This window comes from Vicia villosa, unplaced genomic scaffold (assembly GCF_029867415.1).
Source record: "Vicia villosa cultivar HV-30 ecotype Madison, WI unplaced genomic scaffold, Vvil1.0 ctg.000283F_1_1, whole genome shotgun sequence".
NCBI lineage: Eukaryota > Viridiplantae > Streptophyta > Magnoliopsida > Fabales > Fabaceae > Vicia > Vicia villosa.
The window spans coordinates 434304-506392 of record NW_026705121.1 but is presented as its reverse complement, the minus strand read 5'-3'; the positions used below and the strand labels follow the sequence as shown (position 1 = coordinate 506392).

The following is a 72089-nucleotide window of genomic DNA, read 5'->3' as shown; positions in this document are numbered from 1 at the left end:
TGTCCTTAACCTCATTTAAACTGTCCTTAACCTCATTTAAGCTATACAATTTCTTGTTTTTTGTCATCTATGTTTTAGTTATTGCAGGTAATAATAACCCTCTCAACTATTATCATTATGGTCGTTAAATTATAAACGATAAATCTCATCTCACAGTATTTAATTTGTATGAGAATAGTACAATTGATGCAGGTAGTAGAAGGTAACACACCATGCTCAATAATTCAGGGAAGATGTGCTCCCGAAAATTGTCAAGAGAAGTGTACCAACTATGGAGCAGGCACTTCATCTACACTTTTAGGATCGAATTGTAACTTCTACAACTTATGCACATGTGTATTCGATAGGCCACCATTTGGAAGTTCATGCAAAGTTGGTATTGGACTCTGCTCAAGTCAATGCGGTGATTCTTGTTGTGATGGAAATTGTAAGGCTAGATATATACACACAGGTACTGGGAAATGTGTGCATGACTTTGACACTCATCTCTACTATTGTAACTGTGTCTATCAACGTTGAGTGTATTCTTTATTGAAATAAATAAGATCAAATTAAATAAATTTTTTAATTTTTTTATATGATTTTATTCAAATTTATCTACTTTTTGTTTTCAATATAAAACAATCATTCAAATATACGTATAAACACTATTAGTACTAAGAGAATGCAACAAACAACCGACTATAATTTCATATATTAGTGGATGTTTAAATTAAAAGGTGAGAATGTTAGATAAACTGATTCGATTGAATGGTTCGATTCAATGGATCTAAGCTTGAATTGTGAACCAAATCAATTTTTTTTTATAAATATTTCAAGTACTTTCAGTATGTCTTAGAGTTGGAATGTAGGAATAATCAAGATAAATAAAACGTTTAGCGACTAAGACTTTTCGGTTGAAAAAGTGCAAGTCATTAAGCTTTTGCGACGAATTTAGTGATCGAAATTTAGAGGCCGAATTTATGACCGATTGTAGAGACCGATTTTAGAGTTCTTTTTCTTAAAATAAAATTAAAAATTATGATACCTAGAAATCAAACTCGTGATCTCCACATATTTAAATAAGAAATTGCCACTACGCCACTTAATATCTATTGTTATATTTTATATTTAAACATATATACATATAGTTTGATATAAGTATATTATATTTAAAACAATAAAAAATATGAAAATTTTAGTGAAAATTAAAAATTGAAAGAGAATTAAAATCTTAAAAAAATAGAAAGGAAATAGTAACATAATAAAGAGAATTAAAAATAGAAAAAGAAAACAAAAAATATTAGTGACAGAAATTTCAGTCTCTAATTTTTATGTATAAGTTAGATTGAATATAAAAATATTTTTTCGTGACCGATTTATTGACCTCTTAAAATTTGTTCAAGAATATTAAATTTTTATGGCTAATTTCGGTCACAAAATTTTGATCTCTAAATCGGTGGCCAATTTATTTTAGTGACCGATTTAGTGACCTTTTAAAATTTGTTCATGAATATCATATATTGGTGGCTAATTGAGTCACTACAGTGAGCGAAAATTTTTGGTCACTAAATCGGTCACTAAAAGCGGATTTTCTAGTAGTGGTATGGAGGAGACAAGTGGTATGATGCTTGGGACCACCGCACTTGTCCATGTGACACTTTATCCTATTTTGTCCTTTTGAAACTATTTCCCACGCATTTTTTAATATTTACTTATTTCTAATTTTCTTGTCATTTTAGAAGACATCCGTGAATATATATTGTTCATCAATTACTACAATATTAAATTTGAAAAGCGCAATTGTTAATTATGTAATTCAACTTGTGTATTTCTATTTTATTACTTTATTTTCTCTGTGAGGTGACTATATCAACTAAATTCTAAAGGATCACCTCTGTCATAATTAACACTCTATAGTAACTTGTTGATAATTATTATATTGTATTACTCCACCAATGTATGAATGGAGAAAAATTACCTTAATGTTTTTGAGAGAAAATATTGTTTTAAATATCTCAACATTGTTAGGATTAAATTTTTTATTATTAGTTTTGGAAAAAATTGACAAAATCTTATGGTTGAATTTTAAAGAAAATGTGTTTTGTATTAAAATTCATTATGTTAATATAAAACTTGATCTCGAAGATGTGTTATATTTATATTAATTTATTAATAAATTTCTAGAATAATATTTTGTGTTGGAGTTGTATCGTAATCGTTTCTATGGTTTTGAGCTTTGTATATACATCGTATTTATTGTATATGTTTACTTGTATATTTTCACTTGTACATGTTTACTTGTATATGTTTACATATGAGTATATATTGTTGGTGAATGTTGGCTAAACAGGTTAAAATTGGACTAGTACTTGATTTTAAATATTCTTTTCTCAACTTGTGAATCCAGCATTCACCGATTTTTCCTTTTTGTATGTTAATAGTTGTATTTTTTTCATACTTTTATATTTTTGTTTTCTTTTATGTTTGTGCAAGTGTTGTATATATTTGTACATGTAACCTTTGTTGAGTGTTTTGGTTAGGACACTTTCTTTAGGATTGAGTGGTGAGACATCCCCATGGCACAACGAGAGGAAGCTACTTGCCAATTGCACGAAAACAATAAAGGCGTCGAGCTAACGATGTAAAACAAGCACTTGTTAGAAGGCGCCCCAATGGTTGTAAGTTTTGTGTATTATTCTGTAAATGAGTTGTGTTGGTGTTAGTGGAGTGTATGAAAATATGTTGATTTTTCTGCATTTTCTATTTAGCCTGCTTAGCGCGTTGGAGGCCGCTTAGGGCGCTCTACAGGTTGGCGCCAATGAATTTAGTTGGCCCCCTTTCTTCTCACTTTCACCACGACTATTTAGTAATATATACTAGTATTATGATTTCTAATTTTTATGTTGGTTGTTTAGACTTAAATTTTACTCTGTTAGCTTGAGGATTTTTGAGGTGATTTTCCAAGTTTGAGTGTTTCAAATTGCAGATGTATGGTAATGATGTTTTTAAAGTTGTATCATTCAAGGTACTCATTTATCACTTTATATAGTATAACATGTTTAGGAAACTTTTCATTTGTACAATTACCATTTCATTCATTCTTTTACATTACTTGCTTTTTAATTGAATCACTATAGTTCCCAACTCTTAAATATGAGAAAGTTTTCCATTGTTCATATATGCTGGAGGCCACAATCTTTGTCTTAACTTAATTTTATTATGCTTAATCTTTTATTTGTGTTTATTGTATGAAAGCATGAAAAAGTTCAAGAAATTTGTTTAATTTTGAGCACAACCACCATAGTCAAATAGTCAATTCACCTTATGAGTGTGTGATCATTTGTTAACCCCTTTAAGCTTTTGTCGATGTCCATGTTGCTTTTAAACTTTATGCTTGTCCTTGAGTATTTAGTTATCCTTTTTGCATGGATTTTAATCTTTGTTTTCTTGAACCCTCAACCATGACTTTGGTTTGAATCTGTACCTTGCCTTAGAAAGTATGGAATATTCACTTTGATGTTGGTTGAATTCAAGTTGGGGAGATACATGTTTGCTACTTATTTGTGTGGATTGCTATGTGGTTGAAAAGAAAGAAAACTACAGAAAAATGTGAAAAAGAAAGAAAAGAAAAAGAAAGAAAAAAGAGAAAAGTTTTGAAAAAGAAAAAAGTATTGAATAATTGTGCAAATAAGTAGTATGATGGGTATGACAACTTTGGATTATGGAAGAAGTTTGATTGAAATTGTGTTGCTTGAGCCTTTGTGAAATGATCACTCCCTTAGGTTTATGCAAGTTTTTGTTTGGATCAGCTTTAGAAATTATCCCTTGTGTGTTAACCAAGTAACATTACAACCTTGAGAAGCCCTTGTGAGTCTTGCTTTTATGTTTTAAATATGATTTTTGCCTGAATGCATAATTTAGTCTTTTGTTTGCAAGATTCATGATGTGAGCTTTCATCTATTGTTGAATTTTACTATGTGTGATTCATGATGTGAGTTTGTAAGTTTTAGAATGTTTAGCATTATTTTTGTACTTATGATTCGTTTTGTTTATATGTTGTCGTTGTAGGATTGTGTAAATATTTACCTTGTTGTGCGTTTTTATTTAAACCATACATTTGTCTTATGTTTTAAAAACTTGTTGATTCAAGATTCTTTGGTTTATTACTTTTGATTCTTTGAGTTATTTGACCTTTTTTTAGGACAAACAAGTTTAAGTTGGGGAGAGTTTGATAAGTGCCAATTTTTAGTTATTTATGTATATAGTTTTGCAGCACTTATCGTCTCTTTTTCCTTAACGTGTGCGTGAATTTGCACGTTTTTTTATTTTGGTACATATTACGTATTCTTCGTGTTTTTTATTCATTTATGTACCATTTGACAGTTTTCTATTTATTTTGTAGTTATTGATGTGTATTTTGAGCATGAACAATAAAGTGTCGAAGACACTGCTTCAAACACGCGATTTTGAGCAATTCATCGGTGGATAAGGCTCAAATAAAAGAAGAGGAAATCATCAATTTCATTAATATTTATTCATTTTTAGATAGATCATTGAATCAGCTTTTCAACGCTTAGAATCAGACGCAGATTGGAGTTACGATTCTCAAGTTATGACTGAAATAAGAAGCTGGTTTTCTAGTGTAGCATGCTACGCATGCATAGCGCGATCTGGACGGTTTGGAAAGTGAATAAATAGGGGAAAAAACATTTTTAGGGTATTTTTTGGGGTTTTCTTGTTCCTAATCAATCACCAACCATTTTTGGGTACAAAATGCTTGAAAACAACCAAAGAGCTTGCATACGGATGATTTGAGGTGGATTGATCATCGATCGACGCTGGAAACCAGTGAGATTTTCGGTTTATTTCTCTTCCTATTTGTGTCTTATCTATTTTTTGGGCTTTTTATATGTATTTACTTTGAACTCATGTATATTTGTCTCCCATGACATTATATTTAATCTGCTTTACAAATCTCTGTCGATTGTTATCTTAGATTTTTGCTCTGTGGTTGGGGTTTGGGTTGCTATAGACATATAGTCCTCGAATCTTTATTTAGGATGATTATCTATTAGCTTTTGGAATCTAGAGATAGATTTGTAGCTGAAAATCACTTTTTATCGAAGCTTAATGCTTCTGTGTTCAAGTTTCACGTGAGAGATCAGCGATGCAAGAATACAATTGTTCTCGTAATTTGGGTTAGATATAATCTAAGTTGTGATATGTCTCGTAGGTGTTGAAGAGATGGACACTGATGTTAGAGAGACGTGATGACATTGATGATTATTGTATCTTGGGTATAATTGATGATAGGTTTAAGTTTGTGAGGAGTGAGTAAATTTGCATGCTTGATGAGTAATTTCTTTCCAAAGAATGGATTTATTTTTCCTGTTCATATATTTTTACTTTTAATCCATTTTACCTAAGCTCGAAAATATAGAAACCGTTGAATGACATTCTAACGACCATTCTCTATGGACACGATAAATTTTCGGAATAATATTTCAAACATTTTTTCTTTCCGCTTTACCACTCCAACAATAGAATGTTATGCAAGTGTCATAAGTTAATCATCTTGTAGCCCACTCAATGGGTTCAATCAAAAGAACCCTTATGTTGAAATTTTCTCACTTGATGAAATTCAGTTTGTGAAATCCTAGCCGTGTTTTCTCTCTCTTTCAGAATCTTCATTTGTATCAGCTAGAGTTGAGATTGAAGGCACTATATTCGTGAGGACTGAGTAAGGACATTTTTGTTCAACGCTCGTTATTGTTTTTCTGATTTTGGGTCTAAAGAGTCAACCTATCTATCAGTCATCATGATCATTCGTAAGGATCGACTTAATTAATTTTTTTTGTTTTTGTTGCATTTTATATCGCAATTTCCTTTCAATAATATTATAGCCTCTTACAAAACCATGTATTTAATAACTACTTTTTTTGTACTTTCTGCCTTAATTCTATTAAAACATATAATGAATTAAATAATAAGAAGAAATTAAATATTGACATCTTGTTTTGTACAATTTGGATGTTTGTTATTGACAATACTTCGGAATCGAAAGTTTGTACGGTGAAGCGGTGATACTTCGATCATCAATAAGAGATACAAATATGATTGATAAATTTGTATATAGTATAAATCATTTTTGTGTGACGTCAATATATTAGATATATGTTTTTGTTTATTCCATTGAATTAGTGTAATGATTTTCATTCATTCGAATGATCAATATTCATTTTACTTCGGAATCTGTCATTTGTATGGTGATGTAATGGAATTTCGATCTATCATATCGAACAATCAATCATTATGTTTTTGTTGATATGAATATCTTGTAATAGGATTTAGTACAATTCAAGAGTCGTGCTAACATGAGTTTTACGATTAGGGTTTGTGCTAACATGTAGTGTGATCAATCACCAAAATTTAGTTTAATTCTTTTAATTAACAAAATTTAACAACAATAATAATAATAATGATAATAATAATAATAATAATTATAAAAGTGCATTTATTATTATTATTATTATTATTACTATTATCTTGTGGTTAGCAATTATGACATTAGTTTTCTTTTATTTTATTTTGGAAATTTTAAATACGACTTGTGTGACATGAATTTCTCTGTTCTCTCTATACGTAACTTTGTTTGTTATCCCATTCTCTTAAATATAAAATGAGTACTCTTTTATGAAATGTAATGAATAAAGATAAGAAAAAAATCCAAGGAGAAGAACCGAGGAGATCTGACTTGGAATAACATAGATCGTTCGTAAGTTTGGTTTAAGTTCTCACTTTGGTTTTGAGGAACCATTGCGTTAGAGGCCATGACTATATCAATATGTTATATATATGTTGATGCATATGAAATAAGATTTTTATGATAAAATTAATTACAAACTCTCTCAAAATAAATATTAAGTTTAATCTCTTTAATATTTAGCACTCATCAAAACTAATATTGAATAATATAGTTTTCACCCACCGTGATGTGCATGTTTTATATTAGTAAAAGGGGATGAAATAAATGTAACATCCAATTGGTAAATATTCGAGTCTAACATAACTAAACTAATTATAATAGGATTATATACAATTAGAAGAAAGAGTTGGGAACAATCCATATGAAGAATTAGAATAAGGATTTATTCACCAAACTGATAATATTCGAGAATTGTATTAAATACAATGAGAAGGAGTTGCTACCTAAATAACTTAGTTTTGTGTAACCAGTCTAGAAAAACATGATGATTGCTATCAAACATGAGAAAAAGTTGTGTATCTTAGAGATACCTATTATTGAATAGGAGCCTCCAAGTTCTGCTGCCCACGATGAAAGATATGCTTATAAGAAGCATGTTGATGACGCCTTGGAAAATGCATGCCTCATGCTGGCTACCATGAACTTTTAATTGGAAAAGCAAAATGAGAACATTGAAACATTTTATTTTATCGAACACCTAAAGATGCTCTATCAAGAGTAGGCTAAGTATGAGAGGTTTGAAGTTTCCAAATCCCTTTGTAAAGGCAAGCTAGTCGAAGGAGCTGCAGTAGTTCCCATGTACTCAACATGATTGGGTATATTGATAACCTTGAAAGGTTCTGTTTTCCCCTTGGGAAAGAGCATGTAACTAATTGGATCTTGTAATCATTTCCGAAGAGCCTCGGATTGATTTGAATGATATGGATAAAACTCTACCAGAGCTGCTATGCATGTTGAGAAATATTTAGTAGAATTTGATATAAAAAAGGAAGACCATTCTAATGGATAATATTGGAAAGAAGCCGGACAAAAGACAAGAAGGGTAGTAAAAGGAAAGGCAAAGAAGTTGTCAAACCCAAACCTACAGCTCGTGCTTTGAAGCTTAGTAGAGGTATAGCTAAATAGGGCACTTACTTCTGCTATGGTAAGACCGAACATAAAATTAAAAAATTTCCAAAGCACCTAAAAGATGAAAATAATGGAGCAAAGACTTCAATTTCAGGTATTTTTATTATAGAAATCAATTTGTATAATTATGTATCATAGGAATTGGATACTAGATGTGGTTTTAACATTTTCTCTAATGCTCAAGGCTAAGAAACAGTAAAGTATTGGAAAAGGTGAAGTTGATCTATGAGTCAACAATGGAGATAATATTGTTTCTTTAGTCGTAGAAACTTATGCATTAATTATACCTAAAGGTTTAATCATTACAACATTTATGACTTTAAGCAACAGATGAATAGGCAACAACATATAAAGCTTATAAATCATAGCTTTGAGGAGTGTGTATTCACTTTAAGAGCGTAGTGTATTCACTTTAAGATACCTTTTTTTACTTTTATGTTTTTGTTAAAGAGCATAGTGTGTTCTCTTTAAGATACGCTTTAAGAAGCATTGGGGCAAAATAGTCCTGGCGTATTCACTTTATACTATGGTTTTGAACTTTGGTGTTTTCTTTTTTAGAGACCACGAGTATAAAGCGCAACCTAAATTTAAAGACTAAGGGTGTGTTTGTTTCAAGGTTTAAAATTATATTCCTTGAAATATGGCTATGGGATTGCAAGATTTCCATGTTTGATTCAAGGTTTAAAAAATTATTCCAATGCATTTTTTGCTCATAGGAATCTTATTTGCGCATGAATTTTTTATTTTTATTCCAATATTTAAAAGGTGGAAATATAATATTCTCATAGGAATAAGTCCATCCAACTCTAACTTCACACTATCATTCATATTTATTATTTTTTAATTTCAAATTAAAAAAAAAAACTTATAGTTATTCCTAGGAATCTAAATTTCCACCAAACACATAGGTGGGAACAAATCTCCCAAGAATAATACACAGGTTTTCCCGAGCAAAAATGGTGCATGCTAAAAGAAATCGAAAGACACGAATGGCGGGATTGTGGATATGTGAAGCAAGTGGGCCATCAAAAGAGTTTGCATTTAATTTGGATAGTTTGGCCCAAAAAGCTTCGAAATCTCAATTCGAATCCAAAGGCGCTTCACAAATAGCACCATCCCCAAAAGGCATCCCTAACAACTTGGCTAAACCGTCGGTGGAGTATTCGTATTCAACATTAAACAATCTAAATTTAACTTCACCTACGGTACTAGCAGTGTTAGGCGTAACATTATAAATTAAAGAACTTAAAAATTCTATTGTCAGCCTAGGGTAGGTAGATGCATTAGTAGCAAAGATATCATGCAGACCTAATTTATCAAGAAGAGAGAAAACACTATTATACAATCCTAAGGTATAGAGACAGTCTTCGTCAATCATAAAACCTGAACAAGACGAGGAAGGAAGGTGGCTATCACCTTATGGTGGGTGGTGCTACTGTCAAGAGTGTTGTCCTCCCTTGCACCCGCCGTACTGACATAAGATTTGAGCATAACTGGACCTATGATTTAAGCGCCCCCGCTTTCACTGGTCCATTACCCCCCAAATGTTCCTTTAGATGAGGGAAACAACACGGATGATGATTTTGACTTCCAAACGGAGTCACCTCCTCATTTCACACCATCACACACTACACCATCTTCTTCTCACCCTTCTGCAGGTACTGCTCCTAGCTTCTATGTTACTGAGGACATGTGGAGAGAGCATATGGCCCGGGAGGAGAGGCATGATACCCTCCTCTCTACCATCCAGCAACAGGTTGCCGACAACATGGCATTCATGCAAGCATCTCAAGTTCAGAATGCCCGCTCCTTGAGTACCATTATGGAAAGTCAATTGGCTTTCCAAAACCAGCAGCATCTTCAGCAGACTAGTTTCTCTACTCACTTCCAATTAACGGAGGCCACCCAGGGCACATTGATCGGTAGGACTAGGGAGCTACAAGCTGCAAATGCTGCTCTCACTGGGCGTATGGAGCAGTTTTCCCTTGAAAGAGATAGTCGTCGCCGAAGTCGTAGCCGCCGTTCTGGACGTACACCTCAGGATGGCGAGAGGACTAGTGGACCTCACTAGTCTGGTCAGGTATCTCCTACCTAGACTTACTTTGGAACATTGGGGACAATGTCCAATTTAAGTGTGGGAGGAGAATTTTATCGCTTTTATTTCCTTTCCGTTATTTTCCTTTAAGTACTCTATTTTTAGTTGCTGTTTTATTTCCTTCTAGTATTTTAGCTGTTTAATAAAATACATGTGATTGACGAGTCATTTTGCGTAGTGTATCCTTAAGTTTTTCCCACTTTTTACCTTACCAGAAATTTTGTGCTAAAAGAATACAATATGTTTTAAGATTTTGAGCCATGAGTTTTAGGTTTAGGATAGGGTGTGTTTAGTCTTGGGTACCCTTTTTGAAAAATCGATATCGTCTTTACACCGTAAACCTTGTAAATATTAGAGTTATTTTCGTCTTCTCCCCATGCTATGATTTGAATTTTACAAATAGGTCCTTAAGTAGTTTATTTTCGTAGTCGGCTCCGGCCTAAACATGCTCTGCGCGTAGGATCGATGAAAATAAGTGAATGATCTCTTCTTTTTCTTCAAAGAAAAAAATAATAAATAATAATAAAGAAGCATGATTACTACCTTGAGCTAGGTGATCCTCACACGATCATTTAGTTCGACTTGTTGTAAGCATCCAGAAAAACAAAAGAAAAAAGGACACAAAAAGGCACTACCCATTATGGCTGGTTCAGAGGTATCAGGTGCTGAACTCGGTAGGGCGGATTACGATCCGATCCCCCACAATTGTAATTGGGTAAATGAAAGGGGTTACCAAATCTTGTACCAGAACCCCTTATCTTGAGATCAGAGTCACTAACCGGTCACTACACTATGAGTATGTAAGGATAACGGGCTTAATGTGATTACACCTGAATGAAAAAGGACCTCACCTAAAAGAAAAGTCTTAGCATAGCGGGAGTAATAGGAATTGTTTTATGTAGGAATGAGGTTTACGTCCGTATTTTGCGATAAGTGTCATTTCGATATCCTTAGTTCAAATAGTTGGTACCTGACAACATACTCTCACTTTAACCTTTCTACTTTGGCTTGATTACTCAAAAACATTTGTATCTCTTCGTCTACTTCTGAGAGTTTTGCTTGAGAACAAGCAAAGGTTTAAGTGTGGGAGAATTTGATAACATCAAATCGCACTATTTTTTGACTCGAATATCACATGTTTTCCTTAGTTTTTATTATTGTTTTCCATTATTATGCCCTTGTTTCCTTTGTTTTCAGATCACATGTCCTTTCAGAGCCTTCTACAAAGAAACAAGCAAAAACGCCAGAAAAATAGGGTTTTTCCAGAGAAATGCACACATGGCGTCCAGCTCCGTGCCGGCTACAGGGAACGCGATAACGTGGCCCACTTTCACCCAATGGCCAACTGCCACGTTCCCACGATCTTCCTCTTTACACACACCGTGCCCGCGGTGAGGTGGCCGCGCCCGCGGCCTTCACAAATGGTTTCCCGCTCAGAAGGAGTTGAGGTGCATGTTGGTCTTTACATAGTTCCAGGAACCTCTATAAATAGCAAGGGAGTTTCATTTCGTCTTTTCATCCAAGCTTAGTACTTCTTAAGCCATATACCATCAGTATCTGTAAAGTGATAATCTCTTCACATCGGGGAGTTATTGCGGTGTAGATTAAGTTTGTAATCTAGTTTGGAGCAATTTGGTTGAAGTTCATCATACCGTCCTTTACTTTGTATCAGATTCAAATCTCCGATTGGAGTAAGGTTCTATTTAATCGCTTTATTTATTTTTTTTATTGCTCTTACCATAGTCTACATGTTTTATAGACTTTAAATGCTCTTACCATAGTCTACACGTTTTATAGACTTTAAATGCTCTTACCATAGTCTACACGTTTTATAGACTTTAAATGCTCTTACCATAGTCTACACGTTTTATAGACTTTAAATGCTCTTACCATAGTCTACACGTTTTATAGACTCGTACCTTTTACTTTCCGCTCTTACCATAGCCTACATGTTTTATAGGCTCGCGTTTATTTCCATGTCTGGCTAAATTTATAATGATTAGAATGTAAGGATCATATTACGATAGTGTTCCAATGTTTTATTAAAAGAAAAACTACTGAGGATGTTTTAACTTTTAATACTCATTTACTGTATTTAATGTTTATGGGTAAGATCGAAAGTCGTCCATACTTAAGATCAAACTAGGTTAGTTCTTAACCAAACGGAAAGAGCGAAAGCCATTCGTTTTGTTAACTAGAGTATTTTAACATATTTTTAGAAAATGATTTCAAAACTATTTTCGGACGCGTTTGTGGGTTTGAAATCTGATTTTTGGCTAAACACCCAAAATCTCTTTAAGTTAAATTTCTCAAGATAAAATTACTTTTCTACTAAGATAAGTAATTGATTTCTTAAAAATAGGTCCACTGCTTTAACGCAATGCGCACTTTTCATTACGTGACAAATGAAGAGATAGACGTAAAGGGTAAACTCGGTTCATAGTACGCGAAAGCGACAAGTTCCCGTTAAATCATTCCTTTCTATAAGTAGAAAATATTGCCTCAGATGTAGCTCTATACATGTATAACTGGAACATTGTCTGATTCACGTGATTTACATGCGATCATGTTTGTCTTTATCTGTTTAATTTAACTTACTTTTATTTCCTTGTACTGCACTAATTCTCTTATATTGATCTGCCTTAGATAAACACCTTAACAATTAAGTCGATAGATTGACGATTGGTCTCTGTGGTTCGATAATCTTATATATTACTTCGATAGGCTGTGCACTTGCAGTTTATATTTAGACTATACAGCAGTTACAACACCCATCAGCAAGTGACACTATTTCTATAAGGGGTTGTGAAACGGGCTTGTCCTATCAAGCATGCTGATTTTTCCCGCACTTTTTTGTAGGGTGGGTCAAGGTTTTAGATCTGCACCTTATGATATATATGTTCCTATCCACTCCATTTATTTGCAGGCTTTTGAGGGAGTGGGCTTTAAACTTTTTTTTTGCATTTTTGCATTTTTACGCCTAAAATATGCAATGTTAGTGGGTCTGCACCGTCCAACCTCGCCGTTATTTTTTTGTATGGGAGGGAAAAGATTTTAGACCTGTTCTCTATATAATGCCTGCTCCGCCCTGTCTTAATTTTTGCGTTCTTTTTCGGGACGGACATGGTCGTTTGCCATCTCTAATTTATATGATATGTACCTATATGCAATTTTATTAGGGTTGTTGAATGTCTTCGAGGGAACCTAGAGTCTTGTTGGCGTTGATCAGGAAATATTTTTTTTTTCTCTTCTTATTTTAACTTTTAGTCTCGTTCTTGTTGATTCTACTCAAACTCTTCGTTTGCTAGTTTATGGCTTGAGTGGGACCCTATCCTCTGTAAAATAGTTTATTGATTGAAACTCGCTGTATATTTTATCGTTTATAAACGGTAAAAAAGATTTACCCATGAATCTAACTTAGGTACATTTACTTTTAGGTTAAGTTTGGAGGAGAGGAGAGGAGAGAAGAAGGCTTCCAAAAATGAATTTTTAAAAAAAAAAAATTAGGGGTTTTTTTAGAGTTATGAATAAAAGCAAACCCTCCAAAACTCTCCCAATCAAAACCCGTTAATTCTTTTCCTTTAATCTTTCTCTATTTTTAAAGTTCTCTCCTTCCTTCCCCTCCAAATTTCTAAACATAATAAATTGTATTAAAATTTTTAATTAATTTTAAAATAAAATAAAATATAAAAGAGACGTGCCATTGAATCATAACGTTTAATTGATTGATAATATCAACACTCAACTAAATGTAAAAGTATTGGAGTATTCACCTGTATAAAAATAAATAATAATAAGTGTTGTAATAAATGGATTATTTTATTTAAAGAGATACTTTTTCTCCTGCACATTGAAATGACAATTTCATGAAAATTAAACTCTTCCTACTACTAGTATTATTTTATATTTATTTCAACTAAATATAAACTCAACGGTTATATGAACACATGCAAAGATCCTGATCAAAAGCAAGTATACATGTTCCACTACCTGTCTTAGGATATCTACTTTGACACATTTTGTTACAACAATCATAGTTACAGTCATTAGTGCAAACTCCCATCCCAATAACACAAGTAGGTGTTGGTTCTCCAGGTGGTGGCCGATCGAAAGTACAAGTGCATAAGTTTAAGAATGAGCATGATGTTCCTAAAACAATAACACCTTTTGCATAGGAATTACAGTGCGCAGAACAATCTTCTGCATCACATCTACCCACAATTTTTGTGCATTCACCTTTTACCTGAATTAATTGACCTATGCTTGGAAAAAGAAAAAAAATATTGTGAGATTTACGGTCAAGGATTCTTAAGCTAATATTGGCTCAGATATAAAATAGAATTCTCGAGACAGGCCGAGAAAGTGCAAGAACTACCAACCGACCTACCAAAATTTCAGTTAATCGATCAAATCACAGCATGCCAAATCAAAATATATCCCCTCTAAATCTAATCCTAAACAGACTACGAATATATATATGAACATCCGGTAAAATTACCAAATCCTGGAACCATAACCCACTTAGCAATCTAAACAATCTTATACCAAAAACTTTTAGGATAATCAAGGAGAGTAATCTTACCTGCAAGAAATAAAACCAGGATGGTAAAGAAATAGAAACACTTTGAGCTTTGATTCGCCATTACACTATGATACAATTTGCAAGTTTTCTTTTTGATTCGTTACTCCAATATTAAACTTAATATTTATAAGGGAAAAAAGTCAATGAGATTAGGATACAGGTGGAAAGCGCAGACAATTTAATATTTTATTTATGGTCATGCTAATACGTGGACATATATTAAGAAACTTTGTGATCAAACAAATTTTAAACATTAAAAAAGTCAGTGTTGCTAGCAGTCCTCTAATAGAGAAATGCTAGCAACACTCTCTTTTCAACACTCTTTCTAGCACTCACTTTCTTATTGGTTGAAACATGTGTGGGTCCTACCACTTTATGTGGGATCCACTTCCAAAGTGAGTGAACCACACATGTTTTAACCAATAAGAAAGTGAGTGTTGAAAAGAGAGTGTTGCTAGCAGTCCTCTAATAGAGAAATGCTAGCAACACTCTCTTTTCAACACTCTTTCTAGCACTCACTTTCTTATTGGTTGAAACATGTGTGGGTCCTACCACTTTATGTGGGATCCACTTCCAAAGTGAGTGACCCACACATGTTTTAACCAATAAGAAAGTGAGTGTTGAAAAGAGAGTGTTGCTAGCAGTCCTCTAATAGAGAAATGCTAGCAACACTCTCTTTTCAACACTCTTTCTAGCACTCACTTTCTTATTGGTTGAAACATGTGTGGGTCCTACCACTTTATGTGGGATCCACTTCCAAAGTGAGTGACCCACACATGTTTTAACCAATAAGAAAGTGAGTGTTGAAAAGAGAGTGTTGCTAGCAGTCCTCTAATAGAGAAATGCTAGCAACACTCTCTTTTCAACACTCTTTCTAGCACTCACTTTCTTATTGGTTGAAACATGTGTGGGTCCTACCACTTTATGTGGGATCCACTTCCAAAGTGAGTGACCCACACATGTTTTAACCAATAAGAAAGTGAGTGTTGAAAAGAGAGTGTTGCTAGCAGTCCTCATGCATAATATTTTTAAAATGATTTTTATATTTAATTTTGTATTTGTGTTCTTAAGACACAAGTCATCATTTTTATTTTTATATTACTTTTCAATTTTATAAAAAATATTTCATTTGAATTGTGCGCAATCTTAAATATATAATTAATAATGTTAATTTTAAAGGTAAAATTAATATTATTTACTAAATAATAAATATTAATTTCTCTCTCTCTCTTCGAACTCTTCCATAGCAGGATGCGACGTTGTCGGCTAGTGCAATAGTAAAGACTAGAGATTGAATTCATGGGAAATCAAATTTCACGCTGAAGAAGAAGAGAAAGTGAGGTCCAGTGTCAACAACAAACATTCCAAAAATAAAATGTTAGATTTTTCTTTAGTTTTGACATCATGCAAAATTTCTAATGGTGAAATTGCACTCACATACTCCCCCTTTTTAATGTTGGCAAAACTTGCGATGAGACATTTCATATTGATATCAAAGGCTCCCCCTAACTCTATGCTCCCTTCATCTTCGCATGTGCTTGACAACATCAAAAAGAAAGATAGCAAATCGTGAGAAGTATCATATTCCAATACAAGTACTCAACTCATATATCACACAGAGGCGTTTTTGCATAAAAGAACATTACAAATTAAGTAATTCGACGCAAGATTAATAAAGAAGGAAATGCAATAGCAAACTTCTCAAGTTGCTTCTACAACATCACAACAATTTATCATATCATAATGAAACTTCTGATGGCACAAACACATGTGCCTAGCATAGCGACAAGAATATGACACTACTTAATTCAAAATGACACAGTGTTCATAATATATGACACAATAGCAACATTAACAGTACAAGCAATATACATGTAAATATATAAATTTTGCATTAGTGCATGTAGAATAAGTAAGAAGAATACAAGCTAGTATATACAAGGACAAACTTTATATAAATGTGAACGAATTAATACAAGAAGTCACTTTAAGCATATAAACTGAGAACACGTAATGGTTATCAATCAAAAAATTTGGAAGTGAAAATTTATGGTCTTCATCATTTGCATACATGTGAAACAATGTTTGAACACCTAATAATATGCAGTGAGAAAAGTCTTACTTTCAAGAAGAAATTGAAACAATGTTACCTTACTCTTAATGAAACGGAAGTTGCACTCGCATGATGTAAAATACTCATACCAAAGTTAGAACAGTAGTATAAAGTGCAAGCAATATGATAGAAACTAAGCAATATTTGAGATGCCAATGATCTCCATGTATGTTGAAAAATGGTTCGGTTGCTAGAGGCTTAGAGAAAATGTCGGCTAGTTGATTTTTACTATCAACATGCTCGAATACAACATCCTCGTTTCGTGGCGATTTTCGATGTTCCTTTACTATATTTCCATTTTATATCTTCCAATGATCCATATGCGATGAATTACCATTTCATATTTGCTGATTCACTTCAAAAAAGTAGTTATCCTTGCTGCTCTTTTTCTATGGAACATGTTCACAAAAAAAGAAGATGGTATTGATTGGACTATTATACTTTTCTCACTTTCAACTCTTCTTAAGACCCTTGTTATGAGAATCCCTCTTTTAACATCTAATTATGGTGATTTCTCTGGACATTTCATGGTACCAATTATTCTACAAGTGTATTTGGTATACTTTTATGTTGTTTTTATTTGAATATAGAGCTTCTAAACTTTCTCAATACATAATAGTTTCCTGAAACTGTAGCTTCTATACCCTCATTCAAAGTTGAATCCAATGTGGTGCATGGAGAGATTGAAGTGCAGCTTGAGGAACAAGATCTGGTTTCAGAATTGAAATTTTGGGAATATGCGCTGATCATGTATGCGATAGGTGATGAACTTTCAATGAATGGGGTTAGGAAGTTTATGCTGAACTACTGGAACTTTGTGACTTTGCCGGAGCTATACTATAATGAGGAAGGATTCTTCATTATTCGATTCAAATCGAAAGAGGACAGAAATGAGGTATTGGTGAGAGGGCCATATATCATATACAAGAAACCCATGCTTCTTCACAAATAGACTCCAACTTTACTCTACAGGATGATATTCTGCGAGTGCTCCCCATCTAGGTCATGTTCCCTCAGCTGCCTTTGGTGACGTGGGGGGAAAAGCATTGGGAAAATTGCGAGTGCAATAGGAAAACCAGTTATGGTTGATGAATGTACTGCGAAGAAATTACGTGTTACCTATGCTAGAGTCTTGATAGAGGTGGATGTAACTACAGAGCTGAAGAACTACATAAATATCAGGGATCCCTGAGGTAAACTTCTGAGCCAACATGTAGATTATGAGTGGAGACCTCCTTTTTGCAAAAAATGCAACAAGGTGGGACATGAGTGCAGAAAGATTGAGCCTCAACCTCAGCCAAAGAAGAAAAATGAAGCCCAACCAGCTTGGATTAAGAAGAAAGTGATTGAACCAGGAGAATGCAGTAAAACTAATGATACTGTGAATGTAGAGGAAGATGCAGCTTGGAAGACAATTCCAGTATCAAATAGGAAGAAGCAAAAGGAGACTGAGGTACCTAGTATACAAGTGGAATGCAATAATGAGTTTGACCTCCTCATAAATGGTGAACCTGTGGGGAGTGGGTATCTCCTTGTCCCATGATTATTAGCTGGAACGTGAGAGGGCTGAATAAGAAGGCAAGGTGTAGGGAGGTTGCAGCCCACCTCAAGAAGCTTCAAACAACTTGTTGTGTTTTGATAGAAACTAGAGTAAAAGAGCATAATGCCAATAAGATTCGTAACTGGCTGGGCAATAATTGGAGCTATGCAGATAACTATAACTGCCATCCAAATGGGAGACTCTGGCTCATATGGAATACAGGTTACTGGGATATTAATATCAAACAAAAATCTGAGCAACACATTCACTAACTAATGAAGCACGATCAGGTCCAAATTAACCTCACTTTAGTCTATGGGCATAATCAACTGGATAACTGTAGAAAGTTATGGAAGAACATTCATATGCTTGCCCCACAAATCCACGGCCCTTGGATGATCATTGGAGATTACAACAATGTGCTGAAATTACAGGACCGTATTGGAGGTAATGAAGTACGCAGAGCAGAATATATTGAGTTAGAAGAATTGATGAATGACATTGGACTCTATGAGCATGAAACTAGGGGAAGCCACTACACTTGGTCTAACAAGCACGGTCAAGGAGCTATCTATAGCAGAATTGATATCGCTATATGCAATGGAGAGTGGTTCAGTGCATTCCCTAGGTGTGAGATGATGTGTTGCAGCCTCATATTTCATATCACTCCCCTCTAAAGGTGAGACTAGACAGTAGCATAACTGAGCATAGATTTAGACCCTGTTTTAAATTTCTCAATTGTGTTACTGAAAGAAAAGACTACATGGACACCTTAAGGGAGAGTTGGAGAATCCCTATAGAGGGCAGGCCTATGTACATCTGCTGGAGGAAACTCATCAGATTGCAAAAGGTCATGATTTCCCTCAATAGAGCCATCGCAGATGGAGTTAAGAGAATCCAACTTAGTAGAGATAATCTTGAAAAAGTTCAAACTATGCTGGAGGAAGATAAATTCAATAGGGATATTATTGAACAAGCCAAGTATTGGACTGATGAGATTATCAAAGGGACTAACATTGAAGAGAAAATTCTCAGCCAAAAAGCTAAGGTGGATTGGTTGCAATTAGGGGATGGTAACAACAGATACTTCCATGCTATTGTGAATCAAAAGAATAAACAAAAAAGTCTGCTTGGGTTGGAAGATCAGAATGGAAAGCTGTTAACTGGGTTTCAAGACTTGGAGGAGGAGATTCTGAAATTTTATACCAACCTGGTGGGTACTGCTTCAAATAACCTGGACCATGTGGATATCATGGCTCTAAGGAATGAAACTCAATTGAGGGAAGATCAAAGAGTGGAATTAGAGCAACCTATCACTGTGAATGAAATTACTAATGCCTTAAAAAGCATTGGGGATTCCAAAGCTCCAGGAATTGATGGATACAATGCTAAGTTCTATAAGGCTAGTTGGCATGTTATTAAGAAGGAGGTTATAGATGCAACAAAGGAGTTCTTCCAAGATGATAGGCTTTACCCTGCTATAAATTGCACACTGGTGACTCTTATCCCAAAACATACTGAAGCAAGGAAGATGAAGGACATGAGGCCAATAGCATGCTGCACCACACTATATAAAATCATTTCAAAAATCTTAACTGTCAGATTGAGCAAAGTCATTGGATGCCTGGTGGATCCAAGTCAATCTGCCTTCATCCCTGGCAGAGTGATTCATGACAATATCCTCATGGCCCGGGAGCTCCTTAGAAGGTATACCTGCAAATATTTGTCTCCCAAGTGTGCCATCCAGATGGATCTCCAGAAGGCATATGACACTGTTGAGTGGTATGCCCTGGAGTGTATCTTGAGAGAAATGAATTTTCCTCCTCACTTTACAAAATGGATTATGCTATGTATGACCACTGCGTCTTATAGGTATTATATCCATGGTAGACAAAGTAAAATCCTTAAGGCCAAGAGAGGATTGAGACAAGGAGACCCCATGTCTCCCCTCCTCTATGTTTTAATTATGGAGTATTTGCATAGATGTTTGAAAAAGCTGCAGTGTAGGCCTCAATTTAAATTTCATCCTAAGTGTGCAAAATTGAGCATCATCAACATTTGTTTTGCGGATGACATAATTTTATTTACAAGGGGTGACACTACATCTATTCAGCTCATTATGGAGGAAGTTAAAGGCTTTTCCCAAGCAATTGGATTGAAAGCCAATCCTCAAAAATGTAAGGTATTCTTTGGGGGAGTTAGCATTGATGATCAAACTAATATCTTGGCTATCACTGGTTTTTCTGCAGGTAACTTTCCATTTAAGTATCTTGGAGTTCCAATCACCAGTAAGAAACTGCATATTGCCTTATACCAACCTCTCATTGATAGGATTGTTATAAGGATTCAGACTTGGACTGCTAGCATCCTGAGCTACGCGGGCAGAAGACAACTCATCCAAAGTGTGTTGAATGCCATGACATCCTACTGGATGCAAGTTTATCCAATGCCAAAAAAGGTGATACATCATATCTGTGCAATTTGCAGGAGCTTTCTTTGGAGTAGCAGAGATGAGATCAGTAGGAAATCTCCAATTGCATGGGAGTCTGTTTCTGAACCTAAGAAAGTAGGAGGGCTAAACTTGGTGGACTTGAATTGTTGGAACAAAGCAACAATTATAAAGCTCCTGTGGAATCTCCAGGCAAAGGCTGACAAATTGTGGGTTATGTGGATGCATGTATACTATCTGAAGGGACAGCCTATTGATACGTGGAGAATGCCTACCAACTGTTCTTGGATTATGAAGAAAATGATGAGTTACCGTGCAGATATGCATCATAGTACCTATTGGAACAATTCTCTCCAGACTGGAAAATACATAACCAAATACATGTATCACGAGCTCAGAGGTGAGAAGCCCCCCACTCCATGGTACAAAATATTCTATCATAATGCGGCGAGGCCTCGAGCAAGATTCATCATGTGGCTTGCGTTATGGGACGGGTTACCTACTAAAAGCAGATTGGCCCGGTTTGGAATTATAACAGATGGAGCATGTGTTTTCTGCAAGAAGGAGGAAACACAAGAACACCTTCTATTTGATTGTGTGGTCACTGGAGATATTTGGAGGCAGATTTTGAAGTGGATTGGCTTTGATAGAATACCATTTGCCTGGAACAATTGTTGGAGCGGTAAAGCGGCAAGCAACAAAAGATTTGGAAGTATTCATCCGGGAATTATCGTGTCCACAGAGATTGGTGAGAAGAACTGCCGTTCGACTATCTCGCGTTCTAAGTTTCATGATTTGGGTGCGGAAAGGTAAATGCGGGAAAAGTAAATAAAAGCAGATAAACAATCTCAATAGCCTAAGAGAAATAGTTATGGAATTGCATTTCGTTCTACCCGTCGAATACTTAAATCTGAAGATCTATCGCTCGACACTCACAATACGCATCAACATCACCGGGCATCACTCGAGATGCCACATCGGTGTCCATGTCTGCAACACCGACGAAAGCTCAACCGTACTATTCACATCAGCGATTTCTCCACCGACACAAACAACACGGAGGCATTAGACTCGATACCCACTATGATTGTTAGTCCTGAATCCATGTCTGCAACCCAGAAACTAACAGTTATCATTCCTAATCAAGATCTATGGTGTCCATGTCTGCAACAACACAAATCCAGAGCATTTAAGCAAAAAGATCAAGAACAACAACAATGATGATTTGTAAAGCGAATATATAAACGATCCCAAGATCCACAAATATACATACAATAAGAGTAGAAACATACATACAACACCCACCATTGGAATGAAACAAAGGGAAGAGAGAAGATGAACCGGAAAGATCTCACCGGTACAATGAAATCGAGTCAGATCCATGATCAATCCACATGACGTCGCACCCAATGGTGTTTCCTAAGCCTCTAAACTACCAAAAAAGGATCAGAGCTCAACTTGTCAAGAAGAGGTGATAAAAAACCTAGAAAAATCTGTTCTAAGCTATTTATACAAAACTGAAATACGCACAGCGCGCGACGCGCCGGATGCAGCGCGCGACGCGCCATCTCACTTATATACCAAACCGCCCTAGAGCGCGACGCGCCCAATCTTCTGCCAGACTATGTTCTTCAAACTCAAAGAGGGCGCGACGCGCCCTACAGCGCGCGACGCGCCCTACAGCGCGCGAAGCGCCCTGCACCAGAACAGCAGAATTATTTCCTCTTTGCTCTCGCAGCCGTGTCTTCGACACTTTATTCCTCAAGGCTCCGAAAACGCAAGAATACCTACAAAAATACAACAAAAATATCAAACGGTATAAAAGTATATGAAAATACAAGTATTCGTAAAGTAAACGTAATTACACAAAAACGGGGGATTATTCAAATGATATTAACAAAAAGCATTGATAAGTGCCACTATTTACATACACAAAATAACTACAATTTGGCACTTAACAACTCTCCCCAACTAGAATCTGTTTGTCCTCAAACAGGGCTAAACACTCAAATCGCAAAAGTAAAAATCCAAAGAATCAAGAATCAACAAAGTTTAGAAAAACGAAACAATTGTACGGTTCAAACAAAAACGTACGAACAAAGTAAATACTTACCATTATCCTACAACGACAACATGAAAATGAAACGATTCCTAAGTACAAAAATTCATACAAAAACATTCTAAACAAAACATGCTCAATCACGAATCACGCCTAGCAAAAACTCATCGGTAGATGAAAAACACCGAAAGGTGAGGACTTTGAACACTCATCCAACAATCTTGCAAACAATAGACAAAATTATGCGTTCATCTAAAAATAGTATTGAAAATGCAACGACACGAATCACAAGGGCTTTTAAGGTTGTAATGTGGCTCGGTTAACAAACAAATGATAAGTCCTAAAGCTAATCGAAACAAAAACTTGCCTAAACCTAAGGGAGTAATTACTTCCACAAAGTTTCAAACAATACAATTTCAATCCAACTTTTCTCTTCATCACAAATTTCACACCAAACACAAAACTTATTAGCACACTCTTATTCTAAACTCTTTTTGTTCTTTTCTTTTTCTAGCTTTTCTCTTTTTTTCTTTCTTTTTCTTTTCTTTCTTTCTCACTTTTTTTTTTCTTTTTCTTTTTCTTTTCTTAACCTCACATCAATCACAACATAAAGAGGCAAACACCTTCTCCCCAACTTGAATTCAACCATAACATAAAGTGAATACTCCCTACTTTCTAAGGCAAGGTAAAAATCCAACTAAACATCATAGTTAAGGTCAAGAAAACAAAGATAATCAAAATCCATCAAAAAGGGTGAACTATGTCTCAAGTTCAAAAACAAAATGGACAATGACAAAAAGGCTCAAAGGGGGTACGAATGGTCACACACTCACAAGGTAAAATGACATTTGGCTTATGGTAGTTGTGCTCAAAATCAAACAAGTGCCTTGATCACTTTCGTGCATTCACAAAATCGATACAGACGAAAGATTAAACATAATAATATCCAGTTAAAACAAGAAATGTCGGTCACTCACATATATACACAATGGAAAGCCACCTCACATTTATGGTAAAAAGGGGAAACTAATTGTGATTCAAGTCATGAGCAAGTTATGCAAAAAGAATGAATAGTATGAAAATTGTACAAATGAAAAGTCTCCTAAACATGCTATGCTATAGAAAGCGATAAACGAGTACCTTGCAACGTACAAATTCGATCAATCATTACCGCACAACCGGCTTGTTGAATCAATCAAAATCGAAGAATTACCAAATGCGACTCCAAGTAATCGGGCCAAAATTTGAGTCTAAACACAAACAAAAGAATTAAAAATAAATCGATAAAATACTATACTATAAAGCCTTGGTGTAAGTGGGAAAAAGGCGAGTCGAGTGACCCGTTAAAAAGAGGTCACTGGCCAAAAGCTGCCCAGCGCGCGACGCACCCATGAGCGCGCGACGCGCGCTACACCAGAAAAACCAGACCAGTCTAAAAAGACAGATTTTTCAGTGAGCCACCACTTAACACCTACACAACTCAATTACAGAAAAACAGAAAAATAAAACCGTTGGGGTGCCTCCCAACAAGCGCTCGTTTAGCGTCGTTAGCTCGACGCCTTTATTGTTTCACGAATGGTAAGAAACTTCCTCGCGGTACGCCAATGCTTTCGCCTCAAACGCAACCTAAAGAAAATGACCTGCCCAAACACTTAATCAAAACTATACGAAACTTAAAACATAAAACCATCGCAATGCGATTAATCTCAACCAATCCCCGGCAACGGCGCCATTTTGTTGGAGCGGTAAAGCGGCAAGCAACAAAAGATTTGGAAGTATTCATCCGGGAATTATCGTGTCCACAGAGATTGGTGAGAAGAACTGCCGTTCGACTATCTCGCGTTCTAAGTTTCATGATTTGGGTGCGGAAAGGTAAATGCGGGAAAAGTAAATAAAAGCAGATAAACAATCTCAATAGCCTAAGAGAAATAGTTATGGAATTGCATTTCGTTCTACCCGTCGAATACTTAAATCTGAAGATCTATCGCTCGACACTCACAATACGCATCAACATCACCGGGCATCACTCGAGATGCCACATCGGTGTCCATGTCTGCAACACCGACGAAAGCTCAACCGTACTATTCACATCAGCGATTTCTCCACCGACACAAACAACACGGAGGCATTAGACTCGATACCCACTATGATTGTTAGTCCTGAATCCATGTCTGCAACCCAGAAACTAACAGTTATCATTCCTAATCAAGATCTATGGTGTCCATGTCTGCAACAACACAAATCCAGAGCATTTAAGCAAAAAGATCAAGAACAACAACAATGATGATTTGTAAAGCGAATATATAAACGATCCCAAGATCCACAAATATACATACAATAAGAGTAGAAACATACATACAACACCCACCATTGGAATGAAACAAAGGGAAGAGAGAAGATGAACCGGAAAGATCTCACCGGTACAATGAAATCGAGTCAGATCCATGATCAATCCACATGACGTCGCACCCAATGGTGTTTCCTAAGCCTCTAAACTACCAAAAAAGGATCAGAGCTCAACTTGTCAAGAAGAGGTGATAAAAAACCTAGAAAAATCTGTTCTAAGCTATTTATACAAAACTGAAATACGCACACCGCGCGACGCGCCGGATGCAGCGCGCGACGCGCCATCTCACTTATATACCAAACCGCCCTAGAGCGCGACGCGCCCAATCTTCTGCCAGACTATGTTCTTCAAACTCAAAGAGGGCGCGACGCGCCCTACAGCGCGCGAAGCGCCCTGCACCAGAACAGCAGAATTATTTCCTCTTTGCTCTCGCAGCCGTGTCTTCGACACTTTATTCCTCAAGGCTCCGAAAACGCAAGAATACCTACAAAAATACAACAAAAATATCAAACGGTATAAAAGTATATGAAAATACAAGTATTCGTAAAGTAAACGTAATTACACAAAAACGGGGGATTATTCAAACAATATTAACAAAAAGCATTGATAAGTGCCACTATTTACATACACAAAATAACTACAATTTGGCACTTAACAACAATGAGAAGAAATGGTTATACGAGGAAACCGCTAGAAAGGGCTGGAGAAGAATGATACTTAAGGCTGCTGCTGCTGAAACAATCTATTCCATATGGGAGTTACGAAACACAATTATTTTCAAGGGGCTTAAGGTGGATGATAAGCTTCCACACAGGATCCGTACCAACATTGTGACTAGATGTAGTGGTATCCCTAAGCTTAAGAATCATGTTAATGTAGAAGAGCTTAGCATTAGATAAATGTTGTTGTTTTTTCTTTATGGGGTGATTTGTTTGTTTGGATTACCTGGATCCCTTAGGATCGGTGTATGCATCATTGTTTTTGGCTAGTAATAAAAATTTATCTTCTATCCAAAAAAAAGTTGATTCCGCTCAATGGTAGAGAATTGCTTCAAACTGATGTTGAGATAGGTGAATATGGTAAACTTTATGTTTTTGTTAGAAGATCAACAACTAACTCAATGGTATATGAATCTTTTAACAAATCTCATTTACACAATACGACACAATGAGCTTGGAAGTACTCTAGCCCTTAAGGCTTTGTTTGCGAGTTTGGAGGAGAAGGGGGGAGGGCTTTGGAAAATAGGAAGGATTGATGAAAAGAATAGAAAGATTTTGGGTAGGAGAGTTTTGGATGGTTTGTTTTTATTTATAACACCAAAAACCCCCTAAAATGGGGGAACTCAAAAATTGTATTGAAGGAGGATTTTGGAGGGCTTACATAAATTTTTAAAATATCTTTTAGGTTGTTATAGTATTCGGAAAATTAAAAATATATTAATGATAATGACTCTTTTATTATTCCAAAACCCTCCAAAAATTTTGGTTATGAGGGTTTTGGATGGTTTGATTTTATTCATAACACCAAAAATCCTCTAAAATGGGGGAACTCAAAAATTATATTGAAGAACAGTTTTGAAGGGTTTTGGAGGGCTTACATAAATTCTTAAAATATCTTTTAGGTTGTTATATTATTCTGAAAATTAAAAATATATTAATGGTAATGACTCTTTTATTATTCTAAACAAAATCATTTTTTTCAAAAAATGTCAAATATATTTTATTTTATTTTAAATTTCGTTTTCGAAAGCCTTCTCCTTCTCCTCCAAACTCGCAAACAAAACCTAAGAGTTAAAAGGTAATGTAGTTAACCAAGTGTGGTCAATAATCCATATAACTATGTTTTTAAAATATAACTAGAACTTTTTTCCCTTACGATTTTCCCTTAAGATACAACAATTATGATTGTACAAAAAATAAATACATTAATAGTTATTCAACAAAAATTTAAAATAAAAGAGATCAAGTAAGAATAAAATTATTTACTACTTTATTCATATTTTAATATAAATTTTGAATTACATAGTTTTTTAAAATAACAAATAAAAATCACAAATATAAAAATTATTTTAATAATTAATTATGATAAAAAAAATCATTTTTCACTTAATTTAAAAAAATTACAAGAAGATTTTGTCTTAATTTTATTTAGTGAATAAATTATATATTTAATTTTATATAATTCAAAATTTACTTATGAAATATAATAAGAATATTTTTCATTTATATAAGTTAGTAAAATAATTTTTAACTTTAAAATTGTTTTGGAAATTTTGTTTTTAAAATGAAAATTTTTAACTGTAAAATTGTTTTTTAAAATTAGTTTATGAAATTATTTTTTTATGTATCATAAAATATAATAAATAAATAGTAAATAAATATTTTTATTATTATTATTATTATTATAAATTTTATATAATTAATTTATTTCTTTAAATATTTATTTGTGTGTTATTTAATTTCAATTACTTATAATTTAATTTATTTCTAATTGATTAAATATAATGGTGATTTACATTTATAAATTTTATTTTAAATTGGTGTATTATTTGAAATGAGTAAATTTTGAAATAAGTAAATATTTGTTCTAAATTATTAAGTTAAATATTTATCCTTAAGAATATTAACAATAGAAATTGATTTGTCTAGTTGTAAGGTGACTATCATTTATCGAACTTAAGTTTGAGACCCCATTTGTATAAATTTTGTATTTTTGTTTTAAATTCAAAATTATTTAATATTATTAAAAATCCTGGGAATTATTTGTCATGAATACATATTGGTCTAGTGGTAAAGACTTAAGATATTGTTTAAAAGTTTTGGGTTTGATTCCTTGTAAACTTTTTTTTGGGCTTTTTTGATATTATTAAATGAGAATATTTTAAAAATGAAATTATAATTAAAAATTAATTTAGCACTTAAAAAATGAAAAATTAAAGAGTGAAGACCCATTTTGGTCCCTCACAAATATTACACGAGTCAAATTAGTCCCTCACAAAAAAATTGACCCAACTTAATCCCTTAAAAAATTTAACCGGATCATATTAGTCCTTCTTCTAATATTTTTTTCAAATCGGTTTTTTTCTAGTTTTAAACCGTGACTGGACTGCCACGTTGGATTTTATTTATTTTTCATTTTTTAAATACTAAATTGATTTTTATTTGTAATTTTATTTTTAAACAATTATAAATTAATAATATAAATAAGCCAAAATTGTTTCTTATAAGGAGTTGAACTTAGGCCTACGTGGTTAATCTTAAACAATTCTAAATTTAAAATAAAAAATACAAAATTTGTATCAATATGGTCTCGAACCTAAGTCTCTTCAGATTAAATGACAGTCAATTTAATACAATAGAAATTGATTTGTCTATTTGTAAATGATAGTTACTTTACTAACAATAGAAATTGATTTGTCTAGTTGTTATTAATAGTCACTTTACTAACCGTAGAAATTGATTTGTCTAGTTGTAAATGATAATCACTTTATTAACAATAGAAATTGATTTATCTAGTTGTAAATGATAATCACTTTACTAACAATAGAAATTGATTTGTCTAGTTGTAAATATAGTTGCTTTAGTAACACTAGAAATTGATTTTTCTAGTTGTAAATGATAGTCACTTTATTAACGATAGAAATTGATTTGTCTAGTTGTAAAGTGAAAATTATTTAACTTGAAGGGACTTGGATTTGAGACCTCATAGGAAAAAATTTATGTATTGAATTTGTTAATATTAGTAGAAATCATGGAAATTACTTGTTTAAAAATTACTTTATAAGAAATAATTTTGTCTTTTTTGATATTATTCATTGATAACTATTTAAAAATGAAATTAAAAATAAAAATTAATTTAGTATTTAAAAAAAAATCTAACGTGTCAGTACAGTCACGGTTTAGAAGTATGAAAAGAACAGGTTCAGAAGTAGAAAAAACCGATTTGAGAAAAATATTAGCAGAAGGACTAATATGATCCGGTTAAATTTTGTAAGGGATTAAGTTGGGTCAATTTTTTTGTGAGGGACTAATTTGACTCGTGTAATATTTGTGAGGGATCAAAATGGGTCTTCACTCAAAATTAAAAAAAAAAACTAACGTGGCAATCCAATCCCTGTTTAAAAGTATGAAAAAAATTGGTTTGAAAAAATATTAACAGAAGGACTAATATGGTCCAGTTAAATTTTGTAAGGGATTAAATCGGGTCCTTTTTATTGTGAGGGACTAATTTGGGTTGTGTAATTTTCGTAAGGGACTAAAATGGGTCTTCACTCTAAATATTATTAACTAATTATTAAATCTACTATCTACCCATCTATCTACTATCTACCCATTATTATTAGATTGACCAAACTACCTAAAATACCCTTCTCATAAAAATAAATTACACTACTAATTGGACATTTTTGTAATTAACAAAATAACTCTTCACTTTATCCTTTGATTCCCCAAGTGTTCAATTCTCATTGGTCAGAAGTAAAATATACTTTTTTTTCTCCAACATAACTCATTCTTTTCTCTTTTCAATGGACGCTCTCTTCTTTCTTTTCTCCAGAAACCCTAGGACAGCCGCTGCTTTCATCACCTTCTTCAAGTTCCTTCTGCATCAGCTTCAGGCATCTTCCTCTAACTCATTACTTTTTGTTATCAAAGCTTGAAAGTTTTAGTTGGTTTGTTATCGTTTTCCGTATTTCAACATCAAATTCAACTTCATGACAATTAATTGCTTTTTGTTGTTCATCTTCAATGAAAACACTGAAATAATATTTCACCTTTATGTTCTTCTTCTTCTCTTTCAGTCAGAGCACAACGAAAACACTGAAACACTGATATAAAGTTTTGATTTTTTTAGGGTTTTTGGTCATTTCTATTTTTTAATTGTTTTTCTTTTGTTGCAGAAAGTGTTTTCAAGAGGTTTTCTGGAAATGAGTTGCCTGGGTATGATGATGGTGATGTGGGTTCAGCAAGGTTTGACAAACCTATAAGCTTTGCTGTTGATGTGAGACTTGGACCAAAGTATCACGGGTCTCTCTAATTGTTCTCTCCGGTAATTTTTCACTACTTATTATTAGATTATTAGATCTTATTGTTTAATGGGGGAAAATATAACCGATTGATTTTTATAATTCTTTCTCGATCCGGTTTTGTTCAACTGTTTGTGTGATTGTTTATGATCAATTTGCAAATTAGTGAACTGAGATCTATCTTACAGGAAACAATTAAAGATTATTAGCACTATGATAGGTTAGTTTTTAGGATTAATAGCATTAGGGTAGGTTAGTTCACCATTCCAGTGAATCTGGGATTTTAAGTTCATTTTTTAAGTCTTTTGATTAACAAGTTAAGATTTTTAAAGTACATATGTTCTTAGTTATAGTGTTTTTTTTTGTTTCAGCATTAGAAAATTTTTAAAGTTTCATAAATCTGGGATTTTTGTTGTTATGGGCTTATGCTTTTTGATGAATAATGTTAAAGTTCTGATTTTTAATGTTCTGATTTTGTTGTTTCACCATTAGTTTTAATGTTCTGATTTTTAGATTGTATGTATTTGAAAGTTCCATTCTTCATGTCCTCTGTACTATGCTTTTCTGATTTTGTTGTTATATTTTTAAGGTTATTGATGCAAAATGTCAAAGTTACCTTTTGTAAACTACTTATTATTCAATCTTTTGGTTATGCAGATTCTTACAAGGAACTTAATGGTGAAGGCAGTTCTCACAGAGGTTTTGAATTGCATATAGTCTCTTTCATTTTTTAAATAACTATCTTTATATATAAGGGCAAATATATGACAACTCCTTATAAAGCACTGCATATTCGTTGTCAACTGGTTCCATTAACACTTTACATTTTATATTTGCTTGATTTCCATATTCTATTTGCAAACCTAATATACAATGAATTATATTACCCTGTTGCATGAGTGATCAATTTATCTAGACTATTTCTTATAGCCAGATCTGTTTTTACACACCAGTTTGCACATATAATACTAACCTTTTTTGGTTAATTCCTATACCAGATTTTGAAACTATTTGAAGTTGTAGGGCTTGGATATTCATTATGGTTTACTTACCGATATTTGCTGTTCAAAGTGAGTACTTAATTTTAGTAATATTTGTTTATATGTTCATCTTAGTTATATCTAAGATTATTAACCAAATGTCTTAATCTGCAGAGAAATAGAGATGAGTTGTCTGATATAATAGAGGGACTCAAGGAATAAGTGTTTGGTTAAGAAGATTAATAGTTGTTATGAAACAGTGAATTAATATCTAGACTGTATAGTTGTTAGGGTATGCATCAGTTTGATCTATATGTATTGACAATCTATTTACTTGCTTGGTATGAAATTCTGGTCAAGTGTGAGTGATCCATGAAATTTTGTTGTTGTCATATTATTAATAATTTCTTTACTACTACTTTTTTTCTTTAATTCTTTAATGGTGTTGTAATGACACTGATATCAGTTTATTGCTACTGATTATTGTTCATTGCTATTATTTTTTGTTTGTTATAATGGTATTGATATGAATTTATTGGTACTGATTGCTAATATTATTATTATTATTATTTATTTATTGGTTTGCTGGTGTTAGAATGATACTGATATGAGTTGGGTTTATTGTATTGACTATTATTATTATTATTATTATTATTATTTTTCCTAGAGGTGTTGTATGGTACTATATCACAAATATCAAGAATCTGTAATACATTGGAATTGACTACTATATCTATGATAGTTGGAACAGATCTTATACTACTGCAGCTTTATTTACAAGTCTTACATTTATCTTGCTTCAACAATACTGCTATTCATTGATATCTATGTGCAGTCCTGTCAATTTTCTTAAGACAGCTAATCATACTATTTTTTAATGCAAATTTATTTCTTTTCATAAATATAACCGCTATGTTCCTATTTATTTATTTATCCAATGACTCTTCAAGTCTGCTACACCTATTTATTTCTTTCCATAAGTATAAAAGTATTACTTTAAATTGTCAACCCATCAATTGACAATAATTTATTTAAATCTTCCACCTATTATTTATATAAACTTATTATTTGTAGATATAAATAATTTAAAGAGTTTATTAACCACAAAATCTCGTGAATATGTTATCTAAATTACTTATTATAATATATAATAAACTAAATAATCATTTATTTATATAGTTGATTTGAACAATTTTAAGTATATAATATTATTTTGTATTTTTAATTAATATTGAAATATTGAAAGATCAACATTGAAAATTTAAAATATAATTGTTTCACCGTGAACATTTAATAAAATATAATAAAAAACTAAATATTGACTGATCATATCTATTTATAAAACTAAAATGTTTAGATAAATAATACAAGTACAAAATAATACACAGAAAATATTTAATTACATAAAAATTAATTTTTTAGATTTGATTTCCCAATAATAATAAATTTCTATTTAAGATCAATAATATTTTTTTTAAAAATTGAATAAATTGATTTTATTACCAATTGAAAAAAAAATGTTAAACAAAATAAATTAACAATTTAGCATTATCCCTAATGAAGAAAAATTTTGTTCATTTTCAAATATTTTATTACCAATTAACAATTTAACAATTTTATTTCTAAATATTTTATATATTTAACTCTTAACTTGTCTCTTAGGACATTTAACTTGTGTCTTAGGAGTTAGAACACAAGTTAGCATTACCGTTAATGAAGGAAATTTTTTTTCATTTTCTTGAAAAACTTTGTTGGTAATTTAATTCATGCACTTTAATGAAGAAAAAAAATTATTGACAGCTGTAGTATTTTGCTATTAATTCAGTTTAATGCATTTTAATGAGAAAAAAAACTTGTAACATCTATTGTAGAATAATTGATGGAAATAATTAGATTTGGAAGTTTTTAATCGTATTGCAATATATATTTATAAATACCCTATACTAACTCCACTTAAATAGTGAATTGATATCATACAATTACATTTGGACATTAAAATGGTACCTAAATTAATTAATTTAGTATATCATAATAAATTGTTAAATTCAAAGTTAATGGGTTAACTTTGTATATGATTAGTAAAATATATTTTTTATCAAAATTAATTTTAATTATTTTGCTTTCCATCATTTTTACTATTTATTTCAAAATAAACATGCCCATTATTTAGAATAGATGCTTTTACATTCTTCTGTAACTTATCTTTAATTAAAATAATTATTGGCATCTATAGTATAGTATACTAAAATGATGAGATTTGAGTATTTTTAATTGTAATACAATATATAACCGAATTTTTTTTAATAACTATGTGCATAAATTAGCATTACATATGAATTAAATATTTTATCTCTTCATTTTTTTTCAAAAGATTTGTTAGGTAATTCAATTTAATATATAGTTTAATGAAAAAAAATTGTTGACGTCTATATAAACGTTAGTTGGAAAATTTTGGTTTTACAATATATTTAAGTAATTATATTTATTTATTATTATTTAAAATAATAATTAATCAATTTCTTATTTTAATCAACAACTATTTTTATTTGAGCGATAAAATCTTTATTTGTAGATGATAAAAAAAATTGCTTCGTCATGAATCCACTTTTTTATTTTATTTTTAATTTAATACAATTGAGAATGATGTTTGTAAATTTTAAGGACATAATGAGAGTGATATTTTTAAATTTTAAGGAAACAATTGAGAGTGATATCACTAAAAATATCAATTTATTGTATTCTAAGAAAATAATGAGAATGATAGTTATAAATTTTACCAATTTCTACGAATTTCTTCACTGAAACTCATTATTTTCACGGGTTACTAACACCACAATATATCTATCTATTTTAACCAACAAAATATTTATAAATATTTATAGATATTAGTTATATTTATAAATATTTATAGATATTAGACATATTGGATTGTTGGTGATTAGCAAATCCTTAGGTACTAGACCCGATATAACTTTTACTAACTCCTCTGAATTTTATTACTTTAACTCACTATTTTTACGGGTCACAATCACCACAATACCTTTTTTATTTTATTCAATAATTGTACATATTTATAATTATCAGTGATGTTTCACTTTAACATTTCAAAGATGATGTTTCACATTAACATTTCTAATTATATTCCTAAAAACTATTAAGGTATATGTGCTCATTTCGTTTGTATTATATTATTCACATTAAGATATAAATTACCCGTGCGGACGCACGGGTCTTCTACTAGTTATTAAATATAATAATATTACAATATCACTTTCATATCCCACGACGGTTGTAAGAACCGGCCTCGCTTAAGTTTCACGATTGTTCTCCACCTGCTGCCATGTTCTTTCAATTCACGCAACTAAGATTCCCAAATTCTACCGTAATTTCATTTTCTTTTCAGAATACAAAACTCCTTCGTACATGATGACGACTGTGTGTTAGGTCTGAGAGCTCCAATCGAAAGCATCAAACATCCTATAGAGATCTTCATACTAGCCTCCTTTAATTGCTACGCCGAGGGGAAGATCTCTCTTTGAAGTCGCACAAATCAGGTTGGTGTTGTTGTTGGCATTGACATTGATTCTATTCCCCCTTCTTCTCCTATCTCTCTCTTCCCACGTCACACAAATCAGCAACAATGTATGGAGAATCTGCCACCGCTATTCACAAGGTTCAAGTAAGATTCAAATTATATCATTATCTCCATGATGTTTATCTTATTCGATTTAGGGTTCCGAAATTCTAACCTAGTTCCTAATATCTTAATTAGGTTGATCTCTTAGGCTTCATAGATTGGACTGGTGTTGAAGTTCTTAATCAAAGCACCACTCACTCTCATCCCAATGCTATAAAAAATGTTCAATTCTTTTTCTATGATTCAGTTCAAAATCAAAAACCCTTATTGTGTTAGCTATGATTTTATCTTACTGTAATTTTGATTGAAGAAAATTAGGGTTATAGTGAAGATGAAGGTATGCATCTAGAAAGTGATGCAGATGAGCTGCTCTTGCTTTATATTGCTTTCACCCAAGTCATTAATCATCCTTAATCATCCTTGATCTGAGGGGAATTACTGGACAACTAGCTGTTGCAGTCCCGACGCAGGTATACATGATATTTTAGTCTAAAACTGCATACTAAATGAACAATTAACTATGAAACAATCTTTTATTTAAATGTATTTTTAATTCAATTTATATTGATTTTACTTTAGGCATTGTTTTTCACTACTTACATTGTCACTACAGGAAGGACAAGCGTTTCATCGGAACTATTTCAGATAATTCCTCTCATTCTCAGTTTGATAAAAAGTCCCTTCACAAAACATGAAAGTGAATTCGAAGCTCTGTATATGCCTTACCACAGAGATCTTCCAAGGATCCTTTTCTTTGTACTTGATATTTCATATTTCTTCTTAGCTTCACCTATTTTACCGTTCCTCTTGGTCTATCTCTGTCTCGCATACATCATTTACCGAAACCAGGTCAGATTTCTTTGTATGCTTATCTTGAAAATTCATTTTATCGACGTGAATAATGTTTGTGAGACTCGAAAAAACTGGTTTTTTACATGGCTTGCACTGATGTGATGATTTTGTATTACGCAGTTCATAAATATATATGCATCAAAGTACGAAACTGCTTAAAGATTATGGCCTATCGTACATGATTCAATGATATTTTCTCTAGTACACTTGTTTTCATTGTTGTGTGAGATGCACATGTTATGAAGTGACATGACTTTGCAACCTCTTTTCTTAGTAATGATGGTGGAATTTTTTAATCCATTGTCCTTATCTGTTTTGCATTTTGATTTTGGTTGCTTATTATTTCCAATGTTGTGTCAGGATCCTACATACTATGTGCCTAAAGAAGATGAATCTCCATGAATGTTTGGTTCAATCAAAAAGCATAGATGGTCTATGCAAGTGCCAAGGAGTTAATTTGAGAGGTTGGTTTATGGTGAGAGCTGATTTTGCTTCTCATTTTTTGTGTCCGTATTTCATAGCTATCAATGAAATATGTGTGTAATAATTAGTACCAGAAGTAGTGCAGTAGATGCTAATGTTCTATGTTAATTTAGTGTGCTAATGTTTTGTCGTAATTGGGTAAAGGTTTTGGAAAGCATTGAAATACCATGCTAGTAGTTAAAACTCCTAGAACACGACCTTCATAATTTTGCTATCAATTTTTTCTTGGATCTGGATGTGGTTATTACTAAGAGTATGGAGCTCATTATTGTAGTAAAGAAAACTCTATATACAATGGTTTAGTTTACCTCAATTTTCATGAATATGGTATCTGTATTCAAGAATTTATCCCCTGTATGTGAAACTTATAATTGATTACTTATAATATTTGTTGTTGTGTTGAGACATATTGTTAGAACAAGAATTGTTCTGATCAAATTATCTTAGTTTTGATGATAACAATGTATATGAATTTTGCTTAAGATAATGTGGTACTCTAATCCTATGCAATTTCCTTTTCAGGAAATATATAAAGAGTATGCACAAATCAGCGCTTAGAAACTTTGACTCTGAAGGTTCAACATGCAACATCAGAACATGGTCTGGCAAGACATCAGAAGATGGTCAAGCAGAATCAGAACATGGTCTATGGAAGCATCAGAAGGACTGGAGTTCAGAAGCAGAAGCACTGAAGTAATGGTATCACGCTCAGAAGCACTTCAAGGTCAGAAGATCAGAAGATGCTTATGCACCAAGCTGTTTGTACTCTGATGATATTCAAACGTTGTATCTACAAAAGATCAATCAGAATCAAGTATAAGATGGCAGGCTACACTGACTGACAAAAGGAATGTTAGAAGCTATTAACGGCAACGTCAGTAGTCACAGCAAAAGCAAGGCTCGAGGTAGTTGACAATAGTGTGAAACATTAAATGCAATGTTGTACGGATACGCAAAGCATTAAATGCTCCCAACGGTCATCTTCCCACGCGCCTATAAAATGAAGTTCTGAATAGAAGCAAAGGTTAACAACGAAACTGCATACAACTCTTAACAAAAACTTTGCTGAAACGCTGTTCATTTTGAAAGCTCTCAAACTTCATCTTCAACCTCACTTATTGCTGTTGTAATAATATAGTGAGAGTAAGCTTTAAACTGTAAGAGAAATATCACAGTTGTGATTATCGCTTTTAAGAAGCATTGTAATACTCTTATAATTTGTTTACATTAAGTTGTAAAGGACTAGAGTGATCAGTTAGATCAGAATACTCTAGAAAAGTCTTAGAGGGTATCTAAGCAGATTGTTCCTAGAGTGATCAGGTTGTGATCAGAAGACTCTAGAAGACTTAGCAGTGTCTAAGTGGAAAACCATTGTAATCTCGTGTGATTAGTGGATTAAATCCTCAATTGAGGTAAATCACCTGATAAGGGTGGACTGGAGTAGTTTAGTTAACAACGAACCAGGATAAAAATAATTGTGCAAGTTGTTTTTATTTTACAAGTTTTGATACTACACTTATTCAAACCCCCCCTTTCTAAGTGTTTTTCTATCCTTCACATATGTTTTGCTTAGAGTAGAAAACATTCATATTGATATGTGATTTAAAAAACTACAGGTTCCTTTTGATGGATGGCAAAAGCAGCCAAGGTTGAATTTCGTTACTTTCCAAGTACTTCTATTATTCTTTTTTCGTTGTTTTATATGGAAAGCTTCTTGTCTGTGTTCATAATTCATATCACAAATAACATACCTATACATGATTATCATATGCAATCTATCTTTGTAAAGTGGAACCTCATAGTTCATTCACCCATTAAAAAGTAATGGTCAGCTACTTCTGCAACCTTTTTTTTTCTAAGGATAGATAGGAACTCGTGGCTGATTTAAGTGTATAAGAAGATAGATATACTTCATTAAGTGTATAAATTTTTATTTTATCTTGATGTGTGTATATTGTACTTGCACTTAATTAACATACATTGTGAGTCCTAGATGTTCCATATATTTATTTTGATAGAAAATAAATTTTGTAATAAAACATCTAGAGTTGGAGTTTTTGAAATCCCTGTTTGTTATGTGAGTGTCAATGTCCCCCATTATATTAATATGTCTTCAATCACTTGGTTGTGTGTGGTTTGGGCATGGATGGAAAACACATTCTAAATATATGTAGTGGCTATGACATATTGGTTTAATTATATTATAAACTTGATATAGTATTGATCATGGTTTTTTTGTCTACAATTTTGAGTAGGTACTGGCTTTGGGTGTAAAGGATCATATTTGTTGGGCTACTTCAGTATATACATAAAAATGGTCCCTGGGGATTAAGTTGCCACAATTATCACCTTCTATATATGAACCCACATTATTTTATATGATTATATAGTTATTTTGTTTAAGCCAGTTTTGTAATGAGATAAATCATTTAGCTTATGTGTTTGTAAAATTATGTGAGATATTGGATTGAACTCTAGTATGGTCGAAGGGTAGCTTCTTGGTTCGACAGGGTTAAGCATGAAGTCGAAAGTTATTCATATGCTTGTGTTGAAGATGCTAGGGTTGTTAGCATGTTAAATTAGGTTTTAGTGTTTAAACCCTAATTTGTTAAGTTAGCTTGTTTATTAAGTTGGATTGTGTAATGGGCCTTGTGGAAAAAGCCCATTAGTTAGTATGTTAGGTTTTATTATAAATAGCATACTAGTCTCTCATCATTGCTAAGCTGCAAATCCTAATTTAGGGTGAGAGAGGTTATTTGTTATTCTTGTAAACTTGTAATTTTGTTTTAAGAGAAAGTAAAAGAGTAGCAGTTATAACCAATATTTGTGTTCTCCTCTTCTTCCTTGTCCTTTATTCATCCCTTATTTTATACTTTATTTGTGGCATTGAATTCACAACAAATTGGTGCGGTGAGCGTGGAGAAGATGCCTTCAACAAAGTATGAGATTGAAAAGTTCACCGGAGTGAATGATTTCGGTCTGTGGCGCTTGAAGATGAAAGCCCTACTGGTTCAGCAGGGTTGTTTGGAAGCGTTGAAGGGAGAGGCAGCCATGAATGCAGAATTGACGGCAGCGGAGAAGACGAATATGATCTAGAAAGCACACAGCACAATTTTGTTGAGCCTTGGTGATAAGGTTCTCCGGCAGGTATCAAAGGAGACGACGGCATCAGGGTTATGGGTGAAACTTGAAAGTTTGTATATGACCAAATCGCTGGTAAATCGACTCTAACTGAAGCAAGCTTTGTATTCATTCATGATGATTGAAGACAAAGTATTGGCTGAGCAGTTGGATATGTTCAACAAACTGATTCTTGATCTTGAAAATATTGATGTGAAGATCGATGATGAAGATCAAGCGCTGTTACTATTATGTTCTTTGCCTCGATCACATGCTCACTTCAAAGAAACTCTCTTGTATGGAAGGGAGTCCCTGACGTTTGAAGAAGTTCAATCAGCCTTGTACTCTAAGGACTTGAATGAACGAAAGGAGCATAAACCTTCGACTGTTGGCGAAGGTTTGGCCATTAAAGGAAAACTCTTACGAAAGGATGGTAAATTCGACAAGAAGAAAGACAAAAGCCAGTCGAAGTCTTACAGTGGCGAAGCATCTGGCATTCGATGCTACCATTGTAAGAAGGAGGGTCACACAAGAAAGGTGTGCCCTGAACGCCTGAAATATCATGGAGGTAAGGATAATGGCAATGCTGCCATTGTTCAAGATGATTTCGAATCATCTGATGTTCTTATGGTTTCAAGCAGTGACTCTAAGAAGGATTGGATTATGGATTCAGGTTGCACTTGGCACATGACTCCAAACAAAGACTTGTTCGAGGAATTATGTGATCAAGATGGTGGATCAGTATTGCTGGGAAACAACAAGGCTTGCAAGATTGCAGGTGTTGGATCTGTGAGATTTAAGCTCCATGATGAGTCAATAAGGTTGTTGACTGAAGTCAGGTATGTTCCTGATTTGAAGAGAAATCTGCTTTCTCTTGGTGAATTCGACAAGAAAGGATATGTTTTCCAAGGAAAGAAAAGTATCCTAAGAATCATGAAGGGTTCGAAGGAAGTCTTGAGAGGCGTGAAGAAACAAGGCTTGTATACCCTTGAGGCTGAAGTTGTAAGTGGTTCGACAAATGTTGCATCCACGAAACCTTTGTCGAAAACAGAAATCTGACACATGAGATTGGGCCATGTCAGTGAAAGGGGTCTGGTTGAATTAGGGAAACAAAATCTGCTTGGTGGAGACAAAGTCGAAAAGCTGAAGTTTTGTGAACCCTGTGTACTTGGAAAATCTTGCAGAGGGAAGTTCAACAAAGGCAAACGTAGAACACATGGATCCCTTGACTACATCCATGCTGATCTTTGGGGGCCTGCAAGGTGTCCATCACATTCAGGAGCAAGGTATTTTCTATCCATAGTAGATGATTATTCCGGAAAATTATGGGTATTCATCCAGAAGACTAAGGATGAAACTTTTGAGAATTTCAAACGTTAGAAGACTCTGGTTGAAAATCAGACTGGCAGAAAGGTCAAGAGGTTGAGAACCGACAATGGCCTTGAATTTTGCAATGAGGCATTCGACAGTTTTTGTGCTGCCTCTGGTATTGCAAGGCATAGAACTACTGCAGGTACTCCACAACAAAATGGTTTGGCTGAAAGGTTTAATCGAACTATTTTGGAGAGAGTCAGATGTATGTTGACTAGTGCAGGGTTAAAGAAGGTGTTCTGGGCTGAGGCTGTTTCGACAGCAACATATCTAATAAACAGATGTCCTTCGACAATGTTAGATATGAAGACACCTGAAGAAGTTTGGTCGGGACATCCACCAGATCTCGACAAACTGAGAGTATTTGGCTGCGTAGCCTATGGTCACATTAGGCAAGACAAGGTCGAACCTAGAGCACTAAAATGCATGTTCATGGGATACCCTAAAGGAGTCAAAGCTTATACGCTATGGTGCCTAGAGTCAGGTCACATGATGTGTATCCCCAGTCGAGATGTAGTTATCAATGAAGCTGAAATGGCTTTTAAGAAAACTGATGATGTTGGTCGAAGTACAGAAACATCTGACGACGAGCTGGAACAGGTAGAGATTCCTGTTGAGGTGGAGCATGTTGATGCTGAATTGCATATCCCTGATGAAGTCGTAGAAGAAGCAGAAGATGCTGAGGGGGATGAGGAAACTGTCGATGACTACCTATTGTCGAGAGATAGGCCGAGAAGAGTCATCAAGGCACCTTAGAGACCTGGGTATGCATATCTTATAGCTTATGCCTTAATCTCTGCAAGTGAGGTTCTAGACGAAGAACCTAGAGACTACAAGGAAGTTATGAGGAGTCGAAATAAGACTGAATGGTTGAAGGCCATGGATGATGAGATGAAATATCTTCATGATAATCACACTTGGGAACTGATCAAGAAACCTGCTGGGGCAAGGTTAGTAAGCTGTAAATGGATTTTCAAAGTTAAGGAAGGAATCGAAGGAGTGACGTCGAAAAGATACAAGGCAAGGTTAGTTGCAAGGGATTTCACTCAGAAAGAGGGTGTCGACTTCAATGATGTGTTTTCTCCTGTTGTGAAGCATAGGTCCATTCGAATGTTGCTTGCCATGGTGGCACAGTTCGACCTTGAACTGGAACAAATGGATGTGAAGACTGCGTTCTTGTATGGTGATCTAGATGAAACGATCCTGATGAGGCAACCTGAAGGGTATGTCGAAAAGGGAAAGGAAGATTATGTGTGCAAGCTAAAGAGATCTTTATATGGGCTGAAACAATCTCCTCGACAGTGGAATAGGAGATTCAACAAGTTCATGGCACGCATAAGTTTCATTAGAAGTCAGTTCGACCACTGCGTTTACTTCAGATTTCGACCTGGTAATTCATTTGTTATTTTGTTGCTTTATGTGGATGATATTCTCATTGCAAGCAACAATGTTGAAGATGTGATGAGGGTGAAGGCTGAACTCAATAAGGAGTTTGATATGAAGGGTCTGGGAGCTGCTTCCAGGATCCTTGGAATTGACATTCGAAGAGATAGAAAGAAGTCGAAGTTATGCTTATCTCAAGAGACATATCTACGAAAGATTCTCGAAAAGTTTGGTATGTCGAATTCGAAGCCAGTTGTGACTCCAACAAACCCTCAATTCAAGCTGAGTATTGATCAGTGTCCCAATACTGATGTCGAAAGAGCCTATATGAATAGCATCCCATATGCTAATATAGTTGGTTCTTTGATGTATGCTATGGTTTGTACTAGACCCGACATAGCATATGCAGTAAGTCTTGTAAGCAGGTACATGGCGAACCCTGGAAAGGCTCACTGGCAAGCATTGGAGTGGATTTTAAGGTACATAAATGGGTCTCTGAATAGAGTCTTAATTTATGGTGGAGCCTTGGGTGAAGATAGTAAAGCAGTAATCGAAGGATATGTCGACTCTGATTATGCAAGTTGTATGGATTCCAGAAAATCTATTTCTGGATATGTTTTCACTATGTTTGGCACAACAATTAGTTGGAAAGCAACACTTCAGAAGGTTGTTGCTCTATCAACCACTGAAGCGGAATATATTGCCTTAACTGAAGCTGTGAAAGAAGCATTGTGGCTTGAAGGTTTTGCGAAGGAGCTGAAACTTCAAGGTCGAGGTATCACTGTTAAATGTGATAGTCAAAGTGCAATACACCCGTTGAAGAATTCATCCTATCATGAGCGAACTAAGCACATTGATGTGAGGCTGCATTTCGTCAGAGGAGTAATCGAGCGCGGAGAAGTCCAAGTGCTGAAGGTTTCGACTGAAGATAATGCTGCTGATACGATCACCAAGACATTGCCGAGTTGCAAGTTTTTCCACTGTATGCAGTTGATAAAGCTGCATGAAGAAAGCTAGTTTGTTCCCTTGATGTTTTAGAGTTAGATCCAAGGTGGAGATTTGTGAGATATTGGATCGAACTCTAGTATGGCCGAAGGGTAGCTTCTTGGTTCGACAGGGTTAAGCATGAAGTCGAAGGTTGTTCACATGCTTGTGTCGAAGATGCTAGGGTTGTTAGCATGTTAAATTAGGTTTTAGTGTTTAAACCCTAATTTGTTAAGTTAGCATGTTTATTAAGTTGGCTTGTGTAATGGGCCTTGTGGAAAAAGCCCATTAGTTAGTATGTTAGGTTTTATTATAAATAGCATACTAGTCTCTCATCATTGCTAAGCTGCAAATCCTAATTTAGGGTGAGAGAGGTTATTTGTTATTCTTGTAAACTTGTAATCTTGTTTTAAGAGAAAGTAAAAGAATAGCAGTTATAACCAATATTTGTGTTCTCCTCTTCTTCCTTGTCCTTTATTCATCCCTTATTTTATACTTTGTTCGTGGCATTGAATTTACAACAAATTATATAAAATAATGAGGAGCATTATGAAATAGACTTTGAGTTGTTATTGGGTGGGCTGAGTTTTTTTTAATGTTTATTGTTTTTTTTTATAATAATGCAAAAAAATGAAGGTGGAATTTTAATTTTTTTAAGTATTAAAAATTTACGGCGGTTTCAAACCGCCGCAATTTACCTTTAAAACAAAAATAATTTACACGTTTATAATTTGGTGGCAGTTTAGAACCGCCGCAAATATGGACGACGGTTGGGACGATGGTTTTCTAATCTATCCTTAAACAGGCCCACGACACACACTTCGTTGAATGTAGTGAAGAGTGTTTGGAATTGATTAAAGAGAATTTTCGGATTTTGTGTTGTGATTTTCTGACTTCGGAATGAATTATTTATAGGCCACATTTGTATTGTTTTACAAGGTAGCGACCCTTGGTGAAACAATCTCTTTTACCAAAATTCACAATGATTGGCCTACAACAACACACTTCAAGAGTTGCATGGATTCATTTTGCAACACTTCGTGAAGTGTTGCCATTTTTCGAATCCACTTCTCTTATCATATTGGAACAACTATTGTAATAATTAAAACAATCCCCACTTGTTCTAATAATGAAAAGATCAATTCCAGAAATTAGAAAAATAAAAGAGTGTTAATACAGTTAGGTATATTTCGATTTGAACTTAACCTTAGTAAAGACAACGCAAAGCCTAATCAGAACGTAAGGTAGCTATGCTTTGAACCGTTATTCCATGTGATCAGACTGGCGTTACAATACACACACTCTTTAAAGGTTCTTCGCCTACATATCTGGCCTAGCACTATTTATGGCCATGTGCTTTTCCTGTTCTTCATAAATTTTTTATTAGAGAAACTCCAACTCTCACATTAAGACGGCACCATCCTGAAATTCATATAGGTGAAGTTCAGTTTGTATCTATTTCTTGTGATACATATCCTCCTCGATATAGAACTTCATTAAGAGTTTTAAAAAACTCAACCCTCAATTATGTAATAGTCAATATTGTCACAAAATGTTGCACTAACTTCCAAATCAATGACTTGTTGTTACCCATTGAATCTTAGGTTAAGATGTATTTGAAGGATAGAAAAACACTTAGAAAGAGGGGGTTTGAATAAGTGTAGTTTTAAAACTCTTAAGATAAAAACAATTTGCACAATGATTTGTATCCTAGTTCGTTGTTAACTAAACTACTCCAGTCCACCCCCTTGGAGTGATTTACCTCACCTGAGGATTTAATCCACTAATCACACAAGATTACAATGGTTTTCCACTTAGATACCCTCTAAGTCTTCTAGAGTATTCTGATCACAACCTGATCACTCTAGGAACACAATGCTTAGATAACCTCTAAGACTTTCTAGAGAATCCGATCACAACTTGATCTCCTATAGTTCTTTAAAAATGAATGTAAACAAATTCTTACAGGAGTATTACAATGCTTCTTATAAAGCTATAATCACAACTGTGATATTTCTCTTAAAGTTTAAGCTTAATCTCACTAAGATATTACAACAGTAATGAAGTGAGGTTGAAGATGAAGTTTGAGAGCTTTTTGAATTTGACAGCATTTCTGTATGTTTGCGCAAAGTGTTGTATTCAGCTTCTCATCAAAACTTCCATTTATAGGCGTTTGAGAAGATGACCGTTGGGAGCATTTAATGCGTTGCGTGATCCGTACAGCATTGCATTTAATATTTCACTCTTTTGTTAACTACCTCGAGCCTTGCTTTTGCTGCGTCTACTGACTTTGCCGTTAATAGCTTCTAACGTTCCTTTTGTTATTCAGCGTAGCCTGCTATCCTGTACTTGCTTCTGATCTGATGTTTGTATGAACAATGTTTGAATTTCATCAGAGTCAAACAGCTTGGTGCAGAGCATCTTCTTGTCTTCTGACCTTGAAGTGCTTCTAGCGTGATACCATGAGAACTTCAGTGCTTCTGCTTCTGATCTTAAGTTCTTCTGATGCTTCAATAGACCATGTTCTGATTTTGCTTGACCATCTTCTGATGTCTTGCCAGAGCATGTTCTGATGTTGCATGCTGAACCTTCTGAGTCAGTGCTTCTTGCGCTTATTTTGTGCATACTCTTTATATGTTTCTTGAAATGGAAATTGCATAGGATTAGAGTACCACATTATATCAAGCAAAATTCATATACATTGTTATCATCAAAACTAAGAATATTGATCAGAACAAATCTTGTTCTAACAATCTCCCCCTTTTTGATGATGACAAAAACATATATAATTGATATGAATTTGCAATCAGAATATCAGATGGCTAAAGACAAATACACAGTTATAGCAAAAGCATATAAACATAGTGTGTGAATATGTCTCCCCCTGAGATTAACAATCTCCCCCTGAGATGAACAATCTTCCCCTGAAATAAATACCGGAAGAAATTTATAAATAGATGACTTCCCTGAGTATTTTCCATTTCAGTTGAGACGTTCACATATGCTTAGAACTTCAGAACATTCAGAGCTTCTGCTTCTTGCTTCCATAGGTTAGCTTCAGAGCTTTGAATTTCTTCTAGAATCATTGCATGCTTGATTGTATCAGAACATTCTTGAATGTACCAGAGCATCATCAGAGAATCTCTACATCCTGAAATGTTTCAGAAACAAACTAGACAACAAGAGTCAAGGTATGAATGAATCGGAACATAAAATATGTTTCAGAGCATATACTATGTATCAGAACACATAAAATGCATCAGAACATAAAATATGTATCAGAGCACATAAAAAAATGTATCAGAACATATAAGGAGTAAGAATGTGTTAGAGCATATTCTATCACAAGAATATCAGAACATTCTTCCTTCTTGCTTCTGATCTTGAAGCTTCACAACACTCAGCTTGCTTCAATTTCCATGAGCTTGTTTCTATATAGAATTGCTTTTCCCTATGTCCTTGCTTCTCATGTTGAGCTTTTTAGAATGTCTTCAATCCTGCAAAACACTCAAAGACATAGAACTTGCAAATTCTGTTAGAAATGTGGAGACTTACTCCCAGTAACTGATATAGTAAATCAAATCAATTATCACATTTTCTCCCCCTTTTTGTCATAACATCAAAAAGCATAAAAGATTCAGATGAAAAACAAACAATATGAGAGAAGATAAAAGATTTCATTCATCAGAATTAATCAGAAGATACAAGGGATGAGAAGACAGATGCAAAAACACAGATGCAATAAAGAGGAGACATCTAAGACCAAACGACTACGAGTAGCCTAGTTTAGAAACTATCTTAGCTAGAAGGTCATGAATCTCATTGTTGCTTTCAGTCTGCTTCTGTATAAATGAGCGAAACTCATTGTTGGTATCTTCTTGCTTGTCCAGGCGAGAAGCTAGATCAACTTGATTCTTTTGAATAACCTCTAAAGTCTTCACCAGAAGAGAGGTTTCTCTAGAAGAAGCTTCACAACTTCTGTTCAGTGGAACAACATTCTCAACAGCAGCATCCATCGTGAGATCATCATCAGAACATCTAATAAGAAGATAACACAAGATCATTTCAGAACTAATCCATACATCAGAACTTCTCATCTTCTCATTCTGGGCATAAATCCATACTGATATTCTTCAGAATGAACTTAAACCTATCTTCAGCGAGGGGTTTTGTAAAGATATCAGCCCATTGATGGTCTGTATCAGCAAAGTTCAAAGAGAGAACACCCTTCTGAACATAGTCCCTAATGAAATTATGTTTGATCTCAATATGTTTAGCTTTGGAATGTAAGATAGGATTCTTAGATAGACAAATAGCAGAAGTATTATCGCAGAGAATAGGAATGTTACTCTCATATATCTGATAATCCTCTAACTGACTCTTCATCCAGAGCATCTATGTACTACATCCAGTAGCAGCAACATATTCTACTTCTGTTGTAGAGAGGGCAATGATAGCTTGCTTCTTGCTATACCAGGAGATCAGATGACTTCCAAGGAATTGACAACTTCCAGAAGTACTCTTTCTTTCAATTCTATCTCCAGCGTAATCAGCATCACAATAACCTACTAAGTTGTACTCTTTAGATCTTCTGTAGACTAAACCAACATTATTAGTACCTTTCAGATACCTCAGAATTCTCTTAACAGCTGTTAAGTGAGATTCTCTAGGATCTGATTGGAATCTTGCACACAGACAAACACTGAATAAAATATCAGGTCTAGCAGCAGTAAGATATAGAAGAGATCCAATCATACCTCTGTACAACTTCTGATCTACCTTCTTACTTACTTACCTCATCCTTACCTAATATACACGTTGGATGCATAGGAGTCTTTGCTTCTTTGCTTTCAGAAAGATTAAACTTCTTCAGAAGTTCTTTCACATACTTGGTTTGGTGAACATAAGTTCCTTCTGATGTTTGATTGATCTGGATCCCAAGAAAATACTTGAGTTCTCCCATCATGCTCATTTCAAACTCAGCCTGCATAGACTTAGCAAACTCCTTTCCAAGTGTAGCATTAGTTGTTCCAAAGATAATATCATCAACATAAATTTGACAAATTAAAATATCCTTTTTAAAGGTTTTACAAAAGAGAGTAGTATCCACTTTTCCTCTAGTGAAACCATTATCCAGAAGGAAATAACTTAATCTTTCATACCAAGCTCTAGGATCTTGCTTTAATCCGTATAATGACTTCTTTAGTTTAAAGACATGTTCTGGAGACTTAGCGTCCTCAAAACCAGGAGGTTGGTGGACATAGACTTCTTCATCTATATAACCATTTAAGAAGGAACTCTTAACATCCATTTGATATAGAGTGATGTTATGTTGAGTGGCAAAAGAAATTAATAGACGAATAGATTCTAACCTGGCCACTGGTGCAAAGGTTTCTGTATAGTCAATACCTTCTTGCTGACTATAACCCTGAGCCACCAGTCTGGCTTTGTTTCTTACCACTTCTCCCTTTTCGCTTAGCTTGTTTCTGAAAACCCACTTTGTACCAATGATGTTAAAACCTTTTGGTCTAGGAACAAGATCCCATACATCATTCCTTGTAAACTGATTTAGTTCCTCTTGCATGGCAATTATCCAGTCTGCATCTTCTAGAGCTTGATCGACAGAAATTGGCTCGATCAAAGAGACAAGACCTAATTGACATTCTGCATTGTTCTTAAGGAATGCTCTTGTTCTGATAGGATCATCCTTCTTTCCAAGAATGACATCTTCTGAGTGAGCTGAGGTGAGTCTAGAAGATCTTCTGACTGTTGGCTCTTCATAAATTCTGAGATTCTCTAAAGATGCAGCAACTTGATCTTCTGATCCTTTGCTTCTGAGATCTTCAGCTTCTGAAACTTTGCTTCTTGGTTCTTCAGCTTCTGATATATCAATATCTAAATCTGCAAAATTCTCAAACTACTTTGGCTTTTCAAGACCAAGCTTACCATCAAATCTGATATTGATTGATTCTTCTACAACTAATGTTTCAGTATTGTATACTCTGTAGCCTTTAGAGCGTTCAGAATATCCAAGAAGGAAACATTTTTGTGCCTTAGAATCAAACTTACCAAGATGATCTTTAGTATTCATAATGAAACAAACACATCCAAAAGGATGGAAATATGAAATGTTTGGCTTTCTGTTCTTCCACAATTCATAAGGAGTCTTATTAAGAATAGGTCTTATGGAGATTCTATTCTGAATATAGCATGCAGTGTTTATTGCTTCTGCCCAGAAATGCTTAGCCATATTGGTTTCATTGATCATGGTTCTGGCCATTTCTTGTAGAGTCCTATTCTTTCGTTCTACAACTCCATTTTGTTGTGGAGTTCTAGAACAAGAGAAATCATGAGCAATACCATTTTCTTTGAAGAACTCCTCAAAGAATCTGTTCTCAAATTCACCACCATGATCACTTCTGACCTTTATGATTTTACACTCCTTCTCAGATTGAATCTGAGTGCAGAATTCAAAGAACACTGAATGAGACTCATCCTTGTGTTTTAAGAACTTTACCCATGTCCAGCGGCTATAATCATCTACGATGACTAATCCATATTTCTTCCTTCTGACAGATGTTGTTTTGACTGGGCCAAACAGATCAATGTGCAGAAGTTCTAGCGGTCTAGAGGAAGAAACAACATCCTTAGACTTGAATGCAGGTTTGGAGAACTTGCCCTTCTGACATGCTTCACAAAGAGCATCTGATTTGTATTTCAGATTAGGGAGACCTCTGACCAGATTTAGTTTGTTAATCTGAGAAATCTTTCTCAAACTAGCATGTCCTAATCTTCTGTGCCAGACCCATTGCTCTTCGGAAACAGACATAAGACAAGTTACCTTCTGATTCTTAAGATCTTGAAGATCAGTCTTATAAATGTTATTCTTTCTCTTGCCTGTAAATAGGATTGAGCCATCCTTCTGACTTACAGCCTTGTAAGACTTTTGATTAAAGATTATGTCATAACCATTGTCACTTAATTGACTTATGGACAATATTTTATGAGTTAATCCATCTACCAAAAGAACATTAGTTATAGAAGGAGAGTTACCAGAACATATGGTTCCTGAGCCAATTATCTTGCCCTTCTGATCTCCTCCAAACTTAACTTCTCCAGCAGATTTAAGCACCAGGTCTTGGAACATAGACCTTCTTCCCGTCATGTGTCGCGAGCACCTAGAGTCCAGGTACCATGACATGCTTTTCTTTGTCTTCTTTACTGCCAAGGATATCTGCAACAGAAATTACCTTCTCCTTAGGTACCTACAACTTCTTGGGTCCTTTTTTGTTAGTTTTCCTCAAGTTATGATTGAACTAGAGTTTAGCATAATAAACAACAGGAGGTACAACATGATACTCCTTAGGTTTAGCAGCATGATATTTTCTAGGTTGTGTCACATGCTTCTTAGTGTGTGTAACATGAAAGCTTTTGGCATGTGAAGTGAGCTTAATATCATGTGAGTGGCCAAACTTGAACTGATCATACAATGGCTTGTATGTGATTTTCATATCATCTACAGGTTCAAATTTGTGTGGGGTATCACCCTCATAGCCAACGCCAATCCTTTTGTTTCCAGAAACACCATATATCATAGAAGCAAGATGACTTCTGCCGATACTTCTAGATAAGAACTTTCTAAAGCTCGAGTCATATTCTTTCAGAATATGATTGAGACTAGGAATGGATTTTTCTGAGTCAGAAGGAGATCCAATATTTTTGGATAATTGTAAAACTTTTTCCTTCAGTTCAGAATTTTCCACTTCTAGCTTAGTTTCAGATTCAAATAGCTTTTTCAGCCTTTTGTATTTGATACTAAGATGAGCCTTGAGTTGCAGAAGTTCTGTTAGATTGGAAACTAAATCTTCTCTAGGTAGTTGAGAAAATACCTCTTCAGAATCTAATTCCGATGTAGATTTTGATCCATCATCAACTGTGGCCATCAGTGCAATGTTTGCCTTGTTAGACGCTGGCCTATAGATCTAGAGGGGGGGGTGAATAGATCTCACTAAGTTTTTACAGATTTTTCTACAGACTTGAGCGAAAGCGGTTCTGAATCGACTTGCGTCTATTCTGGACCGCTATTGCAAAGGTCGTATGTGTTTCAAAACCAAATAGTAAGTGGAATTGATGGTGAAGTAATATGATAGCTAACCAATACGTTTAACAACTGAAATCCAATTAACTTCTAGATTGACAACTTTGATTTGCAATGCAGTGAGATTGGATTAAGCAAAAACACAAACACTTGGTGATAGGTTCAAATTGATAGTGATTCAAGTTGTGGTGAATTGTGATGTTTGTGCAGAATTTTAATTCACAATTTTAACACTTGAATCGTTGATCAATTTTGCACTTATAACCAATTATGAACAGAAAGTAAAAGAGAAAGTAAAAGCGACAAGAACACGATATTTGTTTAGGCAGTTCGTCGATCGTCCTCGCTACGACTACGTCTGCCCCCAATTCCAAATTGAAATTGGGTAATCTTTCATTAATGTTGAAAGTAGTATATACAAAGAAGATAACAAAGCGATAAACGATAAACCAATTATGTCGATCCTTTGAATCTTCTTCCCCCTTAATCTTGAGCCAGATCAAGGTTATCCAAGAGCTTCACTTTGATTCCCTTCTGCAGTGTCTTGATTCCTTGAACTCCCCGTTCCTCAATCGTTACACTCAGCCGAATCCTCAATGAACGCCTCTTGATAAAAACCTCCAAGAACCACCCGTCGTGGAGGACAAAACCCGCAGATTTTATTCACCAACAAACCCCACAAACCTTCACCCACTAGGAATCTTCAATTCCGTTCCATGGACGTTATCGAACTCATCACTAACCCGCAACGCAAGAATGATTATGTGTAATTGTGTTGGAGATGATGAAGAACGAAGATGAGAAGCGTTTGTGTATCTTTCAGTCGTTGGTGTTGCTTGAATAATTACCCTTGCACAATATATATGATTGCATAACAGTTAGAACCAAGAAAAACTGATTTTTGAACTTTCTTGATCAGTTAGGTCGACCACTTGTAGTGCTTAGGTCGACCTAACAGAGCTTGCAGAATTTTGCTCCCAGTTAGGTCGACCTGTTGAAGGAGTAGGTCGACCAGAATCCTCTTCTGATGCATTCTGGGGACATTTTCACAGATTAGGTCGACCTAGTTGCCATGTAGGTCGACCTAGCAGACTGATATGAAGATTTCTTCATTTTGAGTCGACCTAAATGGTCTGTGAGTCGACCTAGCAGAGGTACATGGATTTTCCTTCATTTTAGGTCGACCTAGGTTGACAGTAGGTCGACCTAACTGCTGATTTTCTGCATTTTTCATGTCCAGCTTGTGTTGAGTCGACTTATATGCATAGTGGATCACCTTGTGCTTTCATGAGTGATCAAATGCTTTGCTTTTCTGATTCCTCCTTGTTGTTTGAATGCTCATTTGAGTTTGCCATAAATCAAAAACATCTTTGAGTGTAATCTTGTACTCACATACTCCCCCTTTTTGATGATGGCAAACCATTCGACTAAGCTCTGGTAGTAAATGATAAAGACTCAGCAGAGCTCCCCCGTACATCCAGCATCTATCTCTCAACAGGGCAATCTCTCAACAAAGCTCCCCCGTACATCCAGCATCTATCCTAACTGCTGATTTTCTGCATTTTTCATGTCCAGCTTGTGTTGAGTCGACTTATATGCATAGTGGATCACCTTGTGCTTTCATGAGTGATCAAATGCTTTGCTTTTCTGATTCCTCCTTGTTGTTTGAATGCTCATTTGAGTTTGCCATAAATCAAAAACATCTTTGAGTGTAATCTTGTACTCACATACTCCCCCTTTTTGATGATGGCAAACCATTCGACTAAGCTCTGGTAGTAAATGATAAAGACTCAGCAGAGCTCCCCCGTACATCCAGCATCTATCTCTCAACAGGGCAATCTCTCAACAAAGCTCCCCCGTACATCCAGCATCTATCTCCCCCTTTGTCAACATCAAAAAGAGAAAACAGGAGAATAGAAGAGTAACAAGAGAACCATAGATAATAATGCTAGCATGTATAGTGTAGTAGGTAAAAGGTAGTTAATGGTAGAATGAGACACATATGTGAGCAGGAGCAGTTTTTATGCACGAGGTCACTATAAGCATGTTAATTGATAGCATATTATAGTATCAATGATATTTTTGGAAGTGAACAACAATTACGTTACCGCTTTTTCAATATGACGCCTGGCTTGATGATGAACTACCTTTATGCTAAAGAAATGTTAGCAAGACAAATAGATATATACATAAAGTAAAGAAATAATATTAAGAGAAAACAAACGTAATTAGCTCAAATTAGAGATATCGAGTATCCCTAATTCCCTACGAATGTTGAAATATTGCTCCGTTGCTAGCGGTTTGGTGAAGATGTCAGCTAGTTGCTTCTTGCTTTCTACATGTTCAAAAGTAACGTCTCCTTTCTCTACATGATCTCGTAGAAAGTGATGCCTTATTTCAATGTGTTTGGTACGTGAATGTAGGACAGGATTTTTACTCAAGTTTATGGCGCTTGTGTTGTCGCACATGATAGGTATGTGATCAAGCTTAATACCAAAGTCAAGAAGTTGTTGCTTGAGCCATAATATTTGTGCACAGCAGCTTCCAGCAGCTACATATTCTGCCTCAGCAGTGGATAATGCAACCGATACTTGTTTCTTACTATGCCAACTTATTAATGAGTTTGAGAATAGATGACACGTTCCACTAGTGCTTTTTCTATCGGATTTGCAGCCAGCAAAATCTGAATCGGAGAATCCTACCAAATGACACTCATTTCCTTTTGGATACCATAGGCCATATGTAGTAGTTCCACGTAAGTATCGCAGAATTCTTTTGACAGCTTTCAAGTGAGATTCTTTTGGACAAGATTGATATCTTGCACACATACACACACTAAACATGATGTCTGGTCTTGAGTCAGTAAGATACAATAGTGAACCTATCATACCTCGGTATAATTTCACGTCAACCTCTTTACCTTTCTCATCTTTGTCTAGATTTGTATTTGCTGCCATAGGTGTGTCAATTTCCTTTGCTTCACTCATTCCAAATCTTTTGAGCAGCTCCGTACAATATTTAGTTTGATTCACAAACGTTCCATGACTGAGTTGCTTGATTTGTAGGCCAAGGAAGAAATTTAGCTCACCCATGAGACTCATCTCAAATTCACTCTGCATAAGCTTAGAAAAGTCTTTGACAAGTTTTGCATTAGTGGACCCAAATATAATATCATCTACATAAATTTGGACTAAGAGAATATCCTTATCTTTTCTTTTAATAAAGAGAGTGGTATCAACTTTACCTCTAGAGTACCCTTGACTAAGGAGAAATTTGCTCAAACGTTCGTACCAAGCCCGAGGGGCTTGTTTAAGACCGTATAGAGCACGTTTCAGCTTATAAACATGAGTTGGATACATGTAATTCTCAAAGCCGGGTGGCTGAGCAACATAGACTTCTTCATTTATATAGCCATTTAGAAAGGCACTCTTAACATCCATTTGGAATAGTTTGAAGTCTTTAGAACAAGCATAAGCAAGTAAGAGGCGAATAGCTTCGAGACGTGCTACAGGAGCGTATGTCTCTTCATAATCAATACCTTCCTCTTGATTGTAACCTTGGGCAACTAATCTAGCTTTGTTTCTAGTAATAACACCGTTTTCATCAAGTTTGTTACGAAAAACCCATCTAGTGCCTATTACTTGATGATCTCCCGGATGAGGGACTAAGTCCCAAACATCATTCCGTTTAAATTGGTTTAATTCTTCTTGCATGGCCATTAGCCAATGCTCATCAAGTAATGCATCCTTAGCGTTTTTCGGCTCAACTTGTGAAACAAAAGCAAAATGATGGCAGAAGTTACTTATCTTTGAGCGTGTTGTAACGCCCCTTGAGATGTCTCCTATTATATTATCAATTGGATGGTCTTTCACGTTTGTCCAGGCCTTGGGAAGTTCTTCATTGTTTGAGATGCTTTCTTTTTCATTTTCATTGTGAGACTCATCTTTCTCTCTCTCAGCATCTTTCTTTACAATACTTTCATCCTCATCTTCCTTATCCTTGACAATGTCTTCAGTGGATGGGCCTGCATCATTAAATGAAAGACCTTTCTCGACATATTTTGCATAAGATTCATCAAAAGAAACGTGTACTGACTCTTCTACTATAAGTAATCTCTTATTATATATTCGATATGCTTTGCTAGATTGTGAGTAACCAAGGAATATGCCCTCATCAGCTTTAGCATCGAATTTGCCAAGATTATCCTTACCATTGTTCAAAACAAAACACTTGCAACCGAATACATGGAGATGAGATACATTTGGTTTTCTACCCTTTAGTAATTCATAGGGAGTTTTGTTCAGTATAGGACGTATTGTTATCCTATTCAAAACATAACATGCTGTACTAATCGCGTCAGCCCAGAAATACTTTGGTAGATTACCCTCATTCAGCATTGTTCTTGCCAGCTCCTCTAGAACACGATTTTTACGTTCAACTACTCCGTTTTGTTGAGGTGTTCTAGGAGCTGAAAAGTTATGCTCAATTCCATGTTTATCACAGTATTTTTCAAAAAGAATGTTTTCAAATTCTCCACCGTGATCACTTCGAATTGCGACTATTTTGTTGTTCATTTTGTTTTGACATAATCTTGCAAATTGAGTAAAGGCTGAAAAAGTTTGATCCTTACTAGGTAAAAAGATTGTCCAACAAAATCTCGAGTAATCATCGACAATGACAAAACCATAGGTGTTTCCACCTATGCTTTTAGTCCTTGAAGGGCCAAAGAGATCCATGTGAAGTAGTTCAAGAGGGCGTGATGTTGAAACCACGTTCTTTGATTTAAAAGAGATTTTTGTTTGCTTTCCCTTTTGACAAGCATCACATAGATGATCTTTTGAAAACTTCATTTTGGGTAAACCGATTACTAAATCTTTTGAGACAACTTTATTTAGTAAGTCAAAATTTATGTGGGCGAGACGTCTATGCCAAAGCCATGAGTCATCGCCTAGAGCAACTAGACATTTGGTACTAGACTTAGATACCTCATCCAAGTTTAGCATGTAGATGTTGTTTACTCTTAAGCCCTTAAACATAATGTCTCTTTTCTTAGTATGTTCTATTGTGCATCCAGAATTTGTAAACATTACTTTAAAATCTTTGTCGCACAATTGACTTATACTTAAAAGATTATGTTTAAGACCTTCTACTAGCAGCACATCAGTTATAGTAGTGGTAGAAGGGTTACCTACACTTCCTTTACCAAGTATGGCTCCCCGATTGTTATCTCCATAGGTGACATACCCCTTTTTCTTTGCTTGAAACTCAACGAAAAGAGATAGGTCTCCAGTCATGTGTCTTGAACATCCGCTATCAAGGAACCACAACCTTTCGGCAATGTCAAGACACTTTTCAGCTTTCTTTTTCTTGTTTTGATGAGCCATGAAACATAGGTTTGCTGATTCTTCTTCATCGCTTGACGAGCTTTCACTAGATGAATCACTTTCCCATGCTATGTAAGCTCTTTTAGATTTGTTATGACCTTTGCTTTGGTTCTTCTCCTTTTCTTTCTTAAGGTATGGACAATCCGGTTTGTAGTGACCGGCTTTCCCACAATTGAAGCAAAGACCTTTAATCTTTCCTTTGTTGTCGTCATCTTGTTTGAACATATTTGATTGCTTTCTATAGTTGATCAATCCTTTGTCGGAATGTTTTGCTCCATTTTTCTTTAGATATTTGTTGTATCTTCGCACAAACAGTCCCATTTCCTCATCATCGGAGTCTTCGTCATCACTTGTGTCACTATCCTTTGGCTCTCGTTTTGAGGTCTTGGAGCTCGAAGCTTTTAGAGCTATTGACTTCTTCTCTACCTCTTTCTCCATGTTCTTTTCTTTCTTTGTCCTCTTCTCATGCATGTCAAGGCATTTAAGATGCTGTTCATGTTCCTCTAGTTTACCAAAAAGAGTGGTAATGTCTAAAGTGTTGAGATCATTTGCTTCCTTAATTGCTGTAACTTTGGGCTGCCATTCCCTGTTCAAACACCTTAAGATTTTGTTAGTAGCAACTGCATTGGAAACAGGTCTATCAAGAGAATTTAATCGATTTTTCAGGTGAACGAATCTTTTCTGCATGCTTTCGATGGTTTCACCATCTTCCATGTGGAAAAGTTCGAACTCTTGAGTTAACGTATTGATCCTAGCTAGTTTGACATCATCCGTTCCCTCGTGGGCAACTTGCAATGTGTCCCACATAGCTTTAGCTGATCTACAATGGGAAACGCGATAGTATTCATCAACTCCTAGAGCTGAGATTAGAATGTTTCTCGCTTTCCAATCGTATGCATATTTCTTTTCATCTTCAGCATTCCAAGTATCTTCTGGTTTTGGAACAACTGCACCAGCTGCATTTGTCATAGTGATCTGAAATGGACCATTGACAATAGCTGTCCAGATGTTCCTATCAATTGCATTGATATGGACACACATACAATCCTTCCAATAGCCGTAGTTTTCTCCGTTGAAAACTGGAGCTCTATTATGAGCCCCTTTAGGTCCAGAAGCCATCTTTCCAATAAGTGTTTCACGTAGCACGGAATAAACCAGAGCTCTTGATGCCACTTGTTAGACGCTGGCCTATAGATCTAGAGGGGGGGGGTGAATAGATCTCACTAAGTTTTTACAGATTTTTCTACAGACTTGAGCGAAAGCGGTTCTGAATCGACTTGCGTCTATTCTGGACCGCTATTGCAAAGGTCGTATGTGTTTCAAAACCAAATAGTAAGTGGAATTGATGGTGAAGTAATATGATAGCTAACCAATACGTTTAACAACTGAAATCCAATTAACTTCTAGATTGACAACTTTGATTTGCAATGCAGTGAGATTGGATTAAGCAAAAACACAAACACTTGGTGATAGGTTCAAATTGATAGTGATTCAAGTTGTGGTGAATTGTGATGTTTGTGCAGAATTTTAATTCACAATTTTAACACTTGAATCGTTGATCAATTTTGCACTTATAACCAATTATGAACAGAAAGTAAAAGAGAAAGTAAAAGCGACAAGAACACGATATTTGTTTAGGCAGTTCGTCGATCGTCCTCGCTACGACTACGTCTGCCCCCAATTCCAAATTGAAATTGGGTAATCTTTCATTAATGTTGAAAGTAGTATATACAAAGAAGATAACAAAGCGATAAACGATAAACCAATTATGTCGATCCTTTGAATCTTCTTCCCCCTTAATCTTGAGCCAGATCAAGGTTATCCAAGAGCTTCACTTTGATTCCCTTCTGCAGTGTCTTGATTCCTTGAACTCCCCGTTCCTCAATCGTTACACTCAGCCGAATCCTCAATGAACGCCTCTTGATAAAAACCTCCAAGAACCACCCGTCGTGGAGGACAAAACCCGCAGATTTTATTCACCAACAAACCCCACAAACCTTCACCCACTAGGAATCTTCAATTCCGTTCCATGGACGTTATCGAACTCATCACTAACCCGCAACGCAAGAATGATTATGTGTAATTGTGTTGGAGATGATGAAGAACGAAGATGAGAAGCGTTTGTGTATCTTTCAGTCGTTGGTGTTGCTTGAATAATTACCCTTGCACAATATATATGATTGCATAACAGTTAGAACCAAGAAAAACTGATTTTTGAACTTTCTTGATCAGTTAGGTCGACCACTTGTAGTGCTTAGGTCGACCTAACAGAGCTTGCAGAATTTTGCTCCCAGTTAGGTCGACCTGTTGAAGGAGTAGGTCGACCAGAATCCTCTTCTGATGCATTCTGGGGACATTTTCACAGATTAGGTCGACCTAGTTGCCATGTAGGTCGACCTAGCAGACTGATATGAAGATTTCTTCATTTTGAGTCGACCTAAATGGTCTGTGAGTCGACCTAGCAGAGGTACATGGATTTTCCTTCATTTTAGGTCGACCTAGGTTGACAGTAGGTCGACCTAACTGCTGATTTTCTGCATTTTTCATGTCCAGCTTGTGTTGAGTCGACTTATATGCATAGTGGATCACCTTGTGCTTTCATGAGTGATCAAATGCTTTGCTTTTCTGATTCCTCCTTGTTGTTTGAATGCTCATTTGAGTTTGCCATAAATCAAAAACATCTTTGAGTGTAATCTTGTACTCACATGCCTGCTCGCCTTCAGAGTCTGATTCTGATTCTGAATCTGAATCATCCCATTTTGCCATAAGACCTTTCTTCTTATGAAACTTCTTCTTGGGATTCTCCTTCTGAAGTTTTGGACACTCATTCTTGTAGTGACGAGGCTCAATGCATTCATAGCATGTGATCTTCTTCTTGTCAGATCTTCTGCTTCCAGAAGATTCTCCATGTTCAGGCTTCTTAGAACTTTTGAAGTTCTTGAACTTCCTATGCTTGCTCTTCCAGAGTTAGTTTACCCTTTTGGAGATCATGGATAGTTCATCGTCTTCTTCTGATTCTGATTCTTCAGAATCTTCTTCTTCAGCCTGAAAAGCGTTAGTTCATTTTTTATAATTAGATTTTAATGCAATAGACTTACCTTTCTTCTGAGGTTTATTAGCATCCAGCTCAATTTTATGACTCCTCAGAGCACTGATAAATTCTTCAAGAGAGACTTCATTCAGATTCTTGGCAATTTTGAAAGCAGTCACCATAGGACCCCATCTTCTTGGCAAGCTTCTGATGATCTTCTTGACATGATCAGCCCTTGTGTATCCCTTGTCAAGAACTCTTAATCCAGCAGTTAGCGCTTGAAATCTTGAGAACATTTTCTCAATGTTTTCATCATCCTCCATCTTGAAGGCTTCATATTTCTGGATCAAGGCAAGAGCTTTAGTCTCCTTGACTTGGGCATTTCCCTCATGAGTCATTTTCAATGATTCATATATGTCATAGGCAGTTTCCCTGTTAGATATATTCTCATATTCAGCATGAGAGATAGCATTCAGCAAAGCAGTCCTACACTTGTGATGATTTTTGAATTGCTTCTTTTGATCATCATTCACCTCTTGTCTTGAGAGCTTTACACCACTAGCTTTCACTGGATGTTTGTAACCATCCACTAGAAGATCCCATATGTCACCATCTAGACCAAGAAAGTAACTTTCAAGTTTATCTTTCCAACATTCAAAGTTTTCACCATCGAATACTGGTGGTCTAGTATAACCATTGTTACCATTTCCATTATGTTGCTCAGCAAAGCCAGATGTAGATGTAGGTGTTGGATCTTCACCAACCATCTAAGTTTTGTGTTTTTTTCTTCCTGAATCTTTTCTAACACGGTTAAGTGATTGCACCTAGAACCGACGCTCTGATGCCAATTGAAGGATAGAAAAACACTTAGAAAGGGGGGGTTTGAATAAGTGTAGTTTTAAAAGTCTTAAGATAAAAAAAATTTGCACAATGATTTTTATCCTGGTTTTTTGTTAACTAAACTACTCCAGTCCACCCCCTTGGAGTGATTTACCTCACCTGAGGATTTAATCCACTAATCACACCAGATTCCGATGGTTTTCCACTTAGATACCCTCTAAGTCTTCTAGACTATTCTGATCACAACCTGATCACTCTAGGAACACAATGCTTAGATAACCTCTAAGACATTCTAGAGAATCCGATCACAACTTGATCTCCTCTAGTTCTTTACAAATGAATGTAAACAAATTCTTACAAGAGTATTACAATGCTTCTTATAAAGCTATAATCACAACTGTGATATTTCTCTTAAAGTTTAAGCTTAATCTCACTAAGATATTACAACAGTAATGAAGTGAGGTTGAAGATGAAGTTTGAGAGCTTTTTGAATTTGACAGCGTTTCTGTATGTTTGCGCAAAGTGTTGCATTCAGCTTCTCATCAGAACTTCTATTTATAGGTGTTTGAGAAGATGACTGTTGGGAGCATTTAATGCGTTGCGTGATCCGTACAACATTGCATTTAATGTTTCACTCTTTTGTCTACCTCGAGCCTTGCTTTTGCTGCGTCTATTGACTTTGCCGTTAATAGCTTCTAACGTTCCTTTTGTCAGTCAGCGTAGCCTGCTATCATGTACTTGCTTCTGATCTGATGTTTGTATGAACAACGTTTGAATTTCATCAGAGTTAAACAGCTTGGTGCAGAGCATCTTCTTGTCTTCTGACCTTGAAGTGCTTCTAGCGTGATACCATGAGAACTTCAGTGCTTCTGCTTCTGATCTCAAGTTCTTCTAATGCTTCAATAGACCATGTTCTGATTCTGCTTGACCATCTTCTGATGTCTTGCCAGAGCATGTTCTGATGTTGCATGCTGAACCTTCTGAGTCAGTGCTTCTTGCGCTGATTTTGTGCATACTCTTTATATGTTTCCTGAAATGGAAATTGCATAGGATCAGAGTACCACATTATCTCAAGCAAAATTCATATACATTGTTATCATCAAAACTAAGAATATTGATCAGAACAAATCTTGTTCTAACAGTATTAACTTCAGATTGGGTTGCTATAATTGTCGGAACGCTCATTCAAGGAGTTTAGTAAATGAATCATTCAAATTATAGATCGATCGTTTATATGTAAATGAAATGATTACATCTTTAATCAATTTTCTCTCAAAAGAATATCTAAGGCCTCAGTGCATAGAATTTTCATTTTACACTTATTTGAAATCTCTTGTTAAATTGACTTGACTATCACATTGTGTTCACACCTTTGAAACACTGTCTTTAGCCAATGAAACTACCAACAGAAGGTCCCTAAACCATTCAACTTCTTTGACCAATGGAAGCGATATCCACACACTATGACTCCATGGTTAAGAGAGTGATGCATGTTTGTTTCTTTCTCTTCGAAGAAATATCATCCCTCTAACTGGTGTAAATATCCACTCAGTTGTTAATTTATGATTTCCAACACTCGATATCCAACTCATAATGGTATATACTTCTAATATGGTAGAAAACCTACCATGATGGAGGTCAAGATTTTGGTTTTTTATAAAAGATAACCGAAAATCCTTGTGATGGCCTTCCAATGCTCATTATTTGGATTTCTAGTAAATCTACTCATTTACTAAGTACAAATGCTATGTTAGGTCTATTACATTACATTATAAAACTGATTGCACTTGCGCATTCTAATATAGCCATAAGTCTTTTATCATTATTTTGACACTAAGATCAAATTGAATATTCAATTTCTTGAAACGTGACAGTTCGAACTTATCAGGAACTTTCTCAATAAAGTGTATTTGACTAAGTTCATAACCTCCACTATTTTCGCATTACTTTGATCCCAAAAAGAGTGTCAACTAGTCCAAGATCTTTCATCTTGAATGTAAAAGTTTCCTCAATATAGTGTGTTTGACTATGTTTTTACCTCCCACTCTTTCGATTTACTTTGATCGAAAAGAGTGTCCACTATTTCAAGATTTTTCATCTTGAATGTGGAAGCTAGAAACCTCTTTGTTTCTAAGATTTCATTCATCTCGTTGATAATGATCAACATGTAATCAACATAGAGCCAAAGGAATATCACAATATTCTTACACAATTTTGTGTACAAAAACTTATCACAAGAATTAGATGAAAAAGGTTTTTAGATAATCATGCATGATGATGCAAGAAGGTTTTTAGATGAAGTGAGAGATAAAATTATGAGCAATTTAAAGTAAATAGTATAAATTGCAATGAATACCTTGGTTATGTTCATTTCTCTCAAATTTTCTCTTGAACTTCTATTTTCAATCTTCTTGATCAACTTCATCATTGATGTGCATGACACTTTTGATCATTTTCTACTTTGACAATCTTTGTCTTTATCAAAACTAGATATAAGATGTATTTTTCACAATATCCCCCTTTTTGATGATGACAAACTCTTTGAATTCTTGTTTTGATAAGATTGAAAATTCTACCCCTAACTTGTGTGTCTCCCCTTTAATTTCTGTGTTTCCTCCTTAATCGGAGAATCTTCCAATGACAAAGTCAAACTTTTAATGTCATTGTCGCGGTGCTTGTTTTAATCCATAAAAGGATTTAACAAGCTTGTACACCTTTTTGTTCATCAGTAGGAACTACATAAAATTCTGATTGCTCCATATAAATCTCCTCATTGAGATTTCTATATAGGAATGTCGTTTGACATTTACTTGATCAATAAGATCATGCAAATAAACCAATGTAAGCGATACTTTTAATTATCGCCATCCTTGTTGGTGGTGCATATGCGTTGAAATAATTAACACATTCCTTCTGTATAAAACCCTTGGCCACTAATCTATCATTATAGGTGTCTAGTGTATCATCACTATGATACTTTCTTCTCAACATCCATTTTCATCCAATGGATTTTTATCCTATAGGTAGATTGACAAGTTCCCAAGTGTTGTTTGACATTATTGATTTCATTTCATCTTGGATAACATCATTCCAAGAGAAGTCCATTGAAATTACATCTTCATTGTAACTCTTTAGGATCATCTTCCACTCAAGAATAATAGGAATCTTACGAACAAAATTTTATCATTTTTTTACTAGATACAAGAAGTATGCCGACAATCGATTTTGTTCGGTCCTAGATCCCGAGCCTTTTAGACTTTCTTCTTATTCTATGTTTGATTTGTTCTTTCAACAATCATTGACGAACTTTCAGTTTGTGTTTCAACAATCCATCGAGAACCTTCTTCACAAGGTTCTTATTTGTATGAATCCCGAATTCCTTATCCTCTGCGATAAAGTTCTCAAAATTTTACATCTCGTTATGAATCATCTTTAAATGATCTCAATATGTCTTATAATAATAAGTTTTATGAAACAAAAACAATAAATCATTATTCAAAAGCTTAATTCAAAATTATAAACAATTTAATTAATTTGGTGATTAATAAACTCTACTTTAAAAATAATTTAAAAAAAAATTATGTAAAAATATATTTTGTACAGTATTGTTCATACCAAATACATTACTATATAAGCTTGTTATCACAAATCAATGTTCATGAGAGAATACGTTGATTCAAGTGTATATAATACTCACTTACGGTATATTTATATCGAGAATTGCAATGCCACTAAACCTTTTATTTTCAATTAGAAAACGTCATACTGTATATACTTCTTGTTAACTTGGACAAAATTAATTGTCATTACCGGTGCTTCATCTCATAATAAAGAAGCACTATTGTGGCATCACTTTGTGACTGTAACGTTTTTTTTTCATAAGCAAGGAATTATATATATATAGAGAACTAGGGGTTCTCAACCCGATTACAATGATCAACGGGAAGACCCGACAAAAAGAAGATTACAAGCCAATTACACTTACGAAAGGAACAACAAAGGATCCTTATAAAAATCGTAGAAATTGTAATTGGAATTAGTAATATTCCCGCAAAAAGATCACCTCCACACCGTAAGCTTTATATTCCAAACAATATTATTTACGCTCCAACCATCATTCCGGAAGCACACACCATTTCTAGCTACCCAAAGACACCAAGTAACCGCTAACCAAACCACCCCCAATTTACACCTCTTAACTTTCTTGAATTTAAAGAATGAATGCCACTCCATAAAACTAGGTAAACATTCATCCTCCACCATATCTCCTATACTAACCCATAATGCTATGTCATTCCAAATCCTTTTTACCACCCAACAAACAAAAAAAGTATGCCTAGCCTTTTCTACATCCACACCACAAAAGGAACAAAATAAATTATCTAAAGGGAGAGAGATACCTCTAATCAACAATAAATCCTTTGTAGGAAGTCTATTGTAAAATAGTCTCCAACCGAACGCTTTGATTTTGAAAGGCACCTCCAAATTCCACAAAAACCCAAAAGCTTCGAAACTTTTAATAGGAGGACCAAAAGGAGTGAATCTCTTCAATAGATAAGAATAACAAGAAGCTACCGAAAAATCAATGTCCTCGTTGTTGCACCACTTCACTTCATCTCTCCCCTCATTTCGTCCTTCCGCACCGTCCAAAACGCTCCTCAAAACCGCCACATCCTCCTCATGAGTATCCCCCTCCAAACCGAAATCTCCCCATGTCCAACCTTCATTACTCCATCCACCCATCACCACCACGGAAGCAATTTTTAATTTAGATGCTTAAAAAAGGACCGGAAAAAGGACTTTCAATGGAGCTCCTCCCCACCACTTAGCATACCAAAACGGAGTATTAAAACCATTGTTAGCGGAGAAACTACTACATTCCATAATCGGATTACAATACGGGCCATAGGAAATATTAACAAAATCCCTCCACCAAAAAGAACAACTCGAGGTAGGAGACGACCCCTTATCCCCACTCAACATCTTGTAAGAAAGGTCACCATAGCGAGCTTTCAAAATAGAGAGCCAAAGCGAATCGATGCCTTGAAGAATCTTCCATCTCCATTTGAAAAGAAGAGCCAAATTAAACAATGCAATATTTTTAACTCCCAAACCTCCCTTATCAAAAGAAAGATTTACATCCCTCCATTTCACCCAATGAATCTTCCTTTTATTCTCCACTCCCCCCCATAGAAAATTACTTTGAATGGTGGTAAGCTTTTTTATCACTTTCGGAGGGACTTTGTAGAAGGACATAGTGAAAATAGATAAAGAACTAAGAACGGATTTAAGAAGAGTGATTCTACCTCCCAAATTAAGGAACCGGTTCGTCCACCCTTCCAAGCGATTCTTCATCTTTATCACGATAGGATTCCAAGTATTTTCCTTCCTTGGATTAAAGCCGATAGGAATACCGAGGAAGTAAAAATTGCTATCTTCGACTTTGCAAGAAAGAATATGGGAAGCCGCTTCCAAGAAATGAGGATTAGAATTAATCCCAATAAGCTTGCTTTTTTGGTAATTAATTCCGAGACCCGATACCACCTCAAAAGCACGAAGAACCACCTTAATTGCCCTAATTTGCTTCCAACTACCTTCCCCCACTAGGAGTGTATCATCCGCAAATTGTAGAATATCCACCCCACACGATCTCTTAATATCAAATCTTTCAAAATCCCCAATCTTAATAGAACTTTTCACCAAAGCCGATAATCCTTCGGCCACCAAAACAAAAAGAAAAGGAGAGAGAGGATCGCCTTGTCTCAAGCCCCTAGAAACCACAAACTCCTTGGTGGGACTCCAATTAACAAGAATCGACATATTGCTATTGAACACCAATAGCTCCATCCACTTCAACCACCTTTGGCCAAAACCCATCCGTTTCATCATGTATCTCAAAAAGTTCCAGCTAACTTGGTCATATGCTTTCTCAAAGTCAACTTTAAAAAGAATGCAATTACGACCTTCCTTTCTCGCATAATTGACCACCTCATTCGCCACCAAAACACCGTCCACCAATTGCCTACCGGGAACAAACGCACTTTGGCACTTAGAAATAATCGAAGACAACACCTTTTTCAATCTCCCCGCCAAAAGCTTTGAAACCACTTTATACATGCAACCTACCAAACAAATGGGTCGATAATCACCCAAGGCAATCGGATTGGATTTCTTTGGAATCAAAGTCAAAAAAGAAGAGGTGATCGCTTTCGAAATAGAGTTCCCATCAAAAAAGTACTCAAAATAACGGAAGAAGTCTTCTTTAATAAAAGACCAACATTTCTTTATGAAAAGAAATGAATATCCATTCGGACCCGGACTTTTGTCTCCCCCACACTCCCACACCGCCTCCTTAATTTCGGCTTCTAAGAAAGGCTTCTCAAGATCCACCGCTTCCAAAAAATTGATAGAGTTAAAAGGAATACCATCCAACACCGACCGACACACTTCGGTTTTTAGAAATTTGTTCTCGAAAAAATTATATACCGCCTCTTTTACATCTTCAACCGAATCCACCAAACCCTCCGGAGTGATAAGAGGACCTAAATGATTTATCCTTCTCCTTTGTTTCATCGCCTTATGGAAAAAGCCGCTATTTGAATCTCCCTCCTTAATCCACTTAACTCTAGATTTTTGAAGGAGCATATTCTCTTTTATCTTCAAATTCCTCCAAAACTTTGCACTAGATTCCTTCCTTAAAGCAAAATTATCATCAAAAGAAGCAACATTATCGGAAACTAACCTTTCATCGGCAATATTCAAATCCCGGATTCCATCTTCCATTTCCAACTCTATCTTCCCAAAAACCTCTTTGTTCCATCTTCTAAGTTTGTCTTTTAATAAGCGGAGCTTTTCCTTTAAAATAAAATCTCCTCTACCTTCCACCTTCATGCTTTTCCATTCTTTCTCCACAAAAGGAAGGAACGAATTAGATGAAAACCACTCATTATTGAATCTAAAAGGTTTTGGTCCCCAATCCAAGCTATCCATCACTAACCAAACCGGGCAATGGTCCGATATGTCTCTATCACCTATGACTTGACAAACCACACCCCAATCCACAACAATGCTACTAGAAATAAGAAAACGATCTAAACGACTCATAGATTTTCCGTCACCACTAAACCAAGAAATTTTTTTACCTTTACACGGTACATCCACCAAAAGGCTTTTATCAATGAAATCCGAAAAGAGCTCCTCTTCATAATGGCTTGTTGCCGCCGTCCTCCCCTTCCTTTCTCTAGAGTTTTTTGTAGCGTTAAAATCCCCTCCCATTATCCAATCGCCATCTTTGAAAGATTCTTTCAATTCTAAAAGCTCCTTCCACATCTCCTTTTTCTTGCTCAACAAACAAGATGAATAAATATTAACAATGTAAAAAATCTTATTCTTCCACTCCACTATATTGCCCAAATACCCATCTCCTTTAAAACTTCCCAACACCACCACCTTATTACTATTCCAAAGTGTGATCAATCCTCCCGACCTCCCCGAAGAATTAGAGAAAGAAAATCCAACCTCCGGGTTGTACCAAAAGCTCTTCGCCAAACTATCCCCCATATTAGTGATCTTGGTTTCTTGAATCAAAAACATATCCGCCTTAGATTTTTTAATAATAGAACAAATTCTCTTCCTTTTAAGAGAATTTACACCCCCTCTTATGTTCAAGGACCCAATAATCATGGTTCACCTTTAAAGTGCTCCTTCCGTCCTTCCCGGATCTCACCGCTTCCACCAACACAGTCACGTCTCAGAACAATTTTCTTACCATAACCATCCACATCGACCACCCCCAATACCGCCATAGCATCCCACAAATCCCCACCATATCTATTCTCCAGAGACTTCCATTGTCGTTTATTATTACGAACAATGTCGGACTCTTCAGAGTGAACTCCATAAAATTTCGAGCCCCCACTGTATGAGCCCTCTACCATACCCTCCCCTGCTGTATTATTAATCGCTACAGTACCTTCGTGACCCCCACTGTGCACACGAAACTGACTCAGAAAATTATTCCCATTGCTTCGCCGCTTTGCTGCCTTACCACCCTTACCACACAGTTTCTTCCTCCCACCTTTACAGAATACACACAACTCGTTTAAAGATTTCCTTCGAACTAACCTTGTACTCCCTCTCTTATCCAGCACCGATTGTGAATTTTCAATGGAACATTTAACAACAGAACACGATGAGGCAGGGACCACGGCTAGAACACGCCCTGCAGAATTTAACGTTTCCAGATTCAAAAAATTTCTGTCCCGAAAATGAGACACAGCCTCGTCGAAGCATCCGAAGTCAGAATTCTTCCCTGCGGCATCGCTGTTAGGAACTAATACCGTTTCAGCCATAATCGGAGAAGAGCCCCTTTCAGCCAGAACCGGTGATGAGTCTGGGCAGTCCATCAAACCACCGTTACCTCCACCCGACGCCACTCCCTTCATACTTGAGCCACATAAAGGATCACCACCACCATTCAAACTACCCTTAGAGGAAAACTGTTGAATTGTGTCATTTGAGCATTTTGTAGCTAAATCCTCCTCTTCATCCCCATTAAAATCCTGCCATACTCTGTCATCATCAGCAGAAGAAGAAACAGAGTCCACGGTACCCGACGGCTCAACGCTACTGCGGAACAACCCCGTAGCATCCTCTCGAACCACCAATTTAAACAATTTACCATCGATGTTAGCATGAACAAAATCAGGGATTAAGAGATCAAGTCTAATCTTTACCAAAATTCTTGCTACATCAAAAACATCCCCTTTCGCGGTTCTCTCGTCAATGCATATGAAACTCCCCCACGCATCCGCTAAAGCCACGAAGAAAGAAGACTTCCACGCATGAACCGGAATACCAAAAATTCGCAGCCAAACGTCTCTGCTCTCCGCTACCATTCCTTCCTCCCACCTCTTAATATCTGAGAACCAACTTTTCCACCATGTTTCACCTTCAGCGATTAGGTCTTCGATGAAACCCTCCTCCCTATCTTCCAACAAGCAGACATCCCCTCCCAACGGTGTGACCCTCACGGCAAAAACACCCTCCATCTCCAGGTAGGATTGTAAATTGTAGTTTGACCCTGGCATTAGAACTCTCCCAACGTAAGCTTTCAGAAACCTCTTTTTATCTCCTCCTCCGACTTGAAATTCACAGACGAGGAACACTTCCCAGCCACTTCTGACTCACCCGAAACACCCCCAACCACCTCTGCGAAAGATTTAAAACCTCTTCTGTACACCCGACCCACTTTGTGACTCCTCTCCTTCGTCCCCTTAAAGCCGTTTGCAACCCCTCCGCCTCTGTGATTTGGACCACCCACCAACCCCCTTTGAAAACGAAGGAGATTGACATGGATCTTCCTCCCTGCAATCATTATGTTATCTAGTTTGACCGCAAATAGTCTACCATCTTCAATGTTGACAAAACGCGCAAACCCGAAACGCTTCCCTCTGTTGTTCCTCCTAGGGGAAATCGAAACTTCAACAGCTTTACCTACACAACCAAATAGCTCGAACAAATCCTTCGCACTTGTATAATCTGGGAATTCTGAGACGTAAAAAGAAACGAGCTCCGCTCCAAATGTCGGTACATTACGGTTGCGCCCCCCAAAAGGAAAAGTGTCCCACCTCATGCTCCCTCTCCCTTGAGTACGACGGACAGATACAGTAGTCCACCCATTGTTGCCCCTTGAAAAACGATTGCCGCTCATCAGCGAAGGTGCAATCCCTAACCCACTTTGTAACGTAACATATACCACTAAATGTATTTTTTTTATTTCAATTGAAAATATATGTAACCTAACATATATAATAAATTACTTCTATTATAATTTTCGTTCTATCATATATATTAATCAATATTGAAAAATTATAATATCTTTCAATGAGACTCCGATTGTGAAACTCTATTAAATATCTTAGATATTATAATTTTGCAGTATTTAATTTTTTTTATTATTAAAAACAATAAAACATACCCGGATCATCGTTGTCAATCTTTGATCTTGATTCTTGATACGGAAGTCTCAGTTGCCATTATTTAATATATTGTAAGATTGTTAAAAAATCAATTTCAATAGAATAGATCAAGGCTAGAATCGTGAACGGAATCACTTTTCTTATAGTATTTCAAGCACTCTCAAATTGTCTTAGAGTTTTTACGCAGGAATACCCAGGATAATTCAGCCTTCTCGAGTTTGCACAAGACAGATGAAAACTCGAATGTAGCGAAGAGTGTTTGGAATTGATTAAAGAGAAATTTTGGATTTTGCAGGTCACATTGATATTGTTTCACAAGGTAACGACCCTTGGTGAAACAATCTCTTTTACCAAAAGTCACAATGACTGGCCTACAACAACACACTTCAGGAGTTGTATGGTTTTATTCTGCAACACTTTGTTAAGTGTTGTCATTTTTCGAATCCATTTCTCTTGTCATTTTGGAACAACTATTATAATGATTACAACAAAACCATAAAGGTTCCATAAGTTTTATAAAGAAAAATGTAGTGATTGACTCATGCATTATTCTTGTAATTCATTATTTAGGATTGCAGGAAAACCAGAAGATATCTTATACTACCTCCGTTCCTTTATATAAGAGACAATTCACCTTTTTAGGTTCATTGAATAATCAATGTATCTGGTATGTATATTGACTAGATACATTAATTATTTAATGAATATAGAAAAGTGAATTGTCTCTTATATGAAGGAACAGAGGTAGTACTAAACCCAAAAAGACGCAATATTCTTTGCACTTAAGATTATTGCTTTTATTATGATGTTCAGAAACTGGTGCATGTTCAATTTAATGTTATATCTAACATTTAATTATTCAGATATTTCAAGATTCAAATCCATTACAAAAAGATGAAGTTAAAAATGTTCAAAAACGTTGTGCAAACATGATATTAGAACATATTGAAGCTAGTGCGGACAAAGGTATGAATTAGGGACAATCTGTATTGGATAATAGTTGTTCGGATGAAGATATGATATTTTCATGGCCAATCTTTAAGGTTTCTCATTTTGATAAGTTCGTAGTTGTTTTTTCACCTAAGTAGTTACTCTTGTTTATGCGTTTTAATAAGACTGGTGTTATATCTATTGAGTTTACATTAGTAATTAGATTTTTCCTTAAACGTATCTGAATCCCAATAAACAAGTAATTCTTGAAATATATTTGAATCCCTTAAACACACATCTTACTCCTCCTTCGCTTTCGAAAACGTCCTTGAACAAATGCAAATAAGATAAATCTTTTAACTCTTTTCTCAAAATATGATTTGAGTATACTTATATTCGATCGTACATCCAATTATGACAGTGTTAACAATATTCTATAGTGAATATTTATTACATCATTGCCATTTTAGTTAAAAAATATATTTTAATCAATTGACAAATTTAGGAGTTTCGATCAATTTATGTCAAATAACTAACAAATAATAAAATTAATAGAGATAACTAGCAAGATTACTTAACATAAAGACTTAATTGCAACTTTAGTCCCCCTATATTTTTTTACTTTGATCCATCTAATTTAAAAATCACTATTTTAATTCCTTTTTAAGTTTTATGTGCAATTTTCCTCCTCTTATTTTACTTTTTTCTTCAAATTTAGTTCTTATTTTTGTCCCTTTTTCAATGAAAAACTTAAAAATGGACCAAAATCGTGGATTTAAAAATAAGGAATCAAAATAGAAAAAAAAAACAAAATACGAGGACCAAAGTTACAATTGAGTCCAATATTAAATACAAAAATTAATCAAATTAATAACTATGTATTTACTAATAGTTTCTTGTACATTGTTTTGAGCATATACTTGTATTAACTA

The 72089-nt window shown here is 35.1% G+C and overlaps 3 protein-coding genes and 3 long non-coding RNA genes across 8 annotated transcripts; 4 read left to right on the top strand and 2 right to left on the bottom strand.

Annotated features, from left to right (window-relative positions):
• Window positions 1–50: 50 nt before the first annotated feature.
• On the top strand, window positions 51–575 carry LOC131626367 (uncharacterized). The gene is made up of 2 exons (XR_009291113.1): window positions 51–87; window positions 179–575. It is a non-coding gene; the product is annotated as an uncharacterized LOC131626367 (long non-coding RNA).
• Window positions 576–13811: 13236 nt separating this feature from the next.
• On the bottom strand, window positions 13812–14635 carry LOC131626366 (defensin-like protein 183). The gene is made up of 2 exons (XM_058897182.1): window positions 14554–14635; window positions 13812–14228 (listed from the first exon to the last, which is right to left on the bottom strand). The coding sequence occupies exons 1-2, from the start codon at window positions 14612–14614 to the stop codon at window positions 13900–13902; spliced, it is 390 nt and encodes a 129-aa protein (XP_058753165.1). The 5' UTR covers window positions 14615–14635; the 3' UTR covers window positions 13812–13899.
• Window positions 14636–17064: 2429 nt separating this feature from the next.
• Window positions 17065–25960, top strand: LOC131626385 (uncharacterized). The gene is made up of 7 exons (XM_058897201.1): window positions 17065–17196; window positions 17286–17561; window positions 17925–18119; window positions 18378–18428; window positions 18641–18834; window positions 18960–21345; window positions 25730–25960. Exons 1-7 carry the CDS (start codon window positions 17065–17067, stop codon window positions 25958–25960), a joined length of 3465 nt encoding a protein of 1154 aa, XP_058753184.1.
• A 3993-nt stretch (window positions 25961–29953) lies between these two features.
• On the top strand, window positions 29954–31442 carry LOC131626365 (uncharacterized). 2 transcript variants are annotated; one of them, XR_009291111.1, is made up of 4 exons: window positions 29954–30085; window positions 30742–30783; window positions 31102–31154; window positions 31239–31442. It is a non-coding gene; the product is annotated as an uncharacterized LOC131626365 (long non-coding RNA). The 2 variants fall into 2 exon arrangements; XR_009291112.1 differs by having other exon boundaries at window positions 31083–31154.
• Window positions 31443–34389: 2947 nt separating this feature from the next.
• Window positions 34390–38469, top strand: LOC131626364 (uncharacterized). Of its 2 annotated transcripts, none has more exons than XR_009291110.1 (5): window positions 34390–34743; window positions 34837–35171; window positions 35315–36017; window positions 37653–37684; window positions 38292–38469. It is a non-coding gene; the product is annotated as an uncharacterized LOC131626364 (long non-coding RNA). The 2 variants fall into 2 exon arrangements; XR_009291109.1 differs by having other exon boundaries at window positions 35315–36028.
• A 25837-nt stretch (window positions 38470–64306) lies between these two features.
• LOC131626384 (uncharacterized) lies at window positions 64307–64990 on the bottom strand. The gene has a single exon (XM_058897200.1). It carries the CDS (start codon window positions 64988–64990, stop codon window positions 64307–64309), a length of 684 nt encoding a protein of 227 aa, XP_058753183.1.
• Between the last annotated feature and the right edge of the window lie 7099 nt (window positions 64991–72089).

What these genes read in the sequence shown, in the direction of transcription:
- LOC131626366 (XM_058897182.1), bottom strand. Translation starts at nt 14,614, where the DNA reads ATGGCGAATCAAAGCTCAAAGTGTTTCTATTTCTTTACCATCCTGGTT. An exon ending in CCTGGTTTTATTTCTTGCAG is followed by an intron (nt 14,229 to 14,553) that starts GTAAGATTACTC and finishes TTCCAAGCATAG; the next exon opens with GTCAATTAATTCAGGTAAAA.
- LOC131626385 (XM_058897201.1), top strand. Translation starts at nt 17,065, where the DNA reads ATGTTCACAAAAAAAGAAGATGGTATTGATTGGACTATTATACTTTTC. An exon ending in ATTTCTCTGGACATTTCATG is followed by an intron (nt 17,197 to 17,285) that starts GTACCAATTATT and finishes AATACATAATAG; the next exon opens with TTTCCTGAAACTGTAGCTTC. An exon ending in CTGGCTCATATGGAATACAG is followed by an intron (nt 18,429 to 18,640) that starts GTTACTGGGATA and finishes CTGAAATTACAG; the next exon opens with GACCGTATTGGAGGTAATGA.
- LOC131626384 (XM_058897200.1), bottom strand. Translation starts at nt 64,990, where the DNA reads ATGGGTGGATGGAGTAATGAAGGTTGGACATGGGGAGATTTCGGTTTG.